Source organism: Oryza glaberrima, chromosome 12 (genome assembly GCF_000147395.1).
Source record: "Oryza glaberrima chromosome 12, OglaRS2, whole genome shotgun sequence".
Taxonomy (NCBI): domain Eukaryota; kingdom Viridiplantae; phylum Streptophyta; class Magnoliopsida; order Poales; family Poaceae; genus Oryza; species Oryza glaberrima.
This window is the reverse complement of record NC_068337.1, coordinates 17,352,699-17,422,352: the sequence shown is the minus strand read 5'-3', so window position 1 is coordinate 17,422,352 and position 69,654 is coordinate 17,352,699. Positions and strand designations below refer to the sequence as shown.

The window sequence follows — 69,654 nt, the reverse complement described above, 5'->3', positions numbered from 1 at the left end:
CGTTGATTTTCATTAATTTTGGTGGACCCATTATTTACCACTGTTAGATTTATCTCCAATAAAAAAAAACCATCTTCCAAAACAGGGCCCACCATGGCCAGTACGAACGTAAGTAGATTGATCTCTATGAAAAAATCCAACTTCCAAAACAACTTCACTACTGATTAATAACGTAGCCCCTCCCCCTCTCCATTCTGTCCTCCTTCTCAGGAATTCCTTCTCATATTTTCATGTTTTCTTAGTTTGAACAGAAAACAAATATCTATTATATAGTCAATTTAATTTACGATATTTTTAATTATATCAATGATTAATTACCCATATTGGTTGTCTTTTATTAGATACGTGATAAAACATTTTTGTCAGATCTCATATATATATATCTTACAAGTGAAAAAGTAAAATAATTAACATGTTTGAGATATGACTACAGGGATAAGCGTAGTTGTGACCCCATTACATATCATCTATAATTAGTTCGTTAAATTTTCTTAAAACGCTCTCTAGCCATCACATGTCACTCTAATAAATTAAAAAAAAAACTAAAAATTCTAAGAAAACACAAAAAATCTAACTGTTGGTTTCCAACTAAATCAACCATTATATTAGATTAGATCTATTAAAATAACTCCTCATTACAAACCGGCTAATCCCTGTATGTACATAGGAGTAGTTCGTACGTGCGCAACAGATGTAAGAAGAAAAAGGATTGCGCACGTACAATCTGCCATATATGCGTGTATTTCCCGCACGGATTTTTTACTTTCATTTTCTTCCCTCCGTTCTCTTTTCTTCTTGAATGGCTTTTTACTAAGGGTAAATTGAAACCATACCATTATAATTTTGCAAAGTTTGAGATATGACATCAGTATCTCAATGACATGTAGAACCCACATGAGTCAATGACATGTGGGTCAGGATGATAAATCTCAAATTTTACAAAATTATAATGGCATGGTTCCAATTTTCCCTTTTACTAACGATGTATAAAAGGCAATAGCCATAATTTTCAAGAGTACCGTAGATTAGTTTTTTCTATAATTAAACATAGTCCCAATGTAGTCGCTTATAAGAAACACCTCTATTAACACATGTGCGCAAATCCTACCCGCGCATGTTCATCTCTGTTAACGCACATACACACATCCTACATCTATGAAAGAAAAATAAGTAGAAAATATACGTAAGTACAAGAGACTTATTCGTTGGAAAAAAACATACATATGTATGCACGATCGAAAAAAATTAAACTGTTAAACTATTAATCTTTTCTCCTATTCCGCACATTAAAATTTAAAATGTTGCTATGCTTATTCATATGTACGGATGAATGTACAATCAGTACCCCCTGCCCGCTCCCTCCCTATGGCTCATTTCACTCTTCTTTGTATTATATTAAAATATCACATAAAAAATATTCTAGATTTTTTTAATGCATTACAAAATAATCTTAATAATTATTCTCTCTCCTTTTTAAATAGCTGGCTACGGTATTATATTAATTTATGTACCTTGACCACTCGTTTTTTCTATAGAAAGTATATGCATATGTTCAGTACATATTTTTTTGACATGGAGCCACATTCTTCACATTATGTCTCTTTTCATGTGATGCTCATTCAAACAGTCTTAATAATTAATATAAATAATTTTGATAATATAGATTACTCTATCATATATATTACCCTTCAAAAATACATAGGTGAATTAGCTTTTTTTAATTAAAATTTATATTGACTCGTATGTTTTTGAATAAGTACGGTTCGAGCATTATTTTTTCACATGGTTCTCACCATTGAAGCTATTATTTTTTGAAAGTAGTGTCGAACGATTAACCCGACTCATTTCAAACTCAAAAACAATCTGTCACAAGTATGGACAACGGAGCTTAGTACATTACATGACAGGGACATGCATATTACTAAGTTGAGGTGGCCCAGTAAGAAGCCACATTTAGTAATGAAACTCAACCAACTTACTTATTGATGCAAATCCTTTATGAATGTATCAATAGTAAACTAAGAGTTGAAATTATACTTCACGCTTTTCTTGAGGGGCATAACTACATAGATATAGGACCCATATTTTAAGACATCATAGAAGTCTTGGTAGCTACGGCCGGGTTTATCGATTAGAGGAGTATTTATATCTAATTTTAATGGTTTTAGCCTATTAACTGGTAGAAACAATATTTTTAAATATCTATACGTAGATTTGGATAAAGTGAGACATGGGCGCTGTTCGGTGTGAAATGTAGATGGACCTATCATTGTATTAATAATTTATTAGGTTATTCTTTTGGTACAAAGGCAATTCCATGAATTAAAAAGAGATCCAAATTTAAAGACAGTGATAATATGTAGTGGTGATATATGAGGTCACATTTAACTGGGATAACTTTTTGTTTGACTATAGACATTCTTATATTTTAGCAAATCAAAATGTACGGTTATAATTTTTTCATTCTTTTAGCATTCTTTTTGTAAACAATAAATAAATTACCCGCGCATCTGCGCGGGCTTCCTTCCTAGTTATATTAACATGTTATAAAGTAGCTAGTAGAAGTTTGTTACCAGAAACTGTGTTGAAAATTGATTGCCTGTACAGAAAGACAACAAATAGAATATTTAAAAATGGGAACACGTTGAAGATGAGCGGTGCTTACTCCCTTCGTCTCATAAAGATTTTGTATCTATCAATCCTTACAAATTGGCAGTAGAGAGAAATAGATATATGGTGCCCCTCACCAATACATGCAATTAATTTCCTATGCTCTAATTATTAAACATACGTGTATGCTTTATTAACCCGATTTGCTATAACACTATAAATAAAGTTTTGTTGGACAAAATTTAATTACTAGAAAATGAAGTCCTTGTGGAGGGAGGGAGTATTTGTGGGTGGCAAAAAAATGAGTATCGGATTTAAAATGTACTGCCGGCATCCAGATAAAATCCAATGGACAACAGATTGATGATAACATGCATGACTCTATGGTTGCTTCTTTTACAGGAGTTATTATTATTGTAGCTAGTGGAGTTGTAATTATATAGGGAAAAAGTGATTCCGTATGGTCCAATCTTTTCATATGAATATCAAGAAAATTTTGAACGCCCAAAAAGATGCCAAAAATGCAAGGGGGCCCAAACAACAACTAGTCGACTACGGTCAAAAGATTCTAAATCGTCATTCAAATATATTTTTTCTAAAGGGAGAGGAGCCATGTTCGGTGGATGCTGAAAACTAGTCATATACTAGTATGTCGTACTTATCTCCTTTTTGAATCAAATGATGCCGTAATTTACTGTACTATATATACTATAGTGCAAATGTTGGCACCATACCATTATGCCATATGATCTTAAATAATAATATTCCTTAAAAATAATACTCCTACTATATGACTAGCTCCTTTCACCCACTTATCTCAATCACCGGCCAGTCGAGATCGACTTGTAGGCCATATAGCGCAGATGCAGATAGAAATGTTTGGTATTCTTCTTCGTTCGGAGCAAGGCCATGGCCATAGTCATAGCAGATGAAGAAGAAGCTAGCTCTCTTAGGTACGCATCTCAATCGATTCGATCTTACTACTTCCTCCCTTATTATCTTCCGTTCCTTTAAAGAAAGATTAATTATATACTCCCTCTGTTTTCTCCGTCTCTTTTTATGAGGTTGGTTAGTTTCCATTTTAACTAACCAACATCATATATTTTGCGATGCAGGGAGAGTATATATATTGTAAGTGTTGTTTATCAGTTGCTTCACAAATTGTCAGCTTGTATGGTCTCCGATGAGAATTAGTTGCTTCTGCTCTAGCTAGCTTAATTTCTCTCAATCCCGAAGGTTAGTTGTCATTCAGTGTGCAAATTAACTTCACCTAAATTTTGCTAATTGATTGACGGGTGCATGGTTGATTTGTTTGGAATTCGCTGGCTTCAATGATTAATTGGAGTAATTGTTTATCCTTCAGTGACCATGCATTTCTCCAGCAGCGCCCTGCTCCCAACCCAGCACGGGGAAAAATTAGAGGGGAAATTTGGTTTGGAACTTAATTATAACATCCTTATCTAACTTTAGAAATATACCATAAAAAGCATGCATGCATTTTAATCCCATTGAGAATTTATAATATTTAGATATATATCATTTTCCACTAACTTTACTGGGCTCAGTCACTGAACATTAAGTATAACTGGACACTTGGACCATTAAGTACCGGACACTTGGATTACCATTGTTCCAGCGGTAAAAATTAACTGTTCTTATATTTTTTTTACAATCCCATTTTTCTTGAAGGGCCTTATCCCAGTAGTGTTTGGTTGAAGGGATAAGTTAGAATGGAAGAGGAGCATCTCTCATTTTTAGATGCTCTCGGTTAATAGTCAATCCATTGCTCAGTCACTGGCCACTAACAATATTAATCATGTTGCACATCACCTAATTAATTCTAGTATCGATATTTTTGCAAATCGGCCTATTCCCACTCTTCTTTCTAGACAGGGTTATTTTGTTCGGTTCGGACCAGATTAGGGACCTGTGCCAATGGGGGTCGGGACTAGGGAGGATTTCCCTCCTTGGGTCTGTTGGGACAGAGCCCCGACCTCAGCCGGGGATGAGGGCGGGTTGAGATCTCCACCTGCGGGTCCCCATGGGGCCTCAAAAGTACAACGGCACACGAGAATTTGGTCCAACCAGAAGCTCAATAAAACAGAGGGTAAAAAATTGGATACCTAATCCCCACTCAACCTCCAATTGCTTATTCCCTTGACTTGCCACTCCCGCATTTGCCTATCGGCTTGTGCTGCTACGCCTCCTACTCGAGTCCAGAGAAGGGGAGTCCTCTTCCCACCCTCAAAGATGCCACCTCATATCTTCTCTGGCTCCTCTATCCATATGAGAGTTATGCGACCCTCGCCTCCTCAACACAGCAGCGACAACAGGCCTCGATCCAGTCCCTCTATGAAGATGGACGATAGCTCCCTCCGGCAAGGCGGCAGTCAGCACTCCTGACCAGTAGCTGCCTAGAACCTCCACCCTAGCGACACGTCAGGAGCCAAAGCTCAGCCTCTACTCCCTCCAATCCGGTGAGGCCGTGAGGTGGCAGACGACATTCGTTCGACGCGGCAACCAGCTTCGACCTTCTTCATGTTCCTTCCTGGTGCGTCTCTTCTTTCTTTTCCTAATCAACGGGGCTCTGATCAAGGTAGGGGATCCGCCGGGGCCAAGGACAACGTAACTTTCGCCACGTAGAGACCATGGCCAAGCTAGGGGAAAAAGTCAAGGACTAGGGACGGGGCTGTTCTTGTCAAACCCGGTCCGGACCCATCCCCGTTGCCACCCCTATTGCCACCCCTGCACACACCACTATACATGCAACACCACACTCACACCACCCCCCCCCCCCCGCAAATGCGTCCCTTAGCACACGTTCTAAGAGACTAAAACCAATGACACATCCCTAATCTTACTAAAATCATGTTAAAAACCAACCTACATATGCATAATATTTGTGGGTAACAAGATTTAAATCCTGATAATCGGAGTCATACACTCATGATCACTACCACATCACTTGTGCTTCCCTGAATATATAAGATAAATTTTACAGAAAAACTACTCAACAGTATTCCGTAGACACTCTCCACGCCACCTATTCAACCTTGTCCTCTCATCTCTTCCCCTTCCCTCCTCTCTCTCTCTCTCTGTGTGTGACTACCACCCTCATGGAGCATGGAGGTGACAACGGTGGCTGGACTTGTGGGGTGGCGCATCGGGCGTGGAGGAAGCTTCCATCATCGTCGCCTTCATTGTTGCTGGTGGAGGTGTGCGTGGAGTAGAGGAGTCGTGGGGTAGGTGCCCAAGCACATGATGGAGGCGAAGCTGCTCACCACATTGCAGGAGATGGCCATCGTCGACGAGGTTACCGTCATCAAGGACAAGACCTCTTGTGGTGTGGATCCGTACACCTAGATCTAGGCGCGCGACCTCCAATCTCTCGCATTGTCTTATTCTGCATTTGATTTTGGGTTCTACATGTTCTATTGGTGTTTCTACATCTATGATGACTTTTTTCATGGAATTGATTTCCTTTATTGGTTTTTATTCAGCTCTCTCTCGATTAACATATGATTTTTTGTTCTTATTGCGATGATGCTTTGGTACATGTAAGGTATCACGACTGATACCCAAATATCAAACATGGTACCAGTAGGTACCATGCTTAGTACCTGTGGTATCATGGCTGGCACCCATAGGTATCAAACCTGTTACCTGGTATTTGCAAGATATCAGGTATCAGATCTGGTACTGGGCACCAGTAAGGTATCAGATATCATGGTTGCCTGCGAGGTATAAGTATCAAGCATCACACGTCTTCTCTCCTCTTCTCCCTTCCCTAGACTCGATCCTTGTCTCCTACTGTTGCTGCAAGCCTGCAACCAACGTCATTGTCTATGTTGCCACAAACGTTGGTTCAAGACGCGGGGATGGGGGAGGGGGGAGCGTGTCGAGTGGGGGCAGGATGACTTTAGACTCACGGGGAGAAAGTAGAAACGTGGGATGACGTCATCCTCTATAAATTAAGTGTCCCGTTCGAACGGAATTCCGTTCTCAAACATTCCTCTAAATTTTAATGCAAGTAGGAGATAGATTTTTTTTGCAAGTTACGTTGATTTTTGTGTAGCAATCGAAAAAAAACCCCTAAAAATTTCGCTTATTTGTGTAGCAATCGAAAAAAAAACTGAAAAGGAGAGAGGGAGGGAGAGACTGAGAGATAGAAGAGAACCGCCGTTCGTCCTCATTCTCCGGCGACTCCACGCGCACGGCCGCACCCGACGCCCCGCCGCCGGAGCGCCCGTCCGTCGTCGGCGTCCGCCCCGAGTCGTCGAGTTGAGGAACAAGCTGATGGAGCCTCGCTGAAGAGAGAGAGAGAGAGAGAGAGAGAGAGAGAGAGAGAGAGAGAGAGAGAGAGAGAGAGAGAGATTTTAGCCCAAAGCGGCAGTTCTTGCACAAACACTATCTAATTCTAATTGTAGCATTTTATCATTTGTCTTCTCCTGCTTGGTCGGCTCCTCACACCACCATTTGCATCTTTGTTACACAAGTTAAATAGCTGGTGCCCTTCGTTAATGCCTTTGAGTTCTTCTCTTGTCAATTCAAAATATGCTGTATTTTTTTTTTGTCATATGCAACTGTACAATGCTGGGAATGAAGTATGGAAAACTAAATTGGTACCCCTGGCCCAGAAATATCCTACGCAACTAGTCAAATAAATACAGTAAAAGGTATAGCACGTCGTGCAAAAATTTCTCGATGTGTATTTAAAGATGAAAATTTGGTGATACATAAATGATATCCTACGCTGAATTACTATGTTCTCACATTTTTTTATTATTACTATGTGTATACCTTAGCGAACAATAGAAGCAAGGTTCTGTAGCACATGATATTTGCTTGGTTTAGCACATATAGTTGATACAAGAAAACTTCCATATTTGGGCCTTCCTTTGAATAGCTATTGTCAATATGGAATGGCAGGCGTAGGCAGTTTGATGAGTTCATTTTTGCCTACTTGGGTACTTCCGTTAGATTGAATAATGGCACGCTTTATATCAATGTTAAATCTCACTACATGAGACTGCTGATTTGACACTGACACAGTCACAAGACTATGGTGCATCTGTTTCTCCTTTGTTCTCGAATCTTGGTAAACTTGTGTCATGGAATTGCTGTATTCAAACCATTCACTTTGACTTGGGTAGAGCAATGCTAATTTCTTCTGATAATGGTGTATGCCTCCCCATTTTGACAGTGCAATCTTAGGGAAGAGAACATGCACATTACCATGCCATTAACTGACATATGACAAACATTAATTTGAATCTTGATTAAACAAAAAGGATTAGTGTCACTTTCAGGCATTTCAGAGCATATTACATTCCATTTAATCGAGATACTGGGCATATCTGTGTAGGTATTCTCTTGATTTTGCATATCATTGGTGTGTACAAATAATGGGTTCAGATTTACACATTGAGAATGAGAATTATTTACTATTTGAGTTTTCAGATAGTTGATTGATTGTTCATTTATTACCTAAAAGTTAAAATTGATTGCAGATCTGCATGAAGGCTGTACTGTTTATTATTGTTATTTGCCGAATCCAGTAGGAAACCTTCTGGTAGCTGAAGAGAACCATGGCAGAGGCTCTTATATTAGTGTTACTTTCCAAAATTGCTACCACCCTGGGAAAAGCTGCACTCAATGGAATCAAATCGCGGTTGGGCAAAGAAATTATCATTTTGTTTCAAGTGGAAAACAGTATGAAAGAAATCGAGAGTGAATTTGAAATAATGCAAGCATACATAAGTCAAGTGCAGCTACAGGATAGAAATAACCAAATTTTTGTATCTTGGCTAAAACTTGTAAGAAAGATTGCCTTTGAAGTTGAGGATATTATTGATGAATATGCATTTCTCCTTGGGAAGATGGGTGGCACAGAAAGCTTCCTGAAGAAGACATTCTGTCACTCAAAGAACAGGACAACATGGCATAATGTTTCTTCTCAGCTTCAGTTAGTGAAGATTCGCCTTCAGCACATGACAGTTATGAGAGAGAGATATGGCATCAACATATCTGACAATGGTCAAAAAACTCTGAGCAATAATATAAATCGCCAAATATACCTGTCAGATTCATCCTACTTTAATATCGATGATGATGATGATGATGCAATTGTGGGGCAACAAGGATATGCACAAAAGTTGATCGATTGCCTAAATGATAACAGTGTGGATCGTGCTATTATCTCTATCTTGGGCATGGGAGGATCAGGTAAAACCACCCTTGCAAGTAGCATCTGGAGGAGGCATGATATCCTAAATAACTTCAAGTGTCATGCATGGGTTTCTGTGTCACAAAATTATCAGATTGAAAATCTTTTAAGTAAAATTCTCAATCAACTGGATAGCAAATCAATGGGTCATGCTATTGATGATCATAATGCCATGGTGGTGAAGATCCGCAGTTATCTTATGGACAAGAAGTACCTTATTGTTCTAGACAACATGTGGGATAAAGATTCTTGGTTATTATTTGATCGTGCATTCCCAAATAATGTATTCGGAAGTAGAGTTATTATTACCACTCGAATTGAAGGCACAGCATTGTTAGCGCAAGGTAATAACAGTATTAGAATTGGCTTTCTTTCACCTGATGACTCGTGGAAGCTCTTCTGCAAAAAGGCATTCTCAAAGCTCACTGAGGCGGAATGTCCTGCAAGTCTCAAAACTCAGGCAGATAGAATTCTTGCAAAATGCCAAAATTTGCCTCTGGCCATTGAAGCAATTGGGAGCCTTTTGTCATGTAGAGGCATGGATGAACAAGAATGGGCATCATTCTATGATCAACTTAATTGGCAAGTTACAAATAATCCGGAGCTCAGCTGGGTCTCAGATGTTATACATTTAAGCTTAAATGATCTCCCAAAGCATTTGATGAATTGCTTCCTTTACTGTGGACTTTTCCCCGAAGATTCCCCAATAAGACGTAAGTGGATAATCAGAATGTGGATAGCTGAAGGTTTTGTTGAAGACCGAGGAACAGACACGACACCAGAGGAAGTGGCGGAAGAGTACCTGAAAGAGCTTACTCAGCGCTCACTGATTGAAGTCGTTGATAGGAATGTATTTGGAAGGGCAAGAAGATTTGAATTGCATAATATGGTGAAAGAAATTATCCGGACAACATCTAGAAAACAACTGTTTGCTCTCACATGTGAGCATCCAGATGTAACAAGCCTTGGCGATGCAGCACGCCGTGTGTCAGTCAACACTGGAGGCCAGGATTTTCAGCCAGGTGCAGCTTGGCAGCAATTGCGGTCATTTCTATTATTTGATCGATGCATGACAGTTCCATGGATTAGTACTGCAGTTTCAAGTTTCAGATTATTGAGGGTCCTGTGTCTCAGATACTCCTTGCTCCAAGAATTCCCAAATGCCATTGCTGGTTTATTCAACTTATACTACCTTGATTTGTCACGCACAAAAGTGAAGAGGATACCTAAGTCAGTGGCAAGGCTTAAGAACCTGCAAACACTTCATCTCAGGGATACGTCTGTAAACAAGTTGCCACGTGAAATAACGCAGCTCACAAGCCTCCGCCACCTGTTTGTGAGCAAAGGCCTATATGGCACATCCATTCCAGGTAACATCGGTGTTCTCAAGTGTTTGCAGACTCTCCGAGAGGTAAAAGCCAGTAAGGATCTCGTCGAAAATCTGGGCCACCTGACACAGCTTAGGACATTGAGCATTACTAATGTGTCAACGGGACACGCGAAAGATCTTTGGACTTCCATTAGAAAGATGGCCAAGCTTACAAGGTTGGCGGTTTCGACACATGGCATGAACGAAGTCCTCAGTTTGGAAAAGTTCAGAGCTCCTAGATATCTGCAGAAGTTCTACTTGTATGGCAGATTAGCAGAAGGTGTGATCTTCCCTGTTTCTGGCCATTTTCAGAACCTTAAGATCTTGTCGATGCGCTGGTCTGGGCTCACGCAAGATCCTCTCGGCTCCTTGTCGCAAATGCCAAGCCTGGTTTACCTTGAGCTTTGTGAGGCATATGGTGGGGAAGCACTGGTGTTCCAGGATGGATGGCTCCCAAAACTCAGGCAACTCTACCTGATAAGGCTGCAAAACTTGAATTCACTAGAGATAAGCGATGGCGCCATGACGAACTTGGCCTATCTGGAACTCCGAGCGCTGAAGAATCTGAAAGCTGTGCCAAAAGGTCTTGAATTTCTTCGGTTGCTCAAGCACTTGCGTGCAGAAAAGATGCCAGGAGGATTCACGGATGGGATTACCGGCGACAGGCATTTCTCGAGCGCGTTGAAGTTGAATGCTGGTAATTCTGTGTGTTTGCAAATGGAGTCAGTGGACTAGTTATTCTCTCTTTAAATTTCAATGTTATAGTGCTGCACTTTTTTTAATTATGCTATTCGAAAAGATAGACAAATTTCTCCCAGAACATTTCGCTTTCATCCTGAAGTGCAGTCTGGCATGTAATAAATTATGAAGACTTACTTCAATTCATGTTGTTTGAGCATGCTGTAATGTATCCTGTGGGTTGTAGTAAGCTAGACATATCTTCCCTTCTTTCTTTTCCTTTTTTTTTATCTGGAACTACTGTAATTCGATCTGTAATAAAGTGAAGAACTTATTATTCTCATTTGAACCTTTGTTTCAGTTTTGAACATATTCACAGAATGGTCCAAATCAAGTGGAGATCCCTTATTCTTATCTTGTTGAACTTAAAGTGGAGGTCGATATGTCAAACTAACAATTCTAAATCTTTCATTTAATCATAGCAACAACCTGTTTCCAATATGCTCTGCTTGTAACGGCATGTAAGAGCACGGCTGTTTTTGCTTGTTTTGTTGTTCTTGTCAGTTATACTTGTGTGCAGTTGCGTGCTGTTGTGCGATTGTGCTGCTCTGGGCAGCAGAACGAAAAACCAGTGGCAATTCTTGGCTTGATTTTGCCACTGGTTTCTGACTCCCATGGAATGCTGACGCTTGCAATGAAATAAATGCTCCACGCAATTCAGTCTAATTGATTGGTGAATCCACAATACCTAATTGCTTTGTTGTAAATACATTTTTGGTCAATGAACTTTGTCTGAATTCTATACCGCATTTATTAACGGTTTGTTTTTTAAGTTGCAAAACCATGCGCATTCGATGATTTAGAATAGTAGTAGTACATGTGTGCTCCAGTTATACTCAATTATAAGGTTCATTATTTAAATTCGGAGCAATATCCAGTCAAATAAAATGAACCTTATAAATTTCTTACCAACATTTTAAAATGTCAACTTTTTTTCTGTGATCGCCATTCGAACAAAGTCGCACGCAGCAGCATCGGCCAGGGCGCCAAGTGCACGCCGCCGGCGAGCCATGGCGGCGGCGAGAAAGCTCGCCGCGCCACTGGCCGGAGCGCGGGAGGCGCTCGTCTCGGCCGCCGCCGTGGTGGGCGGCGGCGAGGGCGGCGACGGGCCGCTCCTCCCGTGGGACGCCGTGAGGGAGAGGCTCGACGAGCTGCTCCGCTACCTCGCCGCCGCGCTCCCGGAGCTCGCCGCGTGGCTCCGGGACTGGGCAGCCGCGGCGGCGCGGCGGGCGCGCTCGGCGCTGGCCGTCGCGCTCCCCGCCGCGGCCGCGGTGGCGCTCGTCCTCGTACTCTTCTGCTGCTGCGTCTCCGCCTGCGGCGGTGGCGCCGGCGGGCGCCGCCGCCGGAGAGGGCCCGACGGCGAGGAGGCCGGCGGCGGCGATGGGCCGGTGGTGAGCTACCGCGGCGGCGCTGGCGGCGGGTACAGAGGAGGGATCTTTAGCTTGCACCCCAATAAACCCATCCGTGGCTAGCTTAATTAGCTTTCTGATTTGTGTATAACTGCATATTTGTGTGTAATACTGCCTGTTTGATTTCTGATGCATGTAAATTTGTTCCAAAACTCAACAAAAAAGCTGTGTATTTGTGATGTATGTGAGTGTAAAGAAGTTGAATAGTTTCTGAAAAAGTGATCTTGAATGAACTTGATTTGGTGTTCAGTATGATACTATGATTGTGCATGTGTTGTGGAAATGAAGCATTTTTGGTATGCAATTCCGACAAAAACCGGTCGAATTCCTTGGAAAACCGAGGTTTCGATGTGGCTCAAAAGTAGAAGCCGTCTGGAATTTCGATGGGTTTCATCCAAAATCAAATTTGAATTATAAAGAAAAGGATAAAATCAAATAAAATCATATAAATAGTAGAGTAAATTTCAGAAAACAACAACTTTAGTGACAAAACTATCAGTTTGCTACAACATTAGCGACATGTTTCAATTTGTTGCAACAATAGGGTGAGAAATTATCACAAAACTGCAACTTTTACGTTATATACTGCTACAGTTGTCACACTTATATGTACTGTAGCAGCATATAACATAAAAGTTACAGTTTTGTGATAATTTCCCACGCTAATGTTGCAGCAAACTCAGTTCAAAAAAAAATGTTGCAGCAAACAGAAACATGTCGTTAATGTTGCAGCAAACTGATAGTCTTATCACTAAAGTTGCAGTTTTCTAAAATTTACTTTAAATAGTATGATATTTATAGAACCTATTTGGATATAAATTTTCCAAAAAATTGGTTATTCCGTGTATTTCTTGGACTTTACAATAGGAAAGAAAAGAATAACGACTTAAAAAAAGGAAAACACTTTCCTAGACCGAATTCTATGTAGTAGGCCCACTTAGTAATTAGCCCAGATAATAGAATAAAGAGGGGATATGGTCCTGCACCTGATTTCGCTCGGAATTTTGATGATTTCGCTCGGAATTTCACTAAAACTGACCGGTTTTCGCGAGCATATCGGTAAACTCAGGGAATTTGTATTTAAATTTTGGTTTATGAACTTTGTTCGAAATCTACCAATTTTCCACCAAATTTCGCGAAAACCACCATACCGCCAAAGCCTGGAACGGAAGGTCATCTCGGAATCGTAAGACCTAGGTATGCTTTTCTCAATGAAGCATTTGATTTAAACCTGCCTATCATTTTTATCTTTTCTTGTGCATAGAATAGGTTTGTAATTTTCATTTTGACCTTCATATTGCATCAAGTTAATTTAGCATATATTGAGTATTCGCATGGTTTTTTCTTTTTTCACACTACTGTTACACCTCAATTTAGTTGATTTTTCTTGTACATAAATTTCCTCCTCCTCTATTGATTTGCTAATGCAAAGCCTTTGCCTTCTTTCAAAAAAGTGAAAGGAACAATTTAGCTGATTTTTCGCCTGTAACTTTAGTACTGAACGCTGATGAAAGCAGCAAAGTTCAGAAATTCATATAGGTTGTACACCATCTTTTACTCATAAAGAACACAAAGGAGGTGCCCGGCGAAAAAAAAAAGAATACAGAGCAGTTCTTCAGGTGGTCACAATTCAATTCAGAGTTCAGGTTGATAGCTTGAAATGACTACAACATATGCTAAATTCAGAGTTCAGGTGGTCACAATTCAGAATTCAATTGCATACAGATACTACCTACTTCTTTTGTTTCTGTACTTCTGAATTTCCTACTGCTGGGAGTATACATGGCATCAAAAAAAGCTATGCTTTGATTGATTGATTGATTTGATTTTAGTGTTCATCACTGGACATGCAGGCCACATGTTTAAGTGCTTTTAGCAAGGCCATCAGATTACATGTTTAGTAGCAACTGATGGATTAAGGAATATGAACTGAATCAAACACTGCAACGCACACTTTCAGTCAAGTCTGGAACATCTTTTTCAAGTCACAACGCCACTGATGCTATCTCTTTTCCTTTTTTTGCTGAAAACAAGGAGAAAGGAGAAGGAGAATACCAAAGATGTATTCAGAGAAAAGCAAATATATGTGAGCATCTTTCTCTGTCACCTAAACACACTGAATGACTGAAAGAATAATCCATCAAAGGTTTCTTATTATGCCTTGGTAACTGCCACAAACAAGAGGTCTCTGAGCCTACCATGTTTCTTAATCAGCTCATGTTGGCCTGGTGGTAGCAATAGTTTAGGGCTCATACTTAGCATTATTAGAAGCTCATAATGGAGGCCCAAATCATGAAGATTTTGTAGCCTTTTTACAAAATCAAACATCAGGCGGCTAAAAGGACCCAGCTGCACAAATTAAACAAACCAATTTTGGATTCTTTGAACCATGGAAGAACACTTTTTACTGAACAAATGCTGAGCTTTTGATTCAGGACAGAAGCTGAACTTTAATTCTAAATCATATCAGGTAGTTCAAGAATACACTTAAAGTGGTTAACTAACTAATTTGATGGTTTGTATTTTGACATTTAGCTAAAACTATTTTTACATGGTAAAATCAAAATTAATCAAACATATACCCCACTTGGTGACAGATGATCCTTGCAGTGGGACAATCAGTAGACACAGATGCAGAGCATTGATGATTAGCATCTATTGGAACTCTAGAATATATACGGGAAGAAGGGCCATGCACACGTACATTGTTTTTTTTCTTTGATCAAAAATATGTGCACGAATGTTATTTCCTCTATAATATTCAGAAAGAAAGCGCGAGAAAAAAGACGCAACAAGGCTTCCACTGAAGATTCACAAAATAAAAATTTAAGCTTTGCCAAAAACAAAGAGCCTTGAACAACATGTTGGCCAGGTACATACAACCTACTCCCCTTTCCCTAATCAAATCTTTGAAGCAAATGCAGAGAAAGATTTTGATTTTGAACTTCACCAAACCTTTGGTAGATTCATGCCTTGATGCCAAAGCTTGAGCACTTGATGGATCCCCTTGCAATGTCAATCTCAATCAGGTTGTCTTCCTCACCAATCTCTGACAAGATGTCCATGAAATCCCTCTTGTCAAGCAACAAATCCGGCAAGAACTCGGTGAGGAGGTCCTGCTCCTTCCATGCACATTTCTTCTTCTCTTGCCCCAAATAGTGACCATCAACAAGGGAGATCTCAATGAGGCTCTCATCGTCATCGTCGTCACCGTCATCGGATACCGAGCCCTCCTCGGTGCACTCTTCGCTCACCGGAGAATCCGAAGACTCCGATAGGCTTCCCGTCAAGTCCTCCGGTGCATCGTCAGCCACCTCATCTTGTGGCACAATAATGCTCTCCTCCTCTTGATGAACAGCCTGATCCTCCATGGAAGGGTGAGGCTTACCCCTGTGGCTCCTTGCTCTGATCATCTGTCTGAGGTTGGTGAAGAGCAAGGAGAGGCAAGTGGAGATGACAAGAACCAGCAATGCAAGATAAGAGGATGATGTGGAGAAAGAAGAAGACGACGACGATGCAGAGGAGGAGGAAGAAGAAGAAGAATACATACTGTAAAGGCTACATGAAATGAGTAGGAGTGTGAGTTGTATGGCCATTTGGGAGCTGGGGAGCATCAAGAAATTGGCTCACAACTCACAAGGGAAGGAGCTTTAGTGGCACAAATGATGCAGTGATGCTAAAGAAGAAAGAAGCCATGATGGTGCAAGCATGGAGGAGAAGGGGAGAGCTAGCCTTGCTCTCACTTCCTTTACACAACTACAACAAAACCTGCACAATGAAAGCAAAGGTCTTTGTAATCTCTATCAAATGGATTTGTGAAATTGACACAAAGAGGGAGGAAAAAGAGAGAGGAGTAGGGCTCACCATGAAGAATGCATCTGCAGAAATATTTTATCTGAAACTGATGGATGTAAAGGTAATTGTGAGTATTAATGCTTAGAAAACTGAGAACTTTTCTGGTGAACTGTTACCAGTGTGTGCACAGTCCCTAATGTCCTTTGCATCACTATGTTAAGGGTAACTGTTGTCTTTGCATCATGGTCAGAGTTCTTAACTGCTCAATGGCAGCAATATTTAAGGATGTGTGGTCCATCCAATTGCCTATAGGGTGACAACATGTAATGGCAGGGGGTTTTGGGGGGGCTCCAATGAGTTTAGAGATAAGAGGATGCCATGTGCACAGGGTTAATTAAAGTTTACCACATGGGCCTCACCTCTTCATCTCTTACATTATCAAAAGCAGCATTTTACTTTTGCTCATGAAAGGTGAAACTGTAATGAATTTTCTCCCCCTTTTTTCCCCCTCTGCGGCAAAAGGCACCTAATGTTCATGATTTGCATGCTCCAGTCCCTCCTTTTAATTTGAAAAATTAATCAATGGAATCACAGTACCTTACCAATTTCTAGCATCTCAATATATCTATTTTTTTAAATATTTATTGATTACCACATAAAACTACTCAACAGAACTATATATCCTGAATCTTGTTGTCACAATTCGTCAAGCATACACAAGAAGATGTAGAAGTGTAATATCCTGCTATTCTTTAATAGTTCAGGCTTTTAAGTAATCAGTTGGTGCATTGGATCAAATCTTCTAGACATATAATTGAAAATTTAGAATCCTATGATGGTCATAAACAAGATCTCAGGTCATATACTCTTCTTAAGGAAAACAACTTCAGTCCTGCTTGAGTTGCATCACCCATTGTTATCTAGGTATGTATATAGATAAGGTAAAGAAACAACCTTGCAAAACACAGCAGTGCACCTAGTCAATAGATCTACTTTGGGATGCTCCTCCTTAATTACCTTGGTCTAATCTAAATGAATCCCTACCACTAGGCAGCTGTATTTTATCTACAGTGTCAGAGAGCTGGGATGCAAAGTAGCACATCAGACAAGTTCTGTTAGACAAAATTGGTCATGCATTCTTTCAAAAAAATTGGTCATGCATCACCGACAATATAACCTTTCAATTCAAAATCTTAGTAAGAAATAGTTTCCCAGGATGTATGTAGAACTAGGAACAATAGCATACGACAAATCAACAACGAAAAAAACATTAATATGTCAGCTATCACACGTAATTATGCGCAGATAACGAGAGAGTACACCTTTACATAATACTAATGGTTTACCATGGACAGTATTGCTACAATATAAACATTTTTGGAGAGTAATTGCATTTGAGCTCATAAACTCGAAAATTCATGCCCTATGAAACTTCAAGTTGAAATAAATTATTACATAATATTTTGAGTAGTGAAGGATGCTAAGTAAACTATGGGTTTTCAGATGACCCAGTTCCAAACATGGTGTGTGTGCCTGGCAAGTCTGTCTTTCTGTCTACCTTCAGTCCTTGTTCACAATTTAATAAAAATCACGAGCCACAAAGTATAGAGATATCTGCTGATCAGTTAATTTACTTAATCATAATCATGACAAAATTTATATTTGAGCTTTAGCATGTACGACTGAATTTGCCTTCAGGCATATGCCTTTTGATTCTTTGATATACTGTATACTAGCTAGTAGTGATAATAATGAATTTGTCATCAGTGGGTTCATATTTATAGTCATTCTTGGATCTTCAAGGTTCTGGGATTTGTTTTCACTTATCAGAGATAACTGCTAATTTTCTTTAACTGTAGTACCTTCACTTGAATATATAACCTTCTGATAATTAATAGCCTCTTTCCACTTGTATCAACTGAATGGCTTGTTTTTCAGCATTAGGTGACAATGTGTAGCTGTAAGAATGATGCATCAAAGCCAACAACCACAGAAGTAAGGTTACCACAAGCTCTCATTATGACCTAACTTTCTGCAGAAAACAAAAAGGTGTTTTCCTTACTAATGCTAGGCCTTCTGTACAGGAAGAAAGGGACATTTCATAGAGGCACCAATCATTCGAGGTCCATGAACTCAAGCCAAAGGCACCAAGCTTCGACAAATAATCCAATCACCACAAGCACCACAAGGCCTAATCTTATTGTCTATAGCTGATCATATCTTCTTCTCTTCCATTTGTTCTTCCAGGTCAAGTCTTTCTTTTTCTTGGGAAACATTGTGGGGTCCTGAAACCAATAGGCTTTTCAAACACATTCTAGAAGTAGACATCTCTATGTTGTCTAGACTTCGATTAATTCATCGTCGTATATATCTTGCTGGTAGACTGTCTTTTTGAGGCACATATTATGCTGTTGGCATTGGTTCATCCTTCCAAGTACTGTCTTTTAGTGCTCAATTTATGCTGTATAGATTTGAATCATCCTACAATCTTAGGTGATGTCCTTTCAGTGCTCAGGTTGCATAGTTTACCATTTGTTTCATGTCTGATAGCAACTGCATGGGACAATACAGTGTATTGTGATTTTTCAGCAGTATGATGCAGATAACATGAATTGTTATTCAGATTTTTCTGAATGATATTGAGCTGTGTTCATTTTGATGCAGAAATAGATTAACTGCAAACTGGTAAACAGTATCAAATCAATGCCTCGCATTCCTAAGAGCAGAAACTGCACAAGTCAGTGTAAGAACTTAATTATGAATATGAAATGACCACAAAGAGAGTAGTTCAGTTCAAACAACCTGCCATCCACTTAACTCTTTCAGCAATAGATCATTTTACCTGGAGCTTAATTAGGTCCCATAGAAATTATTATAAATTTAGAAAATAGTTATTTTAATGTTGATGTATTGCTGTACTGTAAATTCAAAAGTGCTGTCCTTAGCGCCACCAATTGGACATTGTTTGTAGCACCTGTTAATCCATAAATCAAACTAACTACTTTTCAGTGTACTCTGCTTTTCATTCATCTTGCCTTCGTTGATTGGAAGCATTACTAAAGCAATTATTGTACATGAGAACTTCAGACTTCCAAATGGAGTCTCTTTTCATTTAAGACTAGAAAACCTTGTTGCCTACTTAATCATGTAGCATGGGCAAGGAGAAGATAATTAACACAATCTTCAGAAATTTACTTTTATAAAAGATTGAATATGCATGCCATTGTCTTTTTTTTCTACTAACTAGAAAGGAAATTAAAAACTCCAAAGATTTTTTATTCTTGATATATTTCCAGTAGATATCCATATAAAACATTAGTAATCTGTACCTGAGATAATAACAGTGCAGCTGATCGCTGCATAAATTATCTGCAAAAATTATTGTGCTCAATCAATTACTTGGACAAATGGCAGTATGGCACCATGTTGGACCATTTTAGCAAGCGTGTTTGGGAGGGAATAAATAACATGCTACACCGTCCAAGAGGTGATGATATTCTTCCCTTTCCAATGTCATATGAGTAAAATCATATTGATTATTACACAAATTGCAATTAACAAAACTGAATATAGTAAGACTTAAAAGTACACCTTATCATGTGCGATTCCCTCACTCTACAGTCCTTTCTGTCGTATTCATTAGGATTCTTGCAAGCTAAGCCTTGGACACCTATGAAGCTAAGAATACAAAATGCTCACCTACTTTGGGTTACTTAGCATATATATACACTTTAGGTTACTTGGCATATATATAGTATTCCGTTAGATCTACTGTCTACAGTCTTAAGGTGATACGAGCGTCATGCCATTTACCGACATGAGAGATGTATTTACTCAGTGGCGGAGCTAGCACCATCATCGAGCGTGGGTGACTAATAGCGTTTTTCAGTGATTGATGGATTTTATAGGCAACGACGACTGTCAGTAGTGGAGATGGCAGCGGCGGAGCCTAGTCGGTTGCCCGACCTACCCGGGAGTTGTCTTCCCCATTGCATTTACTACTTTAAGGTATCACGGGAACATATTTTACGAATGAGAGATGCATTTACTACTTTGTGTGGATGAATTTATTACTTAGTGGAACATGCTTAGGGCTCATTTGGAACACAGAATTTAAAAAAACATACGAACAAAAAAAAACACAGGATTGGAATGTTACACATATAGGAAAATGTCACAGGAATATGAGACCTGTTGTGTTGGGATGGTTCATAGAAACATAACATAGAAATTTGATGGAATTAAGAGAGAGAGAAGATGCATTGGACTTCTCAAAGAAAAATAAAAATACGGTTTGAGCTGGTAAATTTTTCTGTGGATTTTGGTGAATTGGATAGCAATTAATCCATAGGAATTTGACATGCTCAAATCCTTTGTTACAAACAACACATATTAGAGAAATTCTAGAACCCTTTAAAATTCTTTTAAATTTCCTTCAATCCAAAGGAGCAAAGGATCCTACTGGCACCCTACATGCTACGTAGCACTTATGTATACGCATTCGTCATAACTAATGGATTATGGCCACAGCCGCCCCGCGGGGGGGGGGGGGGGGGGGTGGTTGGGGTGTTCTATAGGAGGCCAGCGCCTACCCTTACCCAACTAGGTGTGTCCCCTCCAGGTAGCTTATTTTGATTAGTAGAGCTACTAAGCAGCTGAATTGTACATAGTAATTTTTTGCTATGTATGATGTGCTGTACTAATTAATCCCTGATCAAAATCACCACATGTCTTTATGGTAGCCACAAAATTCATCATTTTTCCCTTTTCCTTCTAGAATACTAGTATATTTTTATTAATATCTAATAAGCATGTGTATTGTTTATACATCACTAGTTGGATAACATTTCAAATTTCTAAAATATTACTCCCTCCATTTCAAAATGTATGATGCCGTTGACTTTTCGCATAACGTTTAATCGTTCGTATTATTAAAAAATATATAAATATTGTATATTTTGTTGTGACTTGTTTTATCATCAAATAAAATATAATCGTAACTTATATTTTTACATGTTTGTACTAATTTTTAAATAAGACGAATGATCAAATGTTGTATGAAAAGTCAATAGCGTCACACATTTTGAAAAGGAGGTAGTACTTATTACTTGCAAGATAGATTGCTTGTTACTCATTTTGCCAAGATCTAGTTTTTGTGACTAATTGTTTGCCCAATTATTTAGACTTTTAACTCGGATGACATTATAGATCACCACTTATGAATTGTCTACTCAGTTCTCATAAAGCTGAATTAAAATAAATAAATATATGCATCATAGTTACCTGCCTATCTTGTATATTATCATGTAGTTTTTTCATGTTGATACGGTATATTATTACCTATAAAAAACCTTGGAATTTGAATATATTTTTCATTAATTTTTATAATTAATCGTGATCACTTGTCTAGTTGGCCTCCCTCATCTTTAAATCATGGCTTAACAATTGGTCATGGACACACTTTCCAAGCTCCATACGAGTTTTTTTTTTAGAAAAATATCTTTATCGGTATTTTTAAAAACTTATTAAATCAACTTCTCAACTTCCTAATGTTTAATCCATTCATTTATGCCCTCAAAAAATTGTCATAAACTCAAGTTCATCCATCATCTATTAAGAATGAACCCTTTGATCACTAAACAAGTGAGTCCATGCAAACTATGAACCACCTGCCACATGAATGCCACATGCATATAGCCTGCCTTGAACTCCAAAAAGCATAGCTATGTGGGGGACTAGGATGAACAGAACTCCCAAGGACTGGCCAGCAAGTTGCAAACCTGGCTTTTGTTCTTTGGTGAGCTTGCTATTCAAGGTAGCCAGCAACCAATGCCTAGGTGCCTAGGTCTATATCTTACCTCTGATAGGTGTATTCTCTCAAGAAAGATGTATACCATATGTGCAAGGAACCAGACAGAGCACAGTAGTATGAGTCACAAGGAATGTTCTTTATTACCATTTGACCATCAGGATTGTGCTCCCAAGGTGTACTGTTAGGTTTTAATGTGCCCATTGTAGGAGCAATGCTTCTTATTTGTTGAGTTCATTGTGCATGATACCAAGTGATTAGCACTAATTCACTAAACTATGTGTTGGTAGGAGCATTGTAGAGGTTTCCTAAGAGTAGGATAAAGGGATGCCTAATGCCAAATTATCTAATTAATTAGCTAGCTAGGAACCTAGGCCTTTAAAGAAACAGTTGTTGAGGGTCAATGAAATTATTAGTGAATATAAATAGTTTTGTTGTCCAGATATCAAGGTAAGAAAACATGTTTCTTGCTGTGAAAGAGTTGTGGCCATGCATCGATCATTGCAACTTTAGTACGATAAAGTGTTATATTATAGGTGAGAAAAATAACAGACCTAAATAGTATTTCGTGATGAAACAAAATAATGTTAAGTATTCTAGAAAAAAAAGGGAAAAATAAAAGAGAACCAAAATATACTGTTGTCGCAAAGTATAATTATATTATCTAGAGTATATTTTAATTCATGTTTCTTCTCTATTCGGAAAAAGAAAAAACAACGCATAATTAAGCTTTTTTGCCTTCCAAAAAACAATCCTTTGATTCTCAATTGAGGAATATTGATGCATCTATGTTTGCACTATCTTTATATACTATTTCGTCGGATGACATCCCTTGATTTCATAGTATTTTATTAATTGAGGATAGTAACTCATATAGTGGAGTCATCTTTCCACTCATCTCTCACACCTCCCGCAACCATCACCTCCATTGAGAAAACTAGAATAAATATGAGTTAAAGAAAACAAGTGGTTGGTTAACTAAAGCAATGCGGAGGTTGCCCAAGCTTTAAACGAGCAAGGCTCGTCAAGATCTTCCTAGGCAGCGATGCATTCCAGAAGTAAAAGATGTGATGCACTGCCTTCAGAAGGTGCAAATACATAAGATAAAGAGAAGTAAATAGGGTAGCACATGTTTTAGGGCAACTGGCGATGAGTATCGTGCCTTGTGCGAGATGGAGGCTTTATATTCTCGCAGGAATGTAATCCCTTCAGTCATTAATATATCTCTCTTTAGAAAAAAAAAGTAGTTGTTGGTTAGCTAAAATACAGTTAGATAGTGCTTCTCTGTTGTTGCATGGGCCCATAGAAAAAGGAGAATACTTACTCTTGGGTGTCCCATAAGAGAAGAAAAATCGGACACCTGCACCATGGTACGGTGAAGCCTACACCAAGCTGGCTTATTTCTCCTCCTCACTTCAAATAGTTTTTCTCCTAAACTATTTATATGATCTATGATTTAATTACACTATGGTATTCAATTTAATTAAATCTTCACAACAAGATATCGCATGTCTGATAAAAGAAACACATATATATGTTCCAAATAGTTAAAACTATATGTTTCATACAAGATATATAGCGACATGTTTCGCCGTGTTTCACAAAATTCACACAAATACCCGCCCCTCCTCTCTCTCATGTCCTATTACTTGCTCTCCTTCTCCACATCATCCGTGCATACATGCATTTAGCGATCTTTAAAATGATATGCTCATAAATTACTTATCTAATTCACGATCTGATCACATCGCTATATTGGTTTTAATTAAACATTTACAACAAGATATTGCGTGATTATATTCTAATAGAAGAAAAACATATGTTTCAAACCGTTAAAGCTCAATGTTTCATACGTGATGGCGATATGTTTTAATATGTGTCTTTACTATGTTTTATAAATTTATTAAATATTTCAGTTGCTGATTTTTTTACCATATATAATGTAATGTTTCACCGGTAGTCAACTAATACATTTGACTATCCGATTTTCTTTAGGAAATCGGATGCCTGATTCGTAGATTCCTCCATAGAAAAATATCCATAAACTTCAATCTCAGTTGCAATATAATACATAGGCATCATATTAGTATCGATTAATTTGCTAGGTACATTTTTTTCATCCCCGCATGATCTGACGGTCTGACCAAAATTCCCCTAGCCAACTCTACATAGGCATAGCTCCACATTTAATTCCTGAATATATAGATATATTTATTTTGTGAAAACATAGGTTTTTTCAAATATATCAAAAAAAATTTCCTAATAATAAGTAAAAAAAGGAAGCCACCAAGGAAAAATGAATTTGGACAATTTCATGATGATAGCCCAGCTATCATTGTAAAGGTTCCCTCTGTTTGTGTACGTTTTGTGTGTACTGATGTGTGCTTGTGTGTTTTCGTAATGCTGAAGAAGATTCTACTCATATGACCATATATTACTCAAATTTTACTTCATTGTTATTTACGTGTGAGCACAATCTATCGTGAAACGGTGAAAGTGGTCTTAACTACGAAATTGCTAGAAAACTCTTGATGTTCTTTTCCTCTCCATGGGGTGTTCAGTTACTGTTGTTGTAGCAAATTAAGATACAATAATCTTAACCGAACGCCTCCCAAACTTTTAAATTTTTTTATAGTCAAACATGTTACATATGGACTTCGGTGCCGCTAGCTACCCGGTCAGACACAAGATTGCTTAAGTTACATATGAATTATATTGCAGCTATATATAGTTCGGTTATTCCATTTAACTATTAGACTTATAAAATCATGTTGTCTCAAACGGTGCATTGAAAATTTTCTCTAAGAATGAAATTCTTTACGACTCATTTTAAATTCCTTCCAACTAGGGTAAAAATGGTAAGAAAAAATGTAGCGTCTCCACAAAATCTCCATGGAAATCAACCACATTTATCAATTTAACTATTTTAATTTTTTTTAATTTAAATAGTGATTGTAATACGACTCTTGAAGAATAGAATAATCCAATGTATATCCCCCCCCCCCCACACACACACAACACACACACATATATATATATACACATACATACATACATATACATATACATATACATATATATACATATATATATATATATATATGTATATGTATATATATGTATATGTATATGTATATATATATATATAGTTACAACCCATTAAATCTAAAACTCAACATGCAAGCATTCCATCTCATTATCTACTAGCAAAAATTACATATCAAAACTCATGCAAGCATGAAACATCGATCAGCCACAATTTTATTAAGTTGTACAAATCAATATGCAAGCATATCCAATCATCATCCCACATATTATTTTCATAGTATTTCAACATAGATCTATCCATCATTTTTATAATACTTAACATGTATCCGTTCATATATTCTGCATCAAAGCATGTATAGGATATCATTCAGTTTCTTTTATAATTAGTATTAATAAACCCTGACTTTCAGTTTCTTTTTGTAATTAGTAATAATAAACCAAGACTTTTCATCAAAATTTTCTTACATTCCACTTCTTGCGAGTAAGATTGGCCTACAATCTAATATTTTATCTACGACCTCCTTCCCGTTCTTTTCTCTAACAAAAGTTGGATGAAAATTTGGATATTCATGACACGCTTCTCAAACTGCTAAACGGTGTGTTTCGTGCAAAAACTTTCTATATGGAAGTTGCTCTAAAATATGAGATAAATATATTTTTCAAGTTTATAATAATTAAAACTCAATTAATCATACGTTAATACCACCTCGTTTTACGTAAAACACTTAATCTTCATCTTCATCTACATAAGTTTCAAACACCTTTATTTGTCTCAAAAATGGTTTGACAATTCAGTTTTATTTGTTGTTAATAACTAATATCCTTTTTTACTTCTAGCTCAATTATTGGCAACAAAAACATATCAAAGATTACTTAGTAATTCCCGCAGCAAAGTACGGGGAATCATCTAGTTTTGTATACACCTAGAACCGAAAACAGTTCCACTGTTAAAAACTAGAGTAAATTTCACAAAACTACATGTTTTATGGTTCAAGTTGCAGAAAACCACACACATTTTGACACTTGGCATTTAAGTACATATATTTTGGTTTTTTAGTTTCACAAAACCACACTATCGATGAATGGATTCACCCGTGATATGACGTGGTTGTTTCATCTAGTATGAGGACGTGGCATCATATTAATTTCGTGCGATGGCTGGTAATAGGATGCCATGTCCTCGTCCTAGGTGAAACAGCCGCATCATCTCGTGGGAGAATCTATACATCGATAGTGTAGTTTTATGAAACTACACAACCAAAATATATGTACTCAAGTGTCAAGTATCATAGTGCGTGTGGTTTTCTGCAACTTAGACCACAAAACATGTAGTTTTGTAAAATTTACTCTAAAAACTACTCCCTCTGTTTCAATATGTTTGACACCGTTGACTTTTTAGTACGTGTTTGACCATTCGTCTTATTCAAAAAATTTAAGTAATCATTTGATTCATTGTTAAATATATTTTCATGTACACATATAGTTTTACATATTTCACAAACTTTTTTTGAATAAAACGAACGGTCAAACATATGCTAAAAAGTCAACGATATCAAACATTTTGAAACGGAGGGAGTATACTCGATCGGTCAAAAGTTTTTGTCACCGTTTTTGTCACTGATTCGGAAAGTCCTGAAAATTAAACACGGAGCTTGTAGCCCCGTATTCCTTCTCCCCCATAGGCAGTACAGTAGTAACCTAGTCTGAATCGCGGAAGAAGGCAAAGGCCGGATCGGACACGCCGCGGAATTCGAGTCGATCACGGCCCAACCCAACCACACCGACAAAAAGCCCACCCCGGCCCGCCTCACCTCTTCCACCTTCCGCCTCGCCTTCCGGGCTTCCTCCGCTCCACGCCGGCGAGTCCACACTCCTCCGACCAGCCGCCGCCGCCGCCCCGCGTCGTCACGCGCGCGCGCGCGCGAGAGAGAGAGATCCCCCTGCCCCAGCCACGATGGCGGTCGGCATCGCGCTGCTGCTCGACCTCGCCTCCCGCGGCCCCCGCTACGCCTCCGGGGTCCACGCCCACTCCGCGATCTCCGCCTCCGACGCCGCCACCGCGGCCGCAGCCGCCGCGCTCTCCGCCACCGGCATCCCCCTCTCCGCGCGCCACCTCTTCGGGTTCGTTTCCTCCCCACTACTGTCCCCTCCTCACCCACCTGTTGCCTATCGACTACCAATCGTCGTCTTGTCTAGCTAGGGATTTTCTCCTCTCTTTTTTTTCTTTTTCTTTCTTTCTTTCTTTTTTCCCCCCTGCTATCGACTATCAAGCGGTAGTGCTTGTTTCGATCCCCAATGTTGACTTGCTAGTGGAGCGGGAGGTCCTCCGGAGAACCAGGAATCCCGTCCTCACATGTAGATGTAGAGCTCTTGATGATGTTGTCGATAGCATGGTGTGTTGATTAGGAGTAGCATAGTGCGGCATATTTGCCTTTGTTGCACTTGTGGGTTTAGATCAAAGATGTGTTCTTTTAATGCAGATGTGGAAGGTAAATGCTCTGTTACTGGTGCTCCTGTGGTAGTTCGTGTTATATAGGAGAAAGTTAGGTAGCCTAGTTCTTTGCACGGCATTCGGTAGATGAGGTGCATGATGTGTTTAAGTAGTAGTCATTTCTCATTTACAGGTATAATTTTCATGCCTCCAATCTTAAAATATATTGATGTTCAAGATTTATGAAGTTTGACTTGAAACATGTCCAAAACAACATGTTTTTTGTGACTGGATGTAGTAGTAATAATGCTTCTGTTGATCCCATACTTTGCGTTTTACATTTTATGGAAGTTCAGATAGCTTGTCTTTTTATGTTTAATGATTCTTGTTAGGTTGTCATAGCAGTCACTTGCTCATAGAGCTGAAGTGTTTGCCATTTAGCTGGCTTTTGTTGTTGTAATTTTCTCTTGGTTTAATAATTATCTGTCTGGTCATCATCATGATTTTCCAACCAACAGTGATGCAAACAAATAAAGACAATTTTTGTATTTAGGTGGTGTTTGGATTCTGGGACTAAACTTTAGTCTCTGTCACATTGGATGTTTGGACACTAATTAGAAGTATTAAACGTAGAGTAATGAGTAATAACAAAACCCATTCCATAGACTAATTCGCGAGACGAATCTGTTGAGCCTAATTAATCCATGATTAGCCTATGTGATGCTACAGTAAACATGTGCTAATTATGGATTAATTAGGCTTAAAAAATTTGTCTTGCGAATTAGCTCTCATTTATGCAATTAGTTTTATTATTAGTCTATGGTTAATACTTCTAATTAGTGTCCAAACATCCGATGTGACAGGGACTAAGATTTAGTCCCTGGATCCAAACACCACCTTAATGTATCATTCATGGTCTTAATCAATAGCATGTAAGTGTTTTGTTCAACTTTGGGATTTCTACAAACTGCTTTACCTGCTAGTTCGAATTTAATGTTTTATTGACAATATTTGCCTTCTCTTATTTGTGTTTACACTACCACTTTTCATCATATAAAGGTTAGAACTTTTCTCACTTGATGGTCATAGCTGAAACAAGCATATTTAAGCTGAAATTAAATGTGAATGTCCACTACCCTCGCCCATCTAATGATGCTAAAAGAATTACAATAGTATTACATATTTTTGCAAATGTGAATTAAGATTTTTCTTTTAGCACTGTATTCGCTAATAAGCCATGCACCTAGGCTAACTAATGAATGTAATAAAAGATTTCTCCACTGCCATAGGAAAATGCACAAATACACCTGACTACAGACATTTTCTGATTCTTATAAGACATGTTTATATATTTTTTTTTCTTTGCTTCTTATTTTTTGTTCTGTTGAGCTAATACCCAATTAATTTTGCATTTTTCTTCAGTTTCCCTGGGTTTACTATAGCCCATTGTGATGCTGGTGCACCAACTGGATTGAATGATGCTCCTGATCTTATTAATGGTCTTAATGACAAAATACAAGACTCCCTCCAGTACCCAATAAAGGAATACCCCTTGGAGTTGAAGCCACTCTTTTCGGCCTTTGCTTTAAAGAATTTTAGCTTGACAACCCTGAGGTCCTTCTTATTGTACTATTTGCCACTTTTGGAACCTCATCCGCACACTGATGGTGATGATGAGGATGACCTGCTTCAAGATGAGTCTGAAAATAGGCCACCTGTTGATTTGGTTACTCCCTTCTACAATTCAGTGAAGCAAATCATCCGTGAGGTACCTGTTACTGAACTGGCAGAATTGATGTTTGTTGATTTTTTTTAATTATTGTTGTCTCAATCTTAGTTGTTCAACTGGACTACTATTTTAGCCACAGTAGTTTCCTCAAGTTACACCCTATTTAAGGCCTGGGCCACTGAAGCTCTCGTGAATAGGTTAGCGGCTTCCTGGGGATCCTTCTATAAACTTATGCCCACCTTGCACTACAAGTCCCAACTAAGCTGAAGCCATTGAACTTATAAACTGGAGTGTAACCTAGCTTATATATTCTAAAAGTTAAGCCCTAAAAGGTCAATACTAGTTTGCGTAATCAGAGGTGGAAAAGTCACTGACTATGCTCTTCTTGTTTTACATTTCAGACTTCTGTTGTAACAACCAGAAGAATATTGGAAAGGATTGCAGTTTGTCATGTTTCACAAAGAACAGCATGGAAGCTTCTCAAGGGTAATATTTTTTTTTCTATTTATCAGATATTCTACTAAATTTGAAAGAGCTATGGCATCCAAGCAGACACCTGTGCAGCTCCCTTAAGTCCATAAATATAAGTCGGAGAACGAGATGCATTTTTTATACTCCCTCCATCCCAAAATATAAGAACCTAGGATCGGATGTAAAATTTCCTAGTACGACGAATATGGATAGGTTCGGATGGGTCTTGGGTCTTATATTTTAGGACGGAGGTAGTAGATTTTCTCAAGAAAATGTTTTTGCTACCTGTGCAGTACATTATGAAGTACATTTTTCAGTTAATTTATTTTACTTGAGTTTTGCCATTCCTCTCCTCCGATCTAGCTTTTGCATCCTTGTACAGATGATAATGTGCTATTGATATAGCTAAGTGGACTAAACTTTGCAAATGTTTGCAATTAGAAGCACCGCATGCAAGCAATTATTGTAGTAATATTTATAGATGACATTAACAATTTCACAGCCAATGGATTTTAATGTGAACCAATGGCTTTGCCATGTAGGTTAAGTAAGATCTTAGTCTAGATTAAAACTAGGATTCAGGAGGTTGGCATGTATGATTAACTACAAATCAATGTGGTTTTATTCTGATTGAGTAACTATGCAAAGACATTTCCATGAGTTAAAAATAGAAATTCTCTATAATATTGACTTTCAAAGGTCTTGCTTTTACTTGTGATTCAAACACTTGGACTACAGAAATCGTTACTGTTATAATTTTATAGTTTTATTTCTCATGCATATTATATAGTGGATTATTGTTTTACTGTTATAATATTACCCAAATATCTGTTGGCTTGTTCATAGTTGGACAATCTTAGGATCATGTATCATCTGAACGTTAGTACAGTAGAATTTTATGTTTGGGATGAACTGTGACTAACTTCCTAAAACTTGACCTTAGCTCGGGGTGCATGAAAAACCTAGTTCAATATAGTATGGCTGGCCTCACTAGAGCTTATCTCTCTTCAAGCTTATACACGCCTTCAAATTTATCTTAGATATGCCACATACTTTATCTGCTTTGAGATCACTATTCATGATAAGCTTCATATGTTTTGTCATGTCACATATAGTCATATGTATTATGATGCTTCTACGTTTCAACAGTCAACAAATTAATCTTAAGTTTTGCTTTTAATATCTTGTGATTGCGTTAAATATTATCAGTTTATCATTTACCGCTGTTTTATGCCATATGTTTTAATTATGTTCTATCTATAGATGCCTCAAAATCATCAAAGAGGAAATCTGTAAGGGGGATGCCCTTCCAAGAGTACTCATATTGTGTTGCTAGAACGACTTTCCGAGGTCAGTTTTGCCTGCAATTTGTCAATTTTCCACTTGTAGATCATTTCTCATATTTTTTTCTTCTTTAAAACAGCGCATGCATTGGGAGTTGCTGCTGCTTGGGTTGTGCAATCCATAGTTGAGGTTTACAGATGTTTTTTCGGTAAGCCTTCCAATGATCAGGCAATGTTTGATGAGAGGGACAAAGTCAAACTGTTCGGGAAAAAGATATACGGCATAACCGTCAAATGCGGGTTCTCTTTGGTTTTTGCCTCAATAGGAGCTGGCATTGGGGTCCTTGTGCATCCAGTACATGGACAGTGGCTTGGTGAGTAACCATTTACCGTCTTCCTTTAATACAAGAAGTTGCATTGTGATAATTTTTACGGAAGAGCTGTCAGAATGATGGTCCAATCCGAACTAAGCTGACATTGTTTTTCTGCTGGATTGCAGGTTGTACATTGGGAGATTTCGCGGGACCAATTGTCGCCATACTTGTTTTCGAGAAGTTCCAGTTGCCGCTCTAAGGTGAAAAATGAAACCCCGCGGCTTCTACGCAACTAGCCTTGGTGGAGATCTCCATGACTCCATGAGACCTGACTTGAAGTTCGATGAATAATTTAGCTGTCAGCCTCTATGCGCAAAAGTCCATAGCTTGTTTTATTTTTTTTTAAGACACGCCTTTGGGCATCATGAGATGTTGATATTATGTTCTTTAGATTTTGAAACTCAGGCTAACAGTTTTGACTAATTGGTTTTCTGAACTTTCACAATAAGCACATCGCTCTTAATGCCACTTTTACCCATGGTCGTGGTACAAAATTCGGTGAGCTTAGGCCTCCATTTGCGCAGCCCTGGTGAAGCATTGGCTTATCTAAAAAAAGTTAAAAACATAGTCATGTTTAAAATCATGCATTCACAACAGCCCTAGCAACAATTTTTGTTATGTTTTTGTCATTGCCACTTTGATCTGCTTCTACGGTTCTACTTGCCATGATAGATTGATGGAGCTCAAGTTTGGTAGATCTCAAGATTGGTAGATGCAATAGATTTCACTTCCGTATTTGGCAGATGCAATGCCTTATTTAGATTCTCCCTAGCAGGATACTTAGCAGTTGGTTATCAAAATCTCCAACTCCTCAGAAAAATGAACAAATTATCGTTATCTTTCGTTGAACAAATTCTCTATCTTTCGAATTTAAATTTAAAAACTCCAACTCCGCTAAACAGGGCAGAAAAATGAACAAACTCATATCTTTCATTCGAAACTCTCATATCTTTAAGACAACAGTTCAAACAAGTTTCACGCTCAAAATTCAAATAAAAATCTCGAACTTAGCTAAACAGGGCAGAAAAATGAACAAACTCTCATATCTTTCGTTCAAGACAACCGTTAAAACAAGTTTCGTGCTCAAAATTCAAATCTAAAATCTCCAACTCCATTAAATAGGGCAGAAAAATGAAAAAAAAAATCTTGTATCTTTTGTCGAGAATGTTGTAAATGAAGCTACCGATGGATCGGACGCCCTGCCACTATCGCATGCATGTAAAATAGGCAGTTAGTTGTGTTCTCTCCTTCCTTCTTCCTCATTTTAATTTTTTTCTTCTAAAATACTTATCCGATCTATGATCCTATCACACCGTTATATTCGTTGCAATTAAATATTTACAGCAAGATATCATATGATTATATTATGTTAAAAGAAAATCATGTGTTTCAAACCGTTAACACTCGACGTTTTATACATGATGGTGATATGTTTCAATATTTGTCTTCAACATGTTTCACAAGCTAAGATTCCTGAAACTACTTGTTACTACTCTCTCCTCTCTATCTACCTCATCCATGCATGCTTGCATACATTTAGCGAGCTTCAAAGCAATTTTTTTTCCTAAACTACTTATCCAATCTAAGATTCGATCACACCGTTTTATTCGTTACAATTAAATCTTTATAACAAGATATCGCATGATTATATTTTGATGAAAGAAAAACGTATGTTTCAATCCGTTAACACGTGTTGCTTCATATGTGATAGCGACATGTTTCAACATGTATTTTCACCGTGTTTCACAAAATTTTTAAATGCTTCATTTTCTGTTTTTTTTCACCATATATAATTTGATGCTTCACTCGTTGGTCAACTGACATTTGACTGACCGATATTGTTTGGGGGGTATCGGGCACCCGATGGGAAGATTCTTCCATCTTTTGTTCAAGACAACATTTCAAACAAGTTTCGCGCTCAAAATTCAAATTGCAAAGGATGCAACAACAGTTCAAACAAGTTTCACGCTCAAAATTCAAATCGCAAAGGATACATCAGCTGTACAGGGACGCTTTCGTAGGATCGAATCACAAGAACTAAGCCAACCAGAGGGGGGGTGAATGGTTGGTATACCAAAAAACCGAAAACTTTTAGCGGAAATAAAAGTTACCCTCGAAATCGATGGAGATCGGTCTGACCGAAGTTGTTCTGCCGGTCTAACCGAGTCGATGCCGTCGGTCTGACCGGTGTTGAATCTCCGGTCTGACCGCCGAAGTCGCCTGCCGCGCCTGTCGCCGCCGCCGGTCTGACCGCCCGTATGCCGCCGGTCTGACCGCTGGTAGATCGCCGGTTAGACCGCCGAAACCCGGTAAACACAAATCGAATAACTCTTAAAGTGGATGACGACTTTATTGATTCTCTCTGTGTTTACAAAGTGCACCAACAGCACTCCTTACAAAAATTTCGACTAAACTCGAAACCCTAACTCAAAACTCAACTCTATTGCTCTCTAAAGCGATACCGGGAAGCCTCACGCTCCCTCTCTATTTATACATGAGGTAGGCAGCCTAAAGCCACAAACCAAACTCATACTAGGAGTCCTAAACACCTTAGGAAACCCTCTAGGACAAGAAAGAAACTTTACATAACCAATCGTACCAAATTTGACTCCTTCCAAATTCGACTCCGCATCCCATACGCACACAATAACTCCATCGTATGCCATATGGAATCTCCATCAACCACGTGCATCAACTCTTGCCTAAGAATCCCGCATGATCTTTGACCACCACGGACGTCGTCTTATCCCCAAGCCGACTCCCGGTCCATCACCGCAAATACTCTCCCGAGACATCGAGTCACCTACACATGGAACAAACAAAGAAACCATATTCCGAGACCAAGCTATCTCCAACTTGACTCATTAGCAGCAAACAATAGTATTACATACGTATAGTATCCATCTAGAAGTCATAATCATGGAATAAACTCGGATATCCAAATAAACAACCCGAAACCGAAACCGACACAGTGTCGGCCGGTCAGACCGCGGGCTGCGCCGGTCTGACCGTGCGATACACGCCGGTCTGACCGGCTACCAGAGCCCGGTCTGACCGGTCCACATAAAATGATAAACCTGCAATTCACCTGTAAATCCGATCATCTCCAAAACCACTTCGTGAAAAAATTCCAAATAACAAAACCAATAATCTCCAATGCCAATTGTTCATCACAGAATAATAATCAAAACATCTTTGATTTTACAGCTTTACCTAGGAGAATCTTCAAAAACTAGTTACCATCATCCACGCAATGATAAATAAAAATTGCGCAAACCAATCCATTACAGCGTGGATCGTCGGGTCATATAATTGACATAACTATTTTCATGTGAACGGGTAGAAATTGGAGAAAAGCAAGCTACCAAGGAGAATATAAGCTATGAAATAAGCACATATTATGTTGCCCCATCTCTTAGAACTGCTTGGAGAAACCAAAATGTGCGATGCTGCCCAGTAAATTGGAGGACTAGCAGATAAAAATCGTGTCGAGACCTGCACCGTAAAAGCAAAAGACGGGATGTAAACAAAGGAATCTGTAGAAGCTCCAAATGAGCTAATTTATTGTGTTGAAAATATTTACACTGACCTGGACGTGCATCACAAAGAATGCAGTGAATGTCATGAATGCCAGATGTAAAATGAAAGGAAGAACTACTATGGGGCACACATCCTTATTAACTTCAATAATTTGGTCATTTGAGTCGGTTTCGGTAGCAACTGATTTTCTCCTCTTAGCAACTGCAATTCCTGTTCAATTAATGAAGGGTTAGGTCTGTAGAAAAGGTTTACACATAATTATTTTTAGGAGTCTATATCACTTGAATACTTGATTGATTCACTGTAAATGCTTTTACAGGTCTAAGATTTCCTTATTTTTTATGCCACTTTAAAACTTTAGTGGTAGAAGTTACATACTAGAATTCAGTAGCAGCATGTTTAGAGAAGTTGAAAGATTTTCAATAAATCAATAATAGATAAGATTGTAGTACCTTGTGCTTTGTTAGTTACATTAGTAGAAACTTTACTCTTTAATACTGTGTCAACATCTGAGCTTTTGTATGCTTCAATTGATCTCCCCTCGACCGTAGCAACAATCAGTTCATGTATGCTATTTGATTCAAAGAGTTGGCGAAGCATTTTTGTGTAATGAACAATAGAATAAACTGCAAGACTCAAAACTGGTGAAGCCAAAAGAAAGTTTGGAAGCTGCTTCACTTGAAAGTACCTCAAGAAACCAACCCCCCTGAAAAGACAGAAATGATAATAGTGTCAAACTTAGAAATGATAAACCCAAAAAAGGTATTAAAAACATGTGATTTAGTACAGGGAAAGAATATACACATGCTTGAATAATGGTTTACAGGATACACACATGATTTTCAGCAGAGATTATTATAATAAATTCTGATGACCGTAAACATGAATGAATTTTGCCTTCCCCTAACATACCACATGGTATTCTGAGAAGCAGCTGCTGCGTATCTAGCTGGTAAGATCAAGAAAATGGGACAAAACAATAGATAGCTTTGAAATAAATTATGAAGTTAATACTGATGAAGTTACTTTGACAAAGAAACAATTACCAGTAGTGACTTTGAATGAAACCATACAAAAGAGGCACTTTAGATTTGCACCATGGTCTCAGTTCCTCCATATTCCCGTGTAGGCATATGTTCAGATATCCGTATACTTGGAAAGCAAAGAACGGAATAAATACAAAAACAGACCGCAAAAATCCAGTGACAAGAACCTGTACTGCCAGCTTGGGACAGGAAAAAAAAGAAGAAAATATAGTCAGATAATCATTGGCACTAGCATCTTATGTAGCACAACGAAACTTTGCAAAGATCAAAGTTGCATTTTGTCATGTGGTGCCTTCAGGCCAGCTAGTTACAATAAGCACGGTGTGAAACTGTGAGAGACCATAAAGCAATCTAACACTAAACCTACCATGGGCCGTTTCTTCTGGAAAGCAGCATCATATGCATGTAGCAAAGCCTGAAAACAGAAATAACCAGCATTAAGTGCTCCATTTGATCTAGCTGAACCGGAGAGAGCGAGCATTATCATTGCAATGGTATTAGCACCGGTAAACACGTAGAATACTCCCCCAAGTGAAAACAGAGCATATAGACTCTCTGAGTACCTGCAATGAACAACAATTTATGTTGCTATTAGGATATTGTAGGTAGATGAGTTTTTCTTGCCCTAAAAAAGGTACACACTTTGCTTATTCTGGCAATTGGGTGAAGAGGGAAAGAAAGTTACAGTGATGAGTAGAACACAGAAGCAGGGTTGAAGCAAAAGAGAACAGATGCTCGGTAAGCAGCACTCGGGCTCTTCAAGATCAGCACGGACAATCTGAAAAACGAGGATTTTAGTCATTTCAGAAATGCATGAAACATTCAGCAATAGTGGAACATTTGCAAAAATAGCGTTATCAGTTATCCCAAATGAGCAAAAAAGCGCCTAAGCATCTTGAACCCACAAAAATGTACAAGGAACAGGCGAATGCTTTAAGCACCAACCGAACAACTAGTACTCTTAAATAGCCTAAAATTCTGATTGATATGCCGAAAACGAAGCCAGCAGTATTATTTTTATTACAATAGTGAAGTAAATACCCTCTAATTCTCATGAAAAAAACCTCCAAAATTTCCAACATCCTAAAAGCACCAATTTACCCCACTAAATCACACTAAGAGAACCTTATATTTGAACCTAATCTTACTAAAAACTTAGCAAATGCGCCATAACAAAAGCCCAAAATTCTGTTACTAAATTCGCACGACCAGCAATTTAACATCGATGTAGAAGATTCACCTGTAGAAGTAGGCCGCGGCGGCGACGAACGCGACGTTGTTGAGAACGTAGCCGGAGACCACGAGCACGGCCCTGTACCCCAGCACGGGCACCAGCGGCGCGAGCACTGCCAAGCCAGCACCACCAGATCAGATCAAACCCAAGCAATCCCGAGGCGAACTCACTCGAGGCGCGGGGGCGACTTACCGGATCGGGCGAGGAGGTTGAGCGAGGCCGGGAGGAGCGGGAGGAAGGCGAAGGACTGCTCGTACTCGTAGCCGCACTCGGCGGCGCGGAGGAAGTGGACGCCGTCCCACACGGCGAGGGAGGCGATGGAGTTGGCGGCGGTGGTGGTGGAGTTGGGGGAGGGGGAGGGGAGGAGGCAAGGTGGGTGGAGCGAGGCGGAGGTGTCGTAGGGGCGGAAGAGGAGGCGGGAGAGGAGGGAGAGGGCGAGGAGCAGCGCGCGGGAGGCGGCGGCGAGCCGGACGACGCCGGCGAGCGGCGAGGCCATGGTGTCTCCGGCGACCGAGCGGGACGCGGCCGTAGTGGGGTGGGGTCGGTTTGTCTGGTCCGTCTATCTGGTTCAACCAAAATTTGGAGGGTTGGCTCATTGCGTGCCTTATGTTTATAACATAAGTTAAATTTTCAATTTTAGAAATTTTAATTTTAATTTTATTTTTATTTTTTCATCGTAATTTATTTTACAACATTTTCTTTTAATTCACTAAGGATACATATATAAAAGTTGTACTCATAAATTATATTTTATTTGTTAATAAGCTATTTGAATAAGCGAATAAGTGAAAGAATAGGAGTGCAAGTGATAGGACGATTACCGGAGGAAAAAAAAACGGAAATTCAACATTTTTGTTAAAACCTGATTACTACCGAAGCATAGTATTATCTCCGTACCATTTTAAGTGCAGTTGTGGGTTTTCTTGTCCAACGCTTTACCGTCCATCTTATCTAAAAAAAATTAAAAAACAATTAAAAAAATTACACATTAAATACTATTAATGTTTTATCATTTAATAATAATAAAATAATAATCATAATAAATTTTTAAATAAGACGGACAATCAAACATTAAATATAAACAGTGTAAGACTGCGATCTTTCTGGGAGAAGGTAGTAGTAGATCTATCAATTATCAAGGTTATTTCATATCGATTCGCTTTATTCTACTATTTTATATTGTATATACACACGCAAACACGCCTCCACAAGTTCGTATTGTATAAATATGCTGGGATATGTAGAGTTTTTGGTTTTAGCTTCTAAGTTGTCCTCTAAAACCATTGAACCATCTTTTCATGAATTCCGTTATAACGCACAAACATATTGCTAGTAGGATGTAAAACTGCAAAATATCCCTCTCTGATTAAGATCATTTTTCTTGCTCCTTGGCACTCCATCCAGTCCCTAATATATCCCTATTTTATAGATGTCACTTGTTTCTTTGAGTTCCTAATAAAAAAAGCCACCATTTTACTCAAAATGATAATGTTACATTTTTTACCATGACAAGTAGCTAACTATCCCTATTTTATAGCTTGAAAAATTGGTTCTATTATCAAGAAACGTACAGCATACACAAGAAGGATCGGATTTACAACCGCAAAAAAGTGTAGAGACCATCACAACATTTTACTACTAGTAGCAGGATTATGTATACTGGAAATTACAACGATTGACAAAACGGTTTGCTAAAATCAATGCTTGCAAATTCCCTCGATTCCAAAATATTAGCATTTCTTTTAACAGTTGCAGTCAAAGCATCTGGGATCTATTCTGAACACAGAATTCTCAAATATATATTGGGGGTGGTTGGAAATCCTTTATGCCAAACAGGTCTTGAAGATGATTTTTATCATCTTCCCCCAATTCGTAGGTGCACGCGATACTTGTCGTCTAACCCCTGAAGCTCTCTCAGGGCATCACAGATCAGCAGGCGATCTGTTGGAACATCCTCCGAACACCGAATTCCAATCTGCAGAATCGAAGCGATGTACGCAATAATCACTTCTCTGGTGCTGCTACTACTACTGGAGCTGTTGGATGCTCTTCCTTCATTTTCGCCGTCTTGTACTGACAGTAGTAGCTGTTCGTCTATCACGCTGGCGACTTGGTGATCTCTCAGCGCGATCTGCACATACCTGTGAAGGCTGAGATCTTGCGCGAAATCAGCATCCGTTGGCCTTTTTCCTGTGAAGATTTCCAGCAGTAGTACTCCGAAGCTGTATGTGTCGCCGTAGATCGAGACTTTGTTGCCGAGTCCATACTCTGGTTTGAGACACATAAATATTGCAACCATATAAATCGCTACTATCTTCATCAAATAAAACAAGTTTTAGCATTTTGTCTACTAATATTGTTTTGTTTTTTTAGTAAAGTTAATTTTTACTTGCAGGTGTATGGTAGTGCTTTTTACCATGCAATGATTACAAAAGGGAGAAATGAATCTATAGAAATTTGTAGAGAACATGTATATAGGGTATAGCTTGAACCTGACCTGGAGCAGCATATCCAATGGTTCCCCTTATTGTAGCCCAACCACTTGATATATCTGGGAGGCTATGTTGACCATGATCAACAAATCTCGCAAGCCCAAAATCACCAACATGGGCAACCATGTCATTATCAAGGAGAATATTGCTTGGCTTAAGATCGCAATGAACTATTGGGGCTGGTCTATATTGGTGAAGATATTCAAGTGCTGAAGCTACATCAATGGCAATGTTGATCCGCTGGATAAGACTAAGTCCAGTTTGGTTGCCATGTTCCCTGGGGTGCAGCCACTGGTGTAGGTTTCCATTTGGTAGAAAATCAAATACAATGGCTTTGAAATCAAGACCTCTCGAATCAATGCTCGAGCACAACGTCAAAATTTTCACAAGGTTCCTGTGTCTAGCACATCTCAAAGTCTCACATTCCGCAACAAAACTTTGGGATGCTCCTCGCTGCTGGAGGTTGAGCACCTTCACAGCGACAACCACCTCTTCTTCATTGCTCATCATTGTTCCCTTGTAGACAGAGCCGAAGCTTCCAACACCTACGAGGTTCTCAGAAGCAAAACCATTTGTTGAAGTCACCAACTCAGTATATGAAACCCTGACATGCTGATCACTGATGAGCAGTAAGGCATGCTCTCCCTTTCTTGAATTCCTTGTTTGACGAAAGAATACAAATAGTGCAAGCAGTAAAGCAATACCCAGAATGGCAAAGGCTGTGGAGATGGCCATGACAAGCTTGTGCAATCGCTTGTTGGTAGTACTGATGTAGTTTGAGCAAGGTGGCAATTTCAGCTCAGGGATACCCCCACACAAGCCAGTGATCCCCTCGACCGAAAAGGCACTGGCATTAAGAAATATTCCACGTTTTGGAACTTCACCCTCAAAGTTATTGAAGGAGATATCCAGGCGTTCAATACCTTTCATGTTACTGAGTAAGTCCGGAATGCAACCAGACAAGTTGTTTCCTGATAGATCAAGAACCAAGAGACCCCTCAATTGTCCGATTGAGGATGGAATTTCTCCTTGAAGAAAATTTCCTTTCATGATGCAATATTGTAAGATTTGACAATTGCCGAGAGAGGCAGGAATTTCCCCAGTTAACCTATTTCCAGATACATCCAAAGTTTGGAGGTTTTTCAGGTCACCAACTTCTGATGGCAATGATCCTGTTAGCATGTTCCTTTGGAAATTGGCAGAGGTGGAGAGAGTAGATATCTGGAGAACTTCTTTGGGTATTGGACCAGTGAGGCGATTGTTTTGCAGTTCCAGTGTCTCCAAAGGGCAGTTGCCAAGACTGGATGGTATGGAGCCAGTTAGCATGTTCTCGTTGAGGGATAGTCTGCTCAGCATGGTAAGATTGCCAATTGTTGCTGGAATTTGCCCTGACAAGTTGTTGTCATACAAGTACAGGTTACTCAGCTTCTTAAGCTTGCCAATTGAGTCAGGAATGGTGCCAGCAAGGTTATTCAGATGCATGTAAATCGAGTCCAGGTTGACAAGGTTGCCAATTCCCTGAGGTATTTGCCCATGTATCATGTTGTTGTATATGCTCAAGAACTCCATGCTCGTCGAAAGGTTCGCAATCGAGCCCGGAAGAAGTCCTCGCAGCTTGTTTCCAGCCAGACCAATTACCTTCAGATTGCTGCAATTTGTCAGACTGTCCAGAAATCTCCAATCGGAATCAGAATTTGCTTCTAGCTGGTTATCATCCAGGGTCAGTTCCCACAGGTTCTGGAGGTGAGCTCCAAGGCAATCCGGGATGACTCCTGAGAAGGAATTCTTCATCATCTGGATCACTTCGAGCTTGGAGGAATTGCAGAGAGAGACCGGAATGGCACCATGGAGCTGGTTTCTGTCGACACTGAGCACCTTGAGGCGGGGCAGCCTGTTGCCGGCGCAGGGAGGAAGTGTCCCAGTGAGATTGTTGAACTGCATAACGAGATGCTTGTTACGAACCGAGATCTCAGCAAGAAGAATTAGAGATAGAATCTGGAATTTGGAAGGAATAGAGAAGAACAGAGAAGAACAGAGAAGAACAGAGCAGATACAGACTTGGAGAAGGGGAAGGGATTGGTATTCAGAATATGTTTGTTCAATACAGTTCACTTCTTTCAGTACAAGGGTAATCTATTTATAGACTTAGCCAGAAGCTACTGGACCCAATCCTTCCCCTTCACGCGTGGGTTGTCGCGCCTCTCCCGTCTGGGCCGAGCGGTAGTCGACGGCCCACTTGATTTGATCCTTCCTTCCGCGCCCGAGTCTGATGACGAATGCTCTGGCATGACATTCCTCCCTCCTTGAGAACCAGCTTGACCCCCAGCTGGTGCAGCTGGAAACTTGTGACGAAGTTCCTCAAGATTCTCCCATGTAATAGCTGGAGAAGAAGTACCCTTCCATTCAACCTGAACTTGTTCAATTAGTTTGGCACCCCGTTGACGAAGGCCGCGTTCCAAAATACGATGAGGAACAGCTAATGGACCAAATTCAGAATCCAGCGTGGGAAGAGAAGCCTGAACTTTTTCAGCTGGTGCCAATGCCTTCTTCAGTTGAGAGACATGCACCACAGGATGGATCATACTTGTAGACGGCAAATCCAACTTGTAAGCCACACTGCCCACTCGTTGCAAGACTTGAAAAGGTCCATAAAATTTGAAGGATAATTTCCTGTTGGCTCTGGTCATGACAGATTGCTGCACATATGGTTGGAGCTTAAGGAACACCCAATCACCCACAGTGAAGATACGCTCAGACCGATGTAAATCTGCTTGATGTTTCATGCGTTGCTGAGCCCGCAGCAAATGATGATGAATCAAAGCACTCATGTTATTGCGATCAGTCAACCAGGAAGCCAAACTCACAGGAGCATCAACGGCAGTAATAGTTAATCCGAAATAGGATGGTTTATGACCAAACAATGCTTCAAAAGGAGTCATAGCAATGGCTGAATGGTAAGAAGAGTTGTACCAAAACTGAGCCATTCCTAACCAATGCTTCCACTGTTTGGGACAAGAATGCACAAAACAACGAAGAAATGTCTCTAAACATTGATTAACTCTCTCCGTTTGTCCATCAGTTTGCGGATGATAAGAAGAACTCATTCGCAATTGAGTGCCAGCTCTTAAAAATAATTCCTTCCACAAAGTGCTAGTAAATACCCGATCTCGGTCAGAAATGATGGCACGAGGCAGACCATGAATGCAATGTATGTGATCCATAAAAAGTTGAGACAGACAAAGCTGTGTAAGGATGTCGAAGAGCCAAAAAGTGAGCAAACTTCGAAAATTTGTCCACAATGACCAAAATGACGTTGCAATGGTCTGATAACGGTAAACCCTCAATGAAATCCATTGAAATTACTTGCCAAGCATGATCAGGTACTTCCAAAGGTTGTAATAGCCCAGGTAACTTGATATGCTCAGACTTAGCTCGTTGACAAACATCACAAGCCTGAACAAAATTGTGCACAGATTGCCTTAAACCTGGCCAAGCAAAAAGTTGCTTCACTCGATGATAAGTAGCCAAATTACCAGAGTGTCCACCCACAGCTGCAGTATGCAAATTGGCCAGAATTTGCTGTTGCAAAGATTTATTGTTACCAAGCCAAATCCTTTTCTTAAAATACAGGATATTAGATTGCAATTCATAATGTGCATGATGCTTTCCATTATTAAGCAGAGAAGTGAGAATCCGCTGAGTGTCGGAATCATTAGCATATCCCAGAGGTACCTCCTGCAGCCAAGCAGGAATACTGACAGATAGCGCCGAAATCTCCACCATATCAACAGGAGATTGTCGAGATAACGCATCAGCAGCTCCATTTTCCAAACCCTTTTTATAGGCAATACGATAACGCAACCCCAATAACTTGGTAAGAGCTTTCTGTTGCCAAGTGGTGGACAATCGTTGATTATCTAAGAAGGCCAAACTACGGTGGTCAGTCCGTATTACAAATTCATCATGTTGCAAATACGATCTCCAATGCTCCACAGCCAAGATAATTGCCAAACTTTCCTTCTCATAAGTAGAGAGACCCTGAGTGCGAGGTCCTAATGCTTTACTGAGAAAAGCAATAGGGTGAAGCAATAGGGTGATCTGACTGTATTAAGACAGCACCAATTCCTTTGTCAGATGCATCTGTTTCGACAACAAATTGTTTCTGAAAGTCTGGCATGGCCAAAACAGGAGCTGAGATCAAGGCATATTTCAGAGTAACAAAAGCCTCCTCATGAACAGATGTCCAGACAAACAACTGTCCCTTCCTTAACAAGTTAGTCAAAGGTTTACAAATAATCCCATAATTGCGCACAAACTTGCGGTAATAGCCCGATAACCCAAGAAAACTGCGCAATTCTTTGACTGATGTAGGAGTAATCCAATTCCGAACAGCCACAATTTTGTCCTCATCAGTAGCTACCCCATTGGCACTAATCACATGACCCAAATAAGCCAACTGGGGCTGAGCAAAAGAACATTTCGATTGCTTAACCTTCAAGTGATTATCAGATAAGATTTGCAAAACTTGGTGCAAATGCACTTCATGCTCTGCCAAAGAGTGACTATAAACAAGGATGTCATCGACAAACACCAATACACTGCGTCGCAGATATGGAGCTAAAACCGAGTTCATAATACTCTGAAATGTTGCTGGAGCACTAGTCAACCCAAAAGGAAGCACACGAAACTCAAAATGCCCATGATGCGTCTTAAAGGCAGTCTTATGCTCATCATCCGGATGCATGCGAATTTGGTGATAGCCGGAACGCAAATCCAATTTAGAGAACCAACAAGCGCCCGCTAATTCATCCAAGAGTTCATCAATTATAGGCAAAGGATATTTGTTTTTGACAGTAATCGCATTAAGATGGCGATAATCAACGCAAAACCGCCAAGAACCATCTTTCTTTTTGACCAAAAGAACCGGAGAAGAGAAAGGACTTGAACTGGGTTTGATGATACCTCTGTCCAATATATCAGCAACTTGGTGTTCAATTTCATCCTTCTGCAACGGTGTATAACGATAAGGGCGAACATTAACTGGTTGCGCACCAGGAATTAATGGAATAGTGTGATCATATTCCCGAACAGGAGGAAGTCCTTGTGGTTCTTGAAACACATCCGCAAAGCTCTGTAACAATTGCTGAATATTGTCCGGAATTGGCAAATCAGAACTAGACTCAGAATCAAGGGTGTATAACTGAACTAGACCTTCAATAGAACCGGACTGATACAATTGATGTAACTCCAGTACCGATAAGACAGGATTAGCAGATACTGATGGAACCACCCCACATAAAGTAATCAACTGGCCATCCAATGTAAACCGAATTATCTTCTGCTGCCAGTCAATATCCATAGGGCTGTATCGCTCCAACCAATCCATTCCTAAAATCATATCATAACTCTGAAGTGGTAACACCTTCAAGGCAGAACAAAAATGATGTCCCTGAACTGACCAAGAAACATTAGCCAATTCAGTTTCACAAGACAACATTTGTCCATTAGCCACCTTAACTTGAAAAGAAACAGGCAACTGTATCAAGTTCGACAACTGAGGCATCACTGACGAACTGATGAAACTGCAGGAACTGCCAGAGTCTACTAGAATTAGAATATCATAGCCCTGAATAATCCCTTGCAAACGCATAGTTTGAGCAGTAGTTGTACCCTGAATAGCATGGACTGACAAGGAGAACAGAGAATGAGGCTCAGTATCCTCTCCAGAAGAATCACCAGAATCACTGTCATTTTGTTGCAGTAGAGCAAACATCTCCTGCACAGCATTCAACTGCACAGAACCTGAACACTTGTTGTGAGATGGTGACCATTTCTCTGCACAAAGATAACAGAGACCTTGGGCTCGCCGATGAGCCTTGAGAGCTCGCATTCTGTCAGCAATAGCAGTAGTCTTGACAGGTTCAGATGAAGACTTGCCAGCCCCTGCACTAGATTCCGACACCTTGCTAGGAGGAAGTGGAAGAGGATAAGCTCCTTTAATCCGCAGAACATGATCACCCAATTTACGAAATTCCTTGGGCTTCTGAGTCTCCGTCCATTCCTCCTGTAAACAAGCAATAGCCAGAGCAGTCTCTAGGTCGCGAGGACGTTGCATCATAACAGCATGACGAATGTCAAAACGCAACCCTTCAGTGAACCTATGCACAATCGTGAGCTGATTGTACATAGGATCAAAAGCAAGCAATTGATTCGTAACATCATCAAAGCGCTCATAAAACTCCTCCACCGTCCCGGTTTGCTTAATCTGCTCTATCTGACGAATCAACATCTGATGCCTATCTCGATCAAATTTCCTATCCACTGCTAAGCAAAAATCCGACCACTCAGAAAACCGCAAATGAGCCTTCGACGAGCGTAACCATGAGGCTGCTCTTCCAGTAAAGTAAATGGTAGCCACCCTGACCCAAAGTATTGGATGAGTACCATAAACCCCAAAGTAATGCTCACATCTCATGCGCCAATTTTGTGGATCTACCCCATCAAACTGTGGAAAATCCAATTTCGGAACCCGATGATTATAGCCTCGATCCTCAGAACCCCCAACTTCATCCCGATGCAATGAATCACAAGCAAAGCGATGGGAAAATGGAGAATTAGTCGTACCCGTGACCGGAGGTGGCACAGGAGGAATAATCACTCCTGTTGCCTTCCCCCGGTTGTTGATTGCAACGCGGTGGCCATTTGAGCCAGAATCTCCCGCCGACGTCGAAGCAACGAACGACTCCGGCGTGGGAAGTAGCGGTGGACGTTGATCGTTGTCGTCGCCTTGCTTCCGCGTGGAGATGGCGCCTGCCTGCAACATGTTCGACGAATTGCCCAACTCGCCACGAAGCTTCTCCAGAATCTCCACTTGTTTCTTCAGCTCACCCATCTCAGATTGAAGTCCCTTGACTGCTGCATCCACTTGAGGTCGCCAGCTAGCCATCGCTTTATCCATCTGGAGCACCACCGCTTGTGTTTCATCCTGCTTCACCGCAACAGCGCCGATGGCGTTCTGGATTCCCTCGAGCATCTTCTCGAATCCTCCCGCTTGTTTCTCCATGGCATCGACTTGAAGCTGTAGCCGCGTCTGGAACCTTGGCTTCTCCAGGATGGAAACGAGCTCTGATACCAAGATGTTACGAACCGAGATCTCAGCAAGAAGAATTAGAGATAGAATCTGGAATTTGGAAGGAATAGAGAAGAACAGAGAAGAACAAAGCAGATACAGACTTGGAGAAGGGGATACAGTTCACTTCTTTCAGTACAAGGGTAATCTATTTATAGACTTAGCCAGAAGCTACTGGACCCAATCCTTCCCCTTCACGCGCAGGTTGTCACGCCTCTCCCGTCTGGGCCGAGCGGTAGTCGACGGCCCACTTGATTTGATCCTTCCTTCCGCGCCCGAGTCTGATGACGAATGCTCTGGCGTGACAATGCTGCAGAGAGGAGAGGTTGAACACCGAGAGGGGTATGGATCCCTCGAGCATGTTGTCGTTCAAGTAGAGGCTGGTGAGGGCACAGAGGTTGCCAAGGGCACTGGGGATGTGGCCGCTGAGGTGGTTGCCGGTGAGGGCGAGATCGGTGAGGGAGGTGAGGTTTCCGAGGGAGGCAGGGATGCCGCCGGTGAGGTTGTTGGTGTCGAGGACGAGCACCAGGAGGTGGCGAAGCGACCCAAGCTCTGAGGACACCGCCCCCTGCAGCGCGTTACAACTGAGGTTGAGGTACTCGAGGGAGAGTGGCAGCGGTGTGGGGACGCCACCACACAGGCGGTTCTGGGAGAGGTCAAGCCACCGGAGGTAGGTGAGGCTGGACAGGGACGATTGGGCGACGATGGCGCCTCCTAGGCCGAGCCCGCGGAGGTCTAGCGCCGTGACACGCCCACGGCTACGCCCGCGCACCCCACACGTCACACCACACCACCCGCATGGCGTCGCCGGTGAGGCAGAGTGGTTGCTGCCGCTGCTGCCACCCCATGACGCCAAGGCCCCATACGGGTCCTCCGTGATGAGGGACTGGAACTGCATGAGAGCACGGCCATCATCCTCGGGATTACTGAAGCCTGCAATGCAGGGACGACACCGACGAGGAGGTAGGCCACCACCACCACGACGATGAGCAGGACGAAGGAGCAATGGCGGTGGCGACTACAGCCGTGCCGCTCCATGGCTACCTGCTTAGCTACGTAGCTCAGCTGCTTTAACTTGCAGCAAATCAACGAGATTATTGCACACATCAAAGGTGTGCAATAATCACTGTCTGGTACTACAAATAGAATGCGTCACCTTTCCAAGTCAAGAAGGTATTCATCCTCATTGCCCTTTCTTGGCTAAAATCATACGGTCAACTATCGACGACTTGGGTGCGTTCTCAGGCCTTTTATCCAAAGCGACTTGGGTGCGTTCTCAGGCCTTTTATCCAAAACGACTTGGGTGCGTTTGGTTTGATGACAAGTTTGAACAGCACAATCCCATGACTCTTATTGGTATGCAACAAAGAAAAAAGAAGCAATGATTCTTTAGCAAACCAAATGCACTAAAATTCTCATGAATATAGTCCAAAATCTCCAACAGCACCAATTTATCCCCACTAAATCCCTAACAAACCCATATATTTGAACCGTCTAGCTTCACTATAAGTCTACTACTACAACTCAGCAAATGCATCACAAGAAATTCCCCCAAAATTTCCCTAGTAAGTGTGCACGACCAGGCAATTGAACTTTCGATATATGAGATCACCTGTCGAAGCATGCGACGTTGCTGAGGTCGCAGCCGGAGATCAGGAGCACGGCCGGCTGTAATCCCTGTAACCCGAGCACCGGCACGGCACCCGCGGCGCGAGCACTGACGAGCACCAGATCGGGTCAAGCCCAAGCGCCCCCAAGCAGCCGCTAAAACGATGCGAGGCGCGGGGACGCGGCGGAGTTACGGCATGGGTCGGCGTCGGCGGCGGCGGCGACGGTGGGGCTGGAGAGGAGGAGGCAGAGGAGGGGGGGAGGAGCGAGGCGGAGGTGTCGGAGGAGGGGGGAGAGGGCCAGGGGCCAGCGAGAGGGAGGCGGCGGCGGGCCCGAGCCCGGCGACGCCGGCGAGCGGCGAGGCCATGGGTGGGTGAGTGAGTGAGGCCGGCGGCGGAGGGAGTCGCTGAGAGTGGGGCCGGTTGGTCGGACATGTTCTCTTCAACAAAGTCATCGAAGCACCTACTACTCCGTCCCAGGTTTCCCGAACCGCCGGGCCGGAGTTACCGCGCCCCGGTGGTAAGCACGGTTACCGCATGGTAACCGCGATAACCGTGAAAAACCGTACGAAACTGTGCAAAATTTATCAAAAATTTAAATTATTTTTTAAATTTATTTGAATTTAAGGAGGTTACCGCGGTATTTATATTACTGTACCCCGCGGTAACCGCGCGGTTACCGGCGATAAGTCGAACCCTGCTCCGTCTAAAAAAACAAGCTAAGAATCTAACACGCATATGTCCAAGTTCATAACTAGAATTTGATTTTTTTTTAACGGAGAGGTACATATCGTCCGCCCCATTTTTGCTGTAAAAAAATGGACGATGTTTCAGCAAAATGTTTCACCACTAGCTTAACACGTGTAAGAAAAACGTTTCACCACAAACTTAACATATGTTTTAAATTTAAATGATGAAACAAAGTTGAATCATAGAATGAAACAATTTGTTATGAAACATGGAACATCAAAGTTCAATTAGTGAAACATTAACAAATCCACAACGAATCAAAGACAAAAATTGAAACCACCTTACATAAAAATATTTCAATGTTGAATATGTTGAAACACAATCAAACCCAACTTGAAATATTTTGTTACAATGTGTGAAACAATGGTTTCGAATGTATTGAAATATGAAATAAATCCAAATACATTAATAAAAAGAATGAAACACCATCTAAAACCCTTTATTTCTTGACCCACTTAAGGTTGATTTAGTTTAAATATTTTCATTTAATTTTCTAATTGCGACTCGTAAAAGAATGCTTTGAATATAATTTTCGAAAAGTTAGTTTTGGGTTTTAAGATGTTTAAGTCTAATAAATAATAGTTTAAAAAAAGTCTAGTAAATAATTATTTTCTATTAGAATTTAACAATATTTTCTTGCTCCTTAGTATATATGAAAATTTTCAACTCGCACAACATTCTTAGCGGTTAGTGTGCACACTTATGAGCGTCTGTATTTATAGTTTTATACTATGTTTTAAAAACATATAAATATAAAAAACAATACTAGTAGTAAAGATAAGAAAATAGGAGAAATTGAAAACAGAGAAAAACAAAAGGGCTCAAAAACTTTTATTTCCATCCCCACCTCCCTTATCTCCCGCGCTCCACACTCTCCACTCCCCGCCATGGCTGCCGTTGGCGTCGTCTCCCCGCCGGCGCCGCCCGCCGTGGCCGCCGCCTCCACCTCGTCCCCGCGCCGCCGCGTCCGCCTCCCCCTCGGCCGTGTCTCCTCCTCCGCGGCGTCGTTCCGCGCCCGGTGTGCCGCCGCCGCGGAAGACGGCGGCGCCACGGCCGCCCCCGAGGACGCCGCGGCGGCGGCGGCGGTGGCGGAAGCCGTGGAGGGGGACCCCGAGGCCGGGACGGACGCCGCGGCGGCGGCGGCGGTGGCGGAAGCCGTGGAGGGGGACCCCGAGGCCGGGACGGACGTCGCCGGCGGCGCCGCGACGTCGACGCGGCCGCCGTACTCGCTCATCTCCGCCGACAACGTGCAGAAGGCGATGCGCGGCCTCGGTACGTGCGCGTTTCTTGGTTGATGCCATTGCTTAGCAATCAGTTAATTTTGGGTTCTGTATTTTTTTATCATGCTAAGAGTATTAGTTGTACAACTTTGCAGATATTCTAATTATACCATTATATTTACCAATGTTTATCTGTGCGCCTCTTATAATTTGTAGAAAATATAGCATAATAATGAACCGAGGCTGCAGAGTAGTGTAGTTAAATTTCCCTATTTGCAAGAAATGCTAGGTGAAATACAGGAGCTACTCTTGAAGGTGTGCTGTTTTTAGCCAGGAATTGCTGAACATAGATACAAGTTCTTCTGTTGTAAACTGTCGATACTTAAGAGTTTTTTTTTTTTACAATCATTTGCAGCAATCACAGAATGTGATCATTATGGGAGGCTTGGGATCACCAGATCAGCTTCTACCGATGAGGTACACTGAAATCAAAATACCACGCAGCGCGTTGCAATTTTACCAGCGATATGCTTGCATCCACAAAATATTTTACTAATCCCTGGCTTCCTCTGATTATGGTCAATGATGGACATGCATCATGTGCAATACTGGAGTTGGGTATTGTCTAGCCACTCTATGATGCTATATTTGCATTGAAATGTCTTGGAAAACAATTAGGCGATGAATTATTCTAGTCCTAATAATAGGAAATAGGATGTATAGTATCTTAATTAGCTGTGCAATGTTTGGTTGGAATTTTTGATCCATTGAGTTCTTTTGGGGTGAATGGACCCATTGGATTCAGAATGATGTCGATACTGATTTTGTGTGTCATCAAACAGACAGAATTGTTACAGTAGTACACGTTTATAACAGACTTTCAAGTTCCATTCCACATTGGATTCTCTAAGTGAAATCTCTGGTGTGTATAATATCCATTAAATAAATACTCCCTCCGTTTCACAATATAAGTCATTCTAGCATTTCCCACATTCATATTGATGTTAATGAATCTAGAGTTCTAGACATATATATCTATCTAGATTCATTAACATCAATATGAATGTGGAAAATGCTAGAATGACTTACATTGTGAAACGGAGGGAGTAATAAAATAAAAAAGTTAGCTTAGATTTGCAGTTAGATCTTAATTTACCAACACAATTTTCTGTAGTATACTTCAAGAATGAACCTAGTTTCATATTCAGTGTGTCATCGATGTCCTTATTTGGTAATTAGCTAGCTAGCCAGTATGCTTTCAATTGTACTTCTGGTGCTCTGCTAGTACTGTCACTCTAGAATACCGGACTTCAATCCTTAAATCAGGTTAAAGCCGCCTACGAGAAGAAGTGCGAAGAACTGAATAGCAAAGGATTGGAAGAAGAGGAAATCAACAAGGAGCATGACCTCCTAAAGGTTCAGATGCAAAATCAGTCAATAACCTTTTCTTCAGTCTTCACCCATTCAATTCCAGTGCCTCCTAAACAAAACATTACTGCATCATGGCAGGAATCTTTTACCATACTATGGACCGAGGAAGAGAGAAGATTATACGATTGGAGTTTGGCAAGAAGTGGAAAGCCTGAGCGATATGTCTGGCCTTTCGAAGTCGATCCCATGGAGCTAGCACCAGATCCTCCAAAGGTATTGCACCTATTTAGAACAGTCATTTTTAAGATAATCTGTCCATAAGCAAATTCATCAGTGTCTTCTCCAAACAGCTCATTTCTTTCATTCAAAAAATTTCAAATAAAATGGTTTACGGTTCTCCGAAAATATCTGTTATCTTCTCTCATCAAAGCATATGAATAATCAGAATGATGTTTGGTTATATGAGCAGGAACCAGAAGATGAGTTCCCAACAAAGCTGGTTGGCTACTTTTTCCTGGCATGGTTCATACTATCTGTTGCCTTGTCAGTAACCCTCAACAGATGATGAGTAGCTGTAGTTGTAATCCAGCACTCCTTTCGGCGTCACCATGAATGCTCTGCATGACTACATGTATACTGATTATGGTAACTAAAGTAAAGCGCGTAAAAATCGCTGAATGCGTATTTACAGATCATGTTTATATGTCTCTAAATCTTTCAAGGAATCGATGAGCCATTTTATACCAATGCAAATGAGTTCTTCCAAATACAGTTGGCCTGGCCCCTTTGTACTCTGATTATGCTTACATTGCGGTTGTGCCTATTATGACTGTAAATGGGACTATTGATTGGTGAAAACATTTCATTTTGCAGAAGTTAAGTAGGCAGCAGGGATGTGGCAAATTCGCAATCATCGAGTATGTGATGTTTTGATGTTGACATGGTTTCTCAAAATATAATTTAGCATTTTCGCGGTTTGTATGCAAAGATTAATTGAAATTGCATCCGATAAATAAATTGGATTTGGATTATGAGTACAGAGTCACGAATGAGTAAACGGACCACAATTTTGTATTGCAGCATGTTGAGTGTAAGCCTACCAAGACAAATCTACATGTATCGTTTTTCATAAGTCCAATATAATGTTCACATTAGGATTTTCCTTTTGAGATCCAATACTCACACGAGTGCTGGTTGCGAAGGTCTGAAAAGTTGAGATAGACTCCAGAAGCATCACTCTGTTTCTAACCAAAGGCTGTACGCAAAAAGGAAAAGAAAACTGGAAGAATGGAGAATTTCACAAGGATATTTCATGATTTTCACGTGAATTAGTTTGACTATGAGAAGATTTAGGAAAATCCTGGCATTTCTAATAAGTGCCTTAATAATTCCCAATAGCTACAGGTGCCTTAATTAGTATAGTTTATCAGACTTCTAAAATTAGGACAGATATTTTTACAAGTTTACCAAATGTTGTCCTCAACGGACAATATTGTTTACCTGAGTGAATATATTCTTAGGTCTATCTATAAATATGACGACAATTTATTTAAGAAAAATCTATCAAATGTAAGTGTAGTGTAATTTTCATATAACTACATTGTAATTAGGGTGTAAGTGGGGTATAAGTAGTGTTGGGCTAAATTCCTTTCACATGGAGCCGTTGCTCTCAGCCCATTGCAACCCAAAAGTCCAACAAATGTGAGTTATTGATTCATGTCTTGATCAGTGGTGGAGATTGCCTCATCATTTGTGATGGGAAGAAAAACCTTAGTCTCCATTGAAAGAGCGGAGAGCAGCAGCCATTGAAGAGGAGAAGAAACCAACAAAACACAAAAGAGTGAGAGGAGAGTGGAGAAGAAGAGTTGCAGTTTATTTAGCTTGGTGGCTCTTATCCGATCTTCATCAAGGCAGCGAGTAGAGACTCAAACGTGGTTGGTTTGGCACCAAATTTGGTGAGTTCGTTCCTCACTTTGAGGACTTCAATCTAGACAGTTTGTGTGAGAATTGGTTGAGTAGAGCACCGGATTTGAGTGGTGGTTTGTCAGCTCGAGCGACTATAGTTTCAGCTTGTGCATCATTTAGTATATGTCAGTTTGAGGGATCAAACAGTGTCCGATTGGGCTATTTTTGGACAGCTTGGAAGGGACTCATAAACCATCATTTCTACCAAGTTTCATGTAACTCGCATATGTGGTTTGGGAGATGTCAGTTGAGAACCGAAGAGGACAGAATCTGATATTTCTCTGCTTGTTATTGCTATAACTCTTGTTAGTTGTTATGGTTGATGTTGATGATTGATAAGTATGTAACTTGATGATATAACTGCTATTGTAATGTGCCTCTAAATGTTCTAGAGAAGACTCGAATTGTACTTATTGTTGATTATAGTGGAAGCTTGGAGTGAACCATTTTGTCCCGTGGTTTTTCATTCCTCACACCGAGAAGGTTTTTTCATGTAAATCACCGTGTCTTGTGTGCATGTGTTTGTTGTAGGTACGCTGTTGATTTGCTAGTTGAAACTATTCTCAAAGTTCATGCGAAGATGAAGGGTTAATTTTGTGAAATATGTTTGCTGGTTAGTGAATTGTAGTTTGCACATTGAAATGATTTGGTTCATCTCCAACAAGTAGAATGTAAATTTAGTTTCAATTCAAAAACGGCAGCTTGATTGCATGACGAACACGTGATGTTTACCAACCAAAAGGTCTTGAGCTCGATTCCTTGCGCTTGCACGCTTTAATTTTGTTTCACTAGGACCTGGTATGAATCTTAATTTGGATCAGATGGACCAAAAATAACATATTTGTAAAGAAAAAACTAACGCCATATTTTTAACGTTTTGTATATTCTTAGCATAAAATGTGTTTTCTCCTATAGGAAAAATGTGCAAGTACGCCAAGTACTAGCCACCTACTGTTCTCCGTCCAGCCAGGGCCACACGTGAGACTGACCAGTGGGCCCCACTGTCGGTAGTACCCCAGTTGAGGTGACCGCTACGCCACCACCTTTCCATTCCCATCCTAAGTCCAACCAAGAGTGGAGCAGAGACTCACTGGAGACCAAACCCTAGCTGCCATGGCAATGGCGACGTCGATCTCCGCCGGCTTCGGCGGCGAGCCCGGCGCGGTGCTCGCCCCGTCCGCCTCCGTCCTCCCCGCCCCGCGCCAGCGCAACCCCGCCGCCAGCTCCAAGGTCCGGTCTCCATCTCTTCCTCTTTCCCCTGCCCCCAAAACCCTAGATAAGATGGAGGAGGTTGGGTCTCCCCGTGGCCGGATGCCATCTCGGATCCCTGTGCGCTGATGAAGATGAGATGATAGATTCGTACCTCTTCTTTTTTGAAGGAAGAAAAAGATTGTGCCGCTGCACCTCGTTTTGGGGGTGGGGATGGGGAATGGGGAGGAGGAAAAAAATAGTGAGAGAGGAGATTTTGCGGTCATGTTGACCGTTCTCGATTCCAACATCCTCTTGGATCTAGTGCCGTGAATACTAGAATTCGGTACCAAAGATGCGGTTTTGGTGTGCTTTGATGCTGGTCTGCCGCGAGTGCATTCTTTTCTGTGTCGTTCACGAAGAACTGGTGGGATTTAGATATTAGTCAAGCCGTGAAATTTGATATGTAAAGCTGCGGAAGACGCAGCTATACATTTGCAACCTCTGGTCTAGTTTGTGTTAGCGTACAAGCAAGTGTAATTGCTAGGTGTAGACACAAAATGCTGGCCTGGGTGTCTCGTGTAGTCAAATGTTTTCGAAGCACATCTGCTGTTATGAGTTAATATTAGATGTTCGAAGAGAGTGAAAACCTAACTGTGTTGTCAAATATGGGTGTGAACTGGAAATGACAATGTTCTTATTTAGGATTTGGCATACAGCCTATCTTTCTATATCTCAGTCTTCAATAACCTTTGTTTTATACCTCCTGAGATGAGTATTAGTCATATGACAGTAGGTCAGGATAGCACATTAGCTGTTTGTCCCATTCTTGCCTATAGGAGTTCTGAACAAATTATAAAGTTTTTGTTTGGTTGGTTTCTGAATGGTAACTGTTTCAAATGCTTAATAACAACTCAAAAATGTGTATCATTCTACCATGCTCTTGTGCTGTTCTGGTTCTACTCAATTTAATCTTGGATGACTTTTGGAATGAAGCGACCAAATGTGCTAACTCCACTATTATTTTCATAGATATGCTGTTGAGCATGTTGTGGCAAAGACTCTTCTTAAAGTGTTTAATGTGCTAGCAGATCCTGCTAGGATTGACACTGGTACTGGTAGTGATGCCGTACTTGAATTTTGGCAAAGCATATACTGCATTCACACATGCGTACCATGTTTCTATTCCTATTGTAAGCTCTTTGGAGTAACCTTGTTTGAACTCCTCTGTAATGGTTGAAAATCATAATCTAATGAAAATTTCTGGTTTGTCTTGATTCTTGAATGTGTAGTTGCATATAATTCTCATATTTAGATTCACATTCACGTTGGATATTCTTTGCATCAGCTAGTTGGTTTTTTTTCAAAGGAAGAGCATTTTTAGTGGATTATTAGCTAACATACTTTACCTCTACATCTGTAGGCACAATTTAGTTCATTTCCTCGCGGACAATCTTGCAATCTCATGCTTACTCCTAAGCATCTGTGCATTGAGCACCAAAGCTGTTCAAAGAGCTCCATTCAGACTTTTGCTCTTTCAAGGAATGACTTCTCTCCTATTGCTCAAGAGGTGGAAGGCTTTCTTCACAACATTGTTAACATGGGGTTTCTTGATCGTCTGAAATTAGCATGGAAGATAATCTTCCCAGCACCAAGCATTAAGGAGAACTCTAATGCAAACATCGCAAAGCAGAGGCTTAAGATGATACTGTTCTCCGACAGGTGTGAAGTGAGTGACGAGGCAAAGAAGAAGATTGTTGAGAACATCGTTGAGGCACTCTCTGAATTCGTGGAGATAGAATCACGAGACAACGTCCAGGTGGATATCTCAACTGATGCTGGCCTTGGCACAGTATATTCTGTGACCGTTCCTGTTCGCCGTGTCAAGCCTGAGTACCAGGAATCTGAAGAGCAGTACAGAGGGAAGATCGTAGGTGTTGACTTCAAGGACACTGGAGAAACATCAGGCAGCGTCGACGTTACGTTCGATTTCTTCGTGCCCAACAAGAACTACTGACCGTTGTATTCCCCTTTTGCTTCCGAGTATCCCAGAACTCCTTGGTTAGAATGTTCAATTTGTTGAAGGCTTTCTTCGCAATCTTGGTTAGTCTAATGTACATATCTAGGCTTTTGTTTGTCTCTGCGTTTCATGTAATTTTATTTTGAATTTTTGTTCTGAAGGTGGCAAATATCAGTACCGTGGGGTTAGTCCAACTTGGATTTTCCGAAGAAATGTTTATTTATAAGAAAATAACGTTGTGCGCTCGTGCTGATGTTTTGCCAGATACACTATGTTCTGCCATGTCCCAATTTTGTAATGTGATTAAATCAATCATCACCTGATGCATATCACGACTACACCATGTTCTGCCATGCCCCAGTTTTGTAATGTGATTTAGTTAATAATCATCCGATCTTCATACTGCAGAATACATATCTGATACTAGCATTTGTCACGGTTGATCAAATATTGATACACCGGCTGAACTAAATTTCTAGTTTGTGGACTTGTGGTAGATCCATCCTGAATTCTGGCCGCTCAAGCAGGTCTGCCATTAGTCTAGAACCTTGGGGTCAGAAAAAAATGGTACATTCTATGGAGCATAGATATCTTCCAAATGCTCAAAGATAAAGTGAACGAAATGTTGCTGCGCCAATTCTTTCGAAGAATAAACACCGAAAGGAATGAGAAGCTTAATTAGTTAGATGGTTCCTGCCAGATGTTTCGTGGTTGGGACAGAGAGGCCAGCTGCCAAGAACATGGTATATGACAGGGCATTACAAAAGATATATACAGGGTAACTACATTTTTCTCTTGACTGACAAGGGAATAACATTCTTTGCCAAAAGACCAAAAATACAAAAACTAAGGTGATCACCAGGCAGGGGATGATGGTGCACAATGGCTAATCCAATCTTCTGGTCAAATCGAAAAGGGCGTATGTACATATACATATTACAACCTAGTTGGACCACACATGCACCAGCCCATGCCTGTTGCCAGTATAGATCTCATTCCTGTCCTCGTCATAAAAAAGCGCTGTGACATCTTCAAGAGCTTCTGGAATGGTGCTCCAAATTGAGGACCTCTCAGAGTTACCATTCTTGCGAGGGCCAATACGGAGGGTGGGATCATTAGCAGCAATCTTGGCGATGCATTTGCCAGTCATAATGTCACTCATGTTGATAGACCCAATTGGAGGTACTGCAATTGACATAAGATAGATCTTTTAAAGGTAATTTCTCACTACCAATTATATGAAAACTGGTGAAAACTCTACCAAATTTATCATTCCTGGTAAAGTGATTGACACGGGCATACAAGCCTATGCCACATTCAACTTGAACCATACAGGCAACAATGGGCAGCACAACTGGCTTGTATGGACTAATAATGCACGGACGCAGTTCCTTACCACACAAAATACAGTAAAAATGAAAAATTAATTAATTCAAGCAATCAGCGTTTGAGACTGAGTAGTGTACCTGTACCATCATCAACCCCTGCCTCAGATTTGCAGTATGAGATAATCAGATCCTGATCACTGGTAATGTAGATATTGTTGGTGCTACAATCTTGATGCCAAAGCAAATGGTCTTCAAATGAGGTCACGAGCTCTCCTCGAAAATTCCATACAGCAACCGTCCTGTTTCGGAATGTCAAGAAGAGATTGTTCTCGTACAGAAAAATGAATGCTGATGGAGTCATAAACTTGGTAACACTGACTTCAATTAGCTCAGAACTCCGTACCTTCACAAGTACCAATAAATTGTTAGGCATGTCAACAGAAACAAAAAAAAAAGGTTACATGAACTGCGTCGTACATCAAGTATCTGAAGGTTCTCATCTTCTTGCTTGACAAGGAGCTTTTCATTGAATTGCTCAATAAAATCAATTTTCTTATTACGGTGCAACAAATGCGTGAAGGATTTTAGTGGTCTTCCATCTTCAATTGACAATATCTTCAAAGGAACATGACATGGTGTTCTTTCATATATCAAGAGCATGATTCCTGGACTGAAGAGAGAAATTTTAAAAGGTCATATTTAGCATCATGGAGTTATGTCAGATATATAAATATAAACACTGAAAAAAACCAAATACCTTATTTTTATCTCCTGCACATTGGTGTCAGGTATTGAATATAGAAAAGAGTAATTCTTCAAATCGAAGACCTTATAGATACTGCAAATACAAGGGTAAAAGTTTGAACAACTTCTGTGAGATGAAAAGAAATCACCATTTTATGTAACTGTTCAAGAGCATACCCATCCTGAGCTGAGTAGGTGAGTACTTTTCCATTCACATCATCAAACTCCACAAAGCCAGGCCACTTCAGAGATTCTGTTTCAAAAAGAGGAAACCCAGCATCTAACTGATTCCTCCTTATATACCTGAAAATAATGTTTTCATATGAGAAACATATATTAGTTGAGACCGAGAACCATCATAAGTTGTGCAACTCACAAATAGCGGTTGAATAATCAAATCGAATACAACAGCGAAGAAGTGCTTCTTGGCAAGTCAAACACAGAACTTGAAGAATTCAGGATTTCAGGAGAAATTGTTTGCTGCATGGGATCTTACTCGATTGGGGTTGTTCTGCACTTCAATGTGCTAAAATGGTCTGACGCATAAACAGACACAGTAATAAGTGAATCATTGTTCTTGTTGTAGAACAAGCTCCGGATGACTTCATCTGGGCTTAAATTCAGGAAGGATATGCGCTTATTTGTAACTGCAGACACAAATATAATGCCAAAGATAAGAGAACATATATAACACTTTTCCCAATAGAAACCTCGTTTTTCATATGAAGAATCTCTACCTCGACTAAAAGCAGCACACAACCCAGAGTGCGCAAGAGCAAATATGATATCTTTTGCTGCAACAATCTCAATTATTTTGGATCTCTTTTTAAGAAACTGCAGCTTCACAAATAGGTGGGCATTGTGATCATACGTATCGAACTCTTCCTGGATCCAACAAAGAAGTATAATGTTAACACTGATCACAGTAAAATGGTACATAACAAAAGGAACTACTAAGCTAAACTCTCACCGCAGGAATTATCATTTTACATCCAAAGAACCTTACTCAAATTCAAATATCTAGGTCATAAACAATATGTCATTTTGATACTTCAAGCACAAGATTGGGCAAAAATGCAACCTATACATGGCAAGAATCAGGGCACGGCATTGTGTAATCAAAACAGCTCATATCAGATTTGACAGTTTGAATTAACTATTGCATAAAAAAAGTGCATGAATAAGTATGAAATACTTCAAATCCAACCTAATGCAAGCACAACAAAATCAAGCTAGCTGATCTGGAACACCTAACAGCTCCAAATGTATTACTAACTTCTAACTTTTCAGACAGGGCAAAACAAGATCATGAAAGAAAAATAGCATCAAAGCAATTTTCAAGTTTGTATCAGCCAAAATGATCCGTGCCAAGCAACTCAATTGTTTCAAGATGAGTTTCTGCAGTGTTTAGCAGTTCAAGCCAAACCATCTTGCACTAGAATATCATGAACAAACCGAGGAAGCCCAAGAACGCTAACTGAATAGCTCAAAGAATAATCCCAAATAACTAATACAAGAAAATTGTGGTGCTACACATGTTCCAGCACCCACAACTTCCAGCTAAATAAGAATGAAATCAACAACTTAGAGACACAAAGAACTCTACCATGATAGCTGAAATGTTAATTCAAAACCATTAAGCATATTCTCGTCTTGAACTAAAGCTCTGGTTGAAATGACAGGAACCAACAAGTCCACTAATTGAATAACTTGAACCTCAATCCAAAGACCCTATTGTAAATAATCAATATTGCCGCTCAATTTCAACAGCTACATGAACATATATACTAAAAAAGGGAACGCCCCAACCTAACAAACCCTTAGAACCATAGCTTGAAACACACATATGTTAATCACCAGTTCACCACAAATTATACCAAATTACAAATTTTAATAAGACTAGGTACACATTCAATAGCCTTAGAAGGCATCTCAGTTTCCTAAATTCTGACATTGGCAAGAGCCCTGAACTAGCAGAGTTCCCCAAACCGAAACCTTTTCCCTTGAAACCCCAAAAATTCTCCAACGCGAGGAAGCCTCTAGTGCAATTATTTTCATCTGGATCTATGTGCGACGCACGCAAACCCTAGGCTCCACCGCCTTCCCCCAACGAGCGACATGGACGAACCCTACCAAATCACGCGGCCCGCCCCGCCCCGCCACACCAACCAGCCGCCTAGACCATCCGCGGCGGCGCCACCCACCGGTGTTTTACCTGGAGATGCATGTTCCGGAACCGCTCGGGCACGGCGGACGCGGCGCCCCCGCCGCGCGCGGCGAGCTGCCTGCCCCCGATCTCGCGCCGCTGCAGCTTCGCGGCCGAGTTGAAAGCCGGCGCGTCCAGCCGCCGCTTCCTGCCCCCGGCCCCGCCGCCTCCGCCCCCGCTCCCTCCGCCGTCCGCGCCGCCGTCGCCGCCCCTCCGCCGCGCCGTCACGCGGAGCCGCACCCTCAGCTGCGACCTCTTGGGCCCCTCCATCCCGCCGCCGCCGCCGTCCACCACTGCGCCGCTCGCTCCTCCCTCGTGGCGGGGGGTGGTGAGGCTAGGGTTTCGAAGGAGGAGGAGGAGGAGGAGGTGGAGCTAGCTAGGGTTTGAGGGGGAATTTGGTGGTGGGGAGTCGAGGGGGGGAAGGAAGGAGAAGAGGTGGGTGGCTGGGTGGTGGGGAGGGAGGGGGGATTTGCCAGCGTGGCGATGCGGTGGGACGCTGCAAGTGGGGCCCACCGCGCGGTGGCAGCGTGACCGTTTGGCAAACCAATTGGTCTGACACTCTGACTTTTGTGAGCTTGTGGCTGCTGTCACTCAGTGCACCTACAATGTACAATGGTTATCTATAAACTCTCTATAAAAGATTCATGTCAGTATATTTTTCTACTTTGAAGGTATTAAATAAAGAGAGAGAGCAAAGCTATCTACTAACTTAGAAATAGTCTATAGAGAAAAACGAGACAATGCATGATAGAGCTATAGATAGCAATTAGACATACTATTAATATGGTTTACTATTAATCGAGTCTATTGTTGAGATGTACATGTTTTATAAATAGCACCTTACTTTACCATTGCGGGTACTCTCAGAGCAGGTACAGTAGCAGGCTAATAGCCTGCTTACCTAATATTTTAACATATATGATAGAGAGAGGGAAAGCAGAGAGAGCAAAGCGGACGACAATCTAGTCGTCGGCTCAAGCATGAGCGCCTAGGCGCTCTGGCCCCCTGCAGCTCGGGACAACCAATCGAAAATTAAAACTTGAACATACAGAAGTTACCAACACCTGACAGGATGCCTTGGTTAAAGCATGGGTGTAGCCAATTGCTGTATCTACCGTTGTTTAGTTATCTCTTAAATGATATGGTGAATTTTGGAGCCGGCAGTTAACTATTGAACTTGCTATCAACAGTTTTTCGGTTGTGTCCAAAAAAAAATTCGAGAATTAGATTTGATATAATTTATCCAAATTCGGAGTAGTATTATGTTTAGATTCATTGTAGTGCATTATGTCAAATCCAAACCAAAGAATCTGGATACGAGCTACCCAGAATCATTATAGTAGATTTTGTTTAGATTTATTGTAGTGGATTATGTCAAATGCAAATCAAAGTTGGGTGTTTTTTTTATGAAGGGAGTTTGTTGAGTTATTTTTCTCAAGTTCTCAAGTCGCCCGCGAAACTTAAAAGCTCATCCCCGTATGATTAATTAAGTATTAATAATTATAAATTTGAAAATAAATTTATTTGATTTTCAAACAACATCTTTTTTTTTCAAAAAGCACATTATCTAATAGTTTAAAAGACGTGCTAACGGAGAACGAGAAAATTAAAGAAAAGAACTATGCTTAAAGCTGCTACTTGTATATATATCCTCTCTCTCGCATAAAAAAAATCAGCGAAGCCTATATCGCTAGAAGTTGGATTTTATAAGATAGAGGGTACAATATAATTAACTTCTTATTATACATCAAGTTTGTGTGTTGTCTTTAAATATCATGGAAAAAAGTTACATGTCTCCACATGCCAATCTAGAGTTAGCCGAATAGGATCGTCGATTGATTTATATAGCTTTTTTTTCAAAATAACTATTCATTTCCAATCACATAAATCAATAATTCAAACCGTATTCAAAGGTAGAGAAAATTGAGCTGATGAGAAAAAAGTAATTGTTATCGTCTTGCGAAAATCTCATGGTACTCGCTCCGTTTCATATTGTAAATCTTAGTTTAGTGTTAGAAATCAAACATCTTTAACGTCAGCTGAAGTTTATAGAAAAATGCACTAAACATCTACATTAGCAAATATTTTGTTAAGCTTAAAAAAAGTTAGTTTCATTAAACCCATCTTTGACTTACGAGAATATCTGAGAGAGCCATCGAGACAGTATGGTCCAAAAGCTAAGGAGCTGGGATCCGAAGTGTAAAAAAAAAAAAGAAAAGAAAAGGAAATTACTTGGTCCAAAAGCTTTTTAGGAAACAAGAAGACAAGGCTATCATCTAAACAAATGATAAAAGTGTTCAGAATTAGTATAATTTACTCTCTTGAGTTGCTGGTCTAGTAAGGTGTTTTAGCCATCCTTGGTAGCACTTGAATTTCATGTAATGTTACAAAGATATTTTGTAAGGAAAAAATAATTCTCAATTGCTTTTCAATGAGATTACAAAGTTTAAATCCCCAATAGATTATGTGCTGCACTCCTGATCGCTAGTTGTTGCTGTTTCTACTAGTACTTAATTTCAAAAAAGTTCAATTTGTTGATTTTAATTAGCAGTTATCTAAATTATACCTAGTCTATAATTTAGTCTAATATATTGGGTGAATAGCTAATATGGTCCCTGAAGTTTCGCTTCGGGCTCAGTTTAGTTCTTGAGGTTTCAAATCGTCCAGACAAGTCCTCCAAATTAATCATTTGGGTTAATATAGTCCTTGGACCCCACAAAAAGTGCCACGTGAGCATGCCAAGTCATCCTCGCATACAACGATACGAATGAAATGACCATTCTACCATTATATACTATATAAAAAAGAAAGCAAATGTTTCACACATGTGTGATCATTTTGGAATTGTCACTTACGATTGCTGCAGCCAAGTACTGATCGTATAAATACCTTTGTTGGCCACCCTCCCAATAATGTTGGGCCTAAATTGGCCTGTTATTTTTTTTGTTTGTCTTTTCCTTCTTTTCTATATGGTATATAAGGATAGAATGGTCATTTCATTCGTACTACTACATGCGAGGATGACTTGACATGCTCACGTGGTATTTTTTGTGGGGTCCAAGGACTATATTAACCCAAATGATTAATTTGGAGGACTTGTCTGGACGATTTGAAACCTCAAGAACTAAACTGAGCCCGAAGCGAAACTTCAGGGATCATATTAGCTATTCACCCTAATATATTTATATTTCAAAATTATTTTCTATAATAATATTGGTTTTGTAAGTATCTATGTTTTGATAAATCAATTATTATAGTTTATTCTTTTTTAAAAAATATCAACCAATAACGTCTATTCAAACAATTTCCCATGCTTGATATGCTGCACGTCCTTTGCCTGGCTGCATATCGATCGTATACAAATAGAAGATTTGGTTTTAACAAGTCAAATTTGCAAAGGTTTATAAATTCATTAACACATTAGTCTGGCGAGCTGAAACTAGAAAAATAAAAAAAATCACAGGGGCATTCCGAGAATTGAACTCGGGACCTCTCGCACCCTAAGCGAGAATCATACCACTAGACCAAATGCCCTTTTGTTTTGAATAAAATTCCAAACCTCTTTTATCCTGAGCATGCCAATTCAGAAAATTATACAAGAATGATACTACTCCATTCTCCACCTACGGAGTTCTCGGATTGGAGGCCAGTAAGAAATCACATAGACTAAATCCCTTAATAAAATATTATTTTTTTGAAATAAAAATATTAAAATTAATGATACCTAAATTATGAACATCGTACATAATAGTATTCCTTTGCTGTGAGACTGTAATACGGTCGATCTTTAGCAGTGTCACAGCTTGACCTCAATATGTGAAACGGCCAGTGCTAGTTGACACTATAATTAGTGGTATTTAATCAATAATTTGCTCTTAATCCTACAGAATTTATTACCCAATGTAAATGAACAATTGGTATTGGTCTTAACGATTGATTAGTACAGTTGCTAGTAACTTCCCCCAATGACGCATTCTCTCCTGCCATAATTAAGCAGATAAAAAGCTCGAGCAACATTGCAACGAAAAAAACAAGTAACGAGAACAGCAACACTGATGAACACATCACACACATTTCTTTATGCAGTCAGGAGACAGGACACATACACATTCTGTTGACAATTCTGTTGACAGAAGAGATAAATTTATTTTATTCAGAGAATAAATTCCAACTCGAAGTAACAACGAAATCTACCGACAATAAAAATGCATGATCTAATCTACCTATATCTATCCTAAAGATGCTTACAAATTCACAGGTGTGGGAGATACAACAGTGTTAGTATCACATCACACACATCCCATAATTACCAAACTAAATCTAGATTAATTAGCCAATATTTTCATGCATAGATTAAAAGCAAGACTAAACTAAAAACAAACTAAATTTTAGACTATATATGATGCAATTAAATCGATCAATGCTGATAACCTACACCTAATGAATCTACGGATGATCATGAGCTATGAACAGAAACATTCATCATCGATCGATCGTCGTCAGGGTGTCAGGAACACACAACGGCAGCGTGTCAATGGCGTGCTCTCAAAAAGGGGCAGCCATGAGCTCGATCGCCATGGCCGTGATCGACGCGAGCTCGGTCTACTGCTGCTGCTGCTGGTCCAGCGAATCCTTGAAGCGGTTGACGTCACGGCTCAGCGCCGGGTTGGAGGTGGCCATGGCGTCGTCGTCGGCGATGGCGCGGACGAGGCTCGTCGGCACCAGGCACCTGCCCTCGCCGGCGAGCCGCTCCTGCACGCCGCCGCTCGCCAGCAGCGCGCGCATCATCATCATCTGGTGGTGCTCCCGCGACGCCGCCATGGATGATGCCGCCTTCGCCTGATGGACGTACGATGGAGGATTCAGGATTCGACGAGAGTGCGTTCAAGGTGTTTGTTGTTGGTGGTGGGTGGGTGGTTACCTCGCCGGAGGAGTGGATGAGGGCGAGCATGCCGACCTGGGCCTGGAGGAGCCGGACGTGGCGGGCGGCGGCCTGGAGCATCTCGGCGGTGCTGTTCATCCTGGCGGCGCCGGGGATGAGGCGCGAGAGCTCCGCCGTCTTGCTGCTGATCCGCCTCCGCCGCTCCCTCGCCGCCGCGCTCTGCACGGCCTGGTTGTGGTGGTGGTGGTGGCGCCCGTCGTCGTGGTCGTCGTGGCTCGCCGCGGCACCTCCCTTCTTCGCCTCCGCCGCTCCGGCTCCCCGCACGAACACCGCGTCAGGCAGCTCCCATCGCTGCTGCTGCTGCTGCTGCACCGGTGGCAGCGGCGGCGGCGTGGGGACGAAGCGAGTCACCAGCTCCGTCGGCGGCGCCGGCAGGGCAGCACCGGCGCGGCGGAACGACCTGCCGTCGGCGACGACGCCGCGTTCGCGCGGCGTCTTGTCGGCGCCGGGGAGCGGGGCGAGGACGTCGTCGAGGGCGGCGGCGCCGTGGGCGGGCGGGTCGTAGGCGAAGCCGAGCAGCGCGTCGGCGACGACGTCGTCGCCCACCATGCCGCCGCCGCTGCTGCTGCCGAGGAGGAGGCGGTCGAAGTCGAACACCGGGGCGGGTGTCGGGCGGCGGACGCCGAGCCTTGTCGTCGCCGTGGACATCGCGGGCGCGCGCGGCGGCGAGGCGAGGCGGTTGCGCGCTCTCACTGACACTCGTCGCTGCTGATGCTGATGCTTCGCGCGCGCGCGTGGGGGGAGAGACGAGTGGGGGCGGCGGTTGCAGAGGGACGTGGGGGTGTGGGGGCTACAAACTCGGGGGATTTCTAACCGCCTGGAAGAGAATCCAAGGCAGGGGATTAATAACTAATTAATTAATAATTAGTTAATTATAAATAAATTAACCATCAGTTGCTCGCGGTGATTAGCCGCGGCAATTAAGGTGGTGTTTGGGCTGTAATATCGATGGCAGCGCGATCCAAGCCCGTTGTTACTGGTCTTTGTTTCGAATGGGCCAGCGGTGTGTTCAGAAGGAATAAGTTCACTGGAGGTCCCTCAACTTAACAGCGAGATTTGTTGACGTCCCTTAACTCGTGAAACCAGAAATCTTCACCCCTAAACTATACAAAACCGTCAAATTTAGGTCCCATGGTAGTATAGATGCCTGGTTTCGCTGACATGGCATCCAAGTCAGCAAAATAAAAAAAATATGTGGGTCCCACATGTAAGTGAAATGAGATAGAAAATGTGGGGACCACTTCTCTTCTTCACTTTTCTCTTTTTTTCCTTCTCTTCAGCTCCTCTCCAAGGGAGGCTGCCGCCGGCGGCAAATGTCGAGCCGGCGAGCCTGGCCAAGCTCCACCGCTGCCGCTGCACTGATGCACACGCGCTCGACCGGATTTGGGAGCGTCCCACTGCCACGACAGCGGAGGTGGCTGGAGGAGGAGCGGAGCGCGGCGAGCGGAGTAGACCGGCAGAGTGGTAGTGGTGGCTTGACCAACCGGAAGTTGAGGACGCGGCGGCTGGTGATGTCGAGGCGTGGCGAGGGGAGGGGGGGAGTGGAGAGGGGGTTGGAGGAGAGAATGGGAGGCGCTCGCCCTCAATCTCGACGGTGTGGTCGGCGGTGAGCACAGAGTCCACGCAGGCAGTGTACTAGTGCCGCGTCCCCCCGACAGCCAGTGCCGAGTCACCGCCTCCTCCTTGTCGTCCCTAGTCTGCGTCTTGTCATCGCCGCCCCAAGCTCATCGTTGAAGCGGGTCACGACGCCATCGACTGTGGTGGTGGTGGTGGTGGTTGTCGTCGTCATCGACGGTGTCGCGACGCCGTCGTGGCTATGGCTTCACTCGCTGCCATCGCCATCCCCATCGTCCAGGAACCTCGCGCTGCAGAAGACTGACATGACGAGGAAGTTGTGTGCGAGCGCGACGCGGAGCTTGCGGAGGTCGACGGGATCCTCCGCGGCAGCGGGCGGCGAGGGGTGTATGGAGCGGCGCGTGAGAGCTGGGGTGGCGGCGACGCGCGAGTGCCGGCGCGTGGGAGCCGGTGTGGAGGTGGCATTGGGCACGAGCGCGGGAGCTTCGCGTCAGTGGCCATGGCTCCCGGGCTCATCGGCAGCGAGTGAAGCCGTAGCCATAACCACCGGCGGGGCGAAGCGGGAGAGGAAGTGGTAGGGCTCCAACTTCCACAAGTCCTCGTCGTCTCTCGCGGCCCTCCTCGCCGGCGGAAGCTCGCCAACCACGCGCTTGTCCTCGGTGCCACCTTCCTCAAGCTTCGCCGCCGTGATGAGGTGCTCCTCCTCTCCGACGGCAACAGGGAGCTCGCCCACGCCATGGGCGTCGAGCTCGACGTCCGGTCCCGCCGCCGCCGCCTCGTCGCCGGCCGGCCGCCCAACCTCCTCGTCTCTTGCCTCGCCCTGGCAGCTTCCTCCCCATCCGCCGGCCGCCCTGCAGAACAAAAGTGAGAGAGAGAGAGAAGGGAAAGGAGGTGTAAGACAGATGACGTGGGGCTGATACGTGGGCCCCACATATTTTTTTTTTATTTTTATTTTGCTGACTTGGATGTCACGTCAGCGAAACAAGGCATCTATACTGCTGCCATGGGACCAAAATTGGGCTGTTTTGTATATTTTACGGTGAAGATTTCTGGTGTTTTGTGGTTAAGGGACGTAAAATAATCTCGCTGTTACGTTGAGGGAAATCAACTTGGCGTCTCCTTATTTGGAGAAAAATCATAAATTTATGCTGAGAAAAAACAACTAACAATCACATGTGAGAAAAAATCTAGAGAAAAAGATTCTAGAGGCTTTCAAAACTATTTTCCATTTCCAACCACATGAACTACTCCTTTGCCTTCTATAAATATACCACGCCTATCTCTACAATATATAATAAACCTAAAATTACTAAGCAAAAAAAAACAATCTAAAACAACAAATTTACATTTATTTTCCTTCTTTAAATATCCTACGCCTACTCGGTACTACTCATATAACTACTCATATAACTTTAGAATATATAGTAAACCCAAAATTATTAAAATAAATCCAATGCAAAGAAAGAAAGAAGACAACCTTGTTTTTATCACGGAAAAGGATCATTAATACCTACTCAGCTAAAAAAAATTGTGTTTTTTTTTCTTACATAGGATATGTTTAAAAAACTGAATATACTAAATGAATAATCTTTTCAAAAATTCAAATCCACAAGCAAATATATTTAAACCAATTAATTCTGATGAATCTTAAAATTTATTTTACTTGTTTAGATTCATTAAAATTTATATATAAAATGACACATTAAATTTATTAGTTTTTCTTGACAAAATATACAAGTTCTATTTTTTTATAACAAATATATTTTTCACTTCTATTCATAATAAATAAATTATTTATATATACATTCATAAATGTTTTTTTAATATCATACATACATTTGTCAAAACTAAAATAATGGTTCACAATTTTCTTTCTAAAATATTTTATGAATACTCTAAAATTTCAAATAAGAAAAGAAGTACTCCCAATATATTTTAGTGCATAACGCCGTTGACTGTTTGATCAACATTTGACCATTCGTCTTATTCAAAAAATTTAAACTTA

The 69,654-nt window shown here is 41.1% G+C and overlaps 9 protein-coding genes and 1 non-coding gene across 10 annotated transcripts; 4 read left to right on the top strand and 6 right to left on the bottom strand.

Moving 5' to 3' along the window:
• Positions 1-3,497: 3,497 nt before the first annotated feature.
• LOC127757882 (disease resistance protein RPM1-like) lies at positions 3,498-11,175 on the top strand. Its single transcript, XM_052283473.1, has 3 exons — positions 3,498-3,563; positions 3,726-3,846; positions 8,121-11,175. Exon 3 carries the CDS (start codon positions 8,199-8,201, stop codon positions 10,938-10,940), a length of 2,742 nt encoding a protein of 913 aa, XP_052139433.1. The 5' UTR covers positions 3,498-3,563; positions 3,726-3,846; positions 8,121-8,198; the 3' UTR covers positions 10,941-11,175.
• Positions 11,176-14,591: 3,416 nt separating this feature from the next.
• Positions 14,592-16,288, bottom strand: LOC127757606 (uncharacterized). Its single transcript, XM_052283154.1, has 2 exons — positions 16,217-16,288; positions 14,592-16,120 (listed from the first exon to the last, which is right to left on the bottom strand). The coding sequence occupies exon 2, from the start codon at positions 15,964-15,966 to the stop codon at positions 15,319-15,321; it is 648 nt and encodes a 215-aa protein (XP_052139114.1). The 5' UTR covers positions 15,967-16,120; positions 16,217-16,288; the 3' UTR covers positions 14,592-15,318.
• A 10,538-nt stretch (positions 16,289-26,826) lies between these two features.
• On the top strand, positions 26,827-31,715 carry LOC127756215 (uncharacterized). Its single transcript, XM_052281610.1, has 6 exons — positions 26,827-27,125; positions 28,858-29,203; positions 29,566-29,650; positions 30,899-30,985; positions 31,059-31,292; positions 31,418-31,715. The coding sequence occupies exons 1-6, from the start codon at positions 26,959-26,961 to the stop codon at positions 31,489-31,491; spliced, it is 993 nt and encodes a 330-aa protein (XP_052137570.1). The 5' UTR covers positions 26,827-26,958; the 3' UTR covers positions 31,492-31,715.
• A 1,940-nt stretch (positions 31,716-33,655) lies between these two features.
• On the bottom strand, positions 33,656-37,679 carry LOC127756473 (uncharacterized). Its single transcript, XM_052281799.1, has 8 exons — positions 37,305-37,679; positions 37,119-37,224; positions 36,564-36,656; positions 36,246-36,441; positions 35,879-36,057; positions 35,285-35,538; positions 34,882-35,042; positions 33,656-34,787 (listed from the first exon to the last, which is right to left on the bottom strand). The coding sequence occupies exons 1-8, from the start codon at positions 37,606-37,608 to the stop codon at positions 34,620-34,622; spliced, it is 1,461 nt and encodes a 486-aa protein (XP_052137759.1). The 5' UTR covers positions 37,609-37,679; the 3' UTR covers positions 33,656-34,619.
• An 815-nt stretch (positions 37,680-38,494) lies between these two features.
• Positions 38,495-43,387, bottom strand: LOC127756336 (receptor kinase-like protein Xa21). The gene is made up of 4 exons (XM_052281703.1): positions 42,968-43,387; positions 41,896-42,606; positions 39,610-41,599; positions 38,495-39,380 (listed from the first exon to the last, which is right to left on the bottom strand). Exons 1-4 carry the CDS (start codon positions 43,385-43,387, stop codon positions 38,968-38,970), a joined length of 3,534 nt encoding a protein of 1,177 aa, XP_052137663.1. The 3' UTR covers positions 38,495-38,967.
• Positions 43,388-46,687: 3,300 nt separating this feature from the next.
• On the bottom strand, positions 46,688-48,348 carry LOC127756973 (probable leucine-rich repeat receptor-like protein kinase At1g35710). Its single transcript, XM_052282362.1, has one exon. It carries the CDS (start codon positions 47,629-47,631, stop codon positions 46,942-46,944), a length of 690 nt encoding a protein of 229 aa, XP_052138322.1. The 5' UTR covers positions 47,632-48,348; the 3' UTR covers positions 46,688-46,941.
• A 1,586-nt stretch (positions 48,349-49,934) lies between these two features.
• LOC127756754 (NAD(P)H-quinone oxidoreductase subunit U, chloroplastic) lies at positions 49,935-52,556 on the top strand. Its single transcript, XM_052282128.1, has 5 exons — positions 49,935-50,362; positions 50,726-50,787; positions 51,637-51,726; positions 51,820-51,954; positions 52,151-52,556. Exons 1-5 carry the CDS (start codon positions 49,978-49,980, stop codon positions 52,244-52,246), a joined length of 768 nt encoding a protein of 255 aa, XP_052138088.1. The 5' UTR covers positions 49,935-49,977; the 3' UTR covers positions 52,247-52,556.
• Positions 52,557-54,704: 2,148 nt separating this feature from the next.
• LOC127757259 (cell division topological specificity factor homolog, chloroplastic) lies at positions 54,705-57,099 on the top strand. Its single transcript, XM_052282746.1, has 2 exons — positions 54,705-54,876; positions 56,258-57,099. Exons 1-2 carry the CDS (start codon positions 54,760-54,762, stop codon positions 56,849-56,851), a joined length of 711 nt encoding a protein of 236 aa, XP_052138706.1. The 5' UTR covers positions 54,705-54,759; the 3' UTR covers positions 56,852-57,099.
• A 392-nt stretch (positions 57,100-57,491) lies between these two features.
• On the bottom strand, positions 57,492-61,561 carry LOC127757258 (uncharacterized). Its single transcript, XM_052282745.1, has 8 exons — positions 61,142-61,561; positions 59,664-59,811; positions 59,423-59,573; positions 59,104-59,229; positions 58,940-59,020; positions 58,660-58,852; positions 58,321-58,585; positions 57,492-58,039 (listed from the first exon to the last, which is right to left on the bottom strand). Exons 1-8 carry the CDS (start codon positions 61,400-61,402, stop codon positions 57,798-57,800), a joined length of 1,467 nt encoding a protein of 488 aa, XP_052138705.1. The 5' UTR covers positions 61,403-61,561; the 3' UTR covers positions 57,492-57,797.
• A 3,033-nt stretch (positions 61,562-64,594) lies between these two features.
• Positions 64,595-64,666, bottom strand: TRNAP-AGG (transfer RNA proline (anticodon AGG)). The gene has a single exon. It is a non-coding gene; the product is annotated as a tRNA-Pro (tRNA).
• Positions 64,667-69,654: the final 4,988 nt, after the last annotated feature.

Coding starts and splice junctions, on each gene's coding strand:
- LOC127757882 (XM_052283473.1), top strand. CDS start 8,199: ATGGCAGAGGCTCTTATATTAGTGTTACTTTCCAAAATTGCTACCACC.
- LOC127757606 (XM_052283154.1), bottom strand. CDS start 15,966: ATGCTCCCCAGCTCCCAAATGGCCATACAACTCACACTCCTACTCATT.
- LOC127756215 (XM_052281610.1), top strand. CDS start 26,959: ATGGCGGTCGGCATCGCGCTGCTGCTCGACCTCGCCTCCCGCGGCCCC. Junction 29,204..29,565: donor TGAAGCAAATCATCCGTGAG/GTACCTGTTACT, acceptor TTTACATTTCAG/ACTTCTGTTGTAACAACCAG. Junction 29,651..30,898: donor AGCATGGAAGCTTCTCAAGG/GTAATATTTTTT, acceptor TTCTATCTATAG/ATGCCTCAAAATCATCAAAG.
- LOC127756473 (XM_052281799.1), bottom strand. CDS start 37,608: ATGGCCTCGCCGCTCGCCGGCGTCGTCCGGCTCGCCGCCGCCTCCCGC. Junction 37,225..37,304: donor CAACCTCCTCGCCCGATCCG/GTAAGTCGCCCC, acceptor CTGGCTTGGCAG/TGCTCGCGCCGCTGGTGCCC. Junction 35,043..35,284: donor TGTAACTAACAAAGCACAAG/GTACTACAATCT, acceptor TTAATTGAACAG/GAATTGCAGTTGCTAAGAGG.
- LOC127756336 (XM_052281703.1), bottom strand. CDS start 43,387: ATGGTGGAGATTTCGGCGCTATCTGTCAGTATTCCTGCTTGGCTGCAG. Junction 42,607..42,967: donor TACCTGATCATGCTTGGCAA/GTAATTTCAATG, acceptor TGTCCCAAACAG/TGGAAGCATTGGTTAGGAAT. Junction 39,381..39,609: donor CATTGGATATGCTGCTCCAG/GTCAGGTTCAAG, acceptor GTCTCAAACCAG/AGTATGGACTCGGCAACAAA.
- LOC127756973 (XM_052282362.1), bottom strand. CDS start 47,631: ATGCAGTTCCAGTCCCTCATCACGGAGGACCCGTATGGGGCCTTGGCG.
- LOC127756754 (XM_052282128.1), top strand. CDS start 49,978: ATGGCTGCCGTTGGCGTCGTCTCCCCGCCGGCGCCGCCCGCCGTGGCC. Junction 50,363..50,725: donor GAAGGCGATGCGCGGCCTCG/GTACGTGCGCGT, acceptor AATCATTTGCAG/CAATCACAGAATGTGATCAT. Junction 50,788..51,636: donor GATCAGCTTCTACCGATGAG/GTACACTGAAAT, acceptor TCCTTAAATCAG/GTTAAAGCCGCCTACGAGAA.
- LOC127757259 (XM_052282746.1), top strand. CDS start 54,760: ATGGCAATGGCGACGTCGATCTCCGCCGGCTTCGGCGGCGAGCCCGGC. Junction 54,877..56,257: donor ACCCCGCCGCCAGCTCCAAG/GTCCGGTCTCCA, acceptor CTACATCTGTAG/GCACAATTTAGTTCATTTCC.
- LOC127757258 (XM_052282745.1), bottom strand. CDS start 61,402: ATGGAGGGGCCCAAGAGGTCGCAGCTGAGGGTGCGGCTCCGCGTGACG. Junction 59,574..59,663: donor GTGTGCTGCTTTTAGTCGAG/GTAGAGATTCTT, acceptor TTGTGTCTGCAG/TTACAAATAAGCGCATATCC. Junction 58,040..58,320: donor AGGGGTTGATGATGGTACAG/GTACACTACTCA, acceptor TGTCAATTGCAG/TACCTCCAATTGGGTCTATC.